General features: G+C 46.0%; 2 protein-coding genes across 3 annotated transcripts; both read right to left on the reverse strand.

Annotated features, from left to right (window-relative positions):
* Window positions 1–14377: 14377 nt before the first annotated feature.
* Kifbp (kinesin family binding protein) lies at window positions 14378–33961 on the reverse strand. Of its 2 annotated transcripts, NM_001031627.1 has the most exons (7): window positions 33499–33945; window positions 30211–30309; window positions 25081–25160; window positions 24338–24521; window positions 21865–21949; window positions 19481–19596; window positions 14378–15788 (listed from the first exon to the last, which is right to left on the reverse strand). In NM_001031627.1, exons 1-7 carry the CDS (start codon window positions 33910–33912, stop codon window positions 14913–14915), a joined length of 1854 nt encoding a protein of 617 aa, NP_001026797.1. In that variant the 5' UTR covers window positions 33913–33945; the 3' UTR covers window positions 14378–14912. The 2 variants fall into 2 exon arrangements, with proteins under 2 accessions (NP_001026797.1, XP_087454394.1); XM_087598268.1 differs by lacking the exon at window positions 19481–19596 and having other exon boundaries at window positions 33499–33961.
* A 1835-nt stretch (window positions 33962–35796) lies between these two features.
* Window positions 35797–55997, reverse strand: Ddx21 (DExD-box helicase 21). The gene is made up of 15 exons (NM_001037201.1): window positions 55867–55997; window positions 53095–53526; window positions 50773–50848; window positions 49580–49758; window positions 48624–48741; window positions 47449–47634; window positions 46227–46372; window positions 45406–45555; window positions 44448–44609; window positions 43475–43594; window positions 42475–42548; window positions 41218–41377; window positions 40236–40370; window positions 38467–38511; window positions 35797–38063 (listed from the first exon to the last, which is right to left on the reverse strand). Exons 1-15 carry the CDS (start codon window positions 55951–55953, stop codon window positions 37785–37787), a joined length of 2349 nt encoding a protein of 782 aa, NP_001032278.1. The 5' UTR covers window positions 55954–55997; the 3' UTR covers window positions 35797–37784.
* Window positions 55998–60948: the final 4951 nt, after the last annotated feature.

Raw genomic sequence — 60948 nt, forward strand, 5'->3', positions numbered from 1 at the left:
GCTGGCCTCAGACCTGAGATCTGCCTGCCCCGTTCCCCTCCCGAGTGCCAGTTTTAAGTGCATGCGCCACCTCAGCCTGGCTCCTTTACCCTTTCCAATCTATTTCCTTCCACAACAATTGGAGAGGGTGATGCACAGTTGTAAGAGGAGCTGGGTGTGGTTTTCAGAGATCCCAGCCCCCAGGACCTCCTTCCTCCCCTTCACCCCTCTGCCTCAGTCTCTCTCCCACGTGACAGGGGGTGTGCTCTGGCGGTTTGAAGAGAAACCAGATGTGTCAGACACCAGCACCTTTTGCTGGGACAAAATATCCATTCTGTATTTTTAGAATCTGTAAGACGGAAAGTGTTTTGATCGACAGTTTCAGGCTCTAGACTTGAGTTGCTTGGCCAAGTTGCTTTGGGACAGCACGTCCTGGTGGAAGTGTGGGGCGCTGGAAACTGCTTACCTGCTAGAACAATGGTTCTCAACCTGTGGGTCTCACCTCCCTCCCCCCGACTGTTGGAAAACATAGGTATTTACATAATAGTCCGTAACGGTAGCAAAATTACAGTTATGAAATAGCAACAAAAATAACTTTATGGTTGGGGTCACCACAACATGAGGGACTGTTTTACAAGGTCGCTGCGTTAGGAAGACTGAGAAGCACTGATGTAGAAGCTTGGCAGTGGGGGAGTGTCCCCTAGGTCCATTACGGTATAACCCCATAAATGGATGCATTTACTTAAGAAGTTGGAGTCCTCAGGATTCTGTCAGCTTCCAAAGGCCCACTTTAAATAGTTCCATTGGGTACCAAGCCTTCAACACATAAGCTTTGGGGAATATTTGAAAGCTAAACCATAGCCCATCTCCAAGATGACAAGGTACAGAAAACCCCAGCTCAAATGTGGGAGCCTTGCTATGAAGCCTAGCAAAGCTTCCTGGTGCAGTCCCAGCTACCGCAGCAACACTGAGTGCTGGCCCTGCAGGCCTCCCACAGTGTCAGTGGCTCAGCTTCTGCGATATCCCCTGCCCGGGAATAGGCACATTGACTCTCTGCCACCATCCTTAAGAGAAGAACCTTTCTATGGCTGGTGAGATACAGTCTATGTAGCCCAGGCTAACCTTGACTTGTAAACATCCTGCCTCGGCCTCCTGAGTGCTGGGAACATGAGTGTATCCCACCATACCCTGAGATACGGCTTTAGAGTTTTTGTTGTTGTTTGGTTGGTTGGTTGGTTTTTCTTTTCATTTCTCTTTTCTTTCTTTCTTTTTTTGAGTCACGTATCCTAGGCCGGCCTCACATTTACCATCTAGTCAAACATGACTCTAGACACCTAATCCTCCTGCCTCCACCTCCCCAGTGCTGAGATGACTGGCATATTACACAGCTTCAGGATTTTGCCACGATGCCGCTCAAATCTAGGGCTTCAGAGAACGTTAGGCAAGGACTGCCCCAGCAGAGCCAGCTCAGTGACACATTTTTAAAAGGACATAAATTCCCAGGACAAGTGTGAGACGTGGAGGGAAATGCTGTAATAGTACCCATTTTTTTTTTTTTTTTAAATTTTATTAATTATTTATATAAGTACACTGTAGCTGTCAGACACACCAGAAGAGGGCATCAGATCTCATTACAGACGGTTGTGAACCACCATGTGGTTGCTGGGAATTGAACTCAGGACCTCTGGAAGAGCAGTCAGTGCTCTTAACCACTGAGCCATCTCTCCAGCCCAGGGCTCCCCATTGTTTATATTGACTAGTAAGACATATTTTTTTAAGATTGATTTTATGTAGGTGAGTACACTGTTGCTCTCTTCAGGCACACCAGAAGAGGGCATCGGATCCCATTACAGATGGCCCCATAAGAAATATTTTTAGGTACATAAATTCAGCACAGCAGGGTGGCCCATGCCTTTCATCCTAGCACTAGGGAGGGAGAGGAATGTGGATCTCTGTGTGTTTGAGGCTAGCCTGGGCTACATAGTGAGTTCTAGGCCAACTAGAGCTACAGAGTGAGACCCTCCCTGCACCCCCACCACCAAAAAAGGTCCATAAATTCTCAAGTGATGAACTGCTTCAGAAAGTCCCAGATTGGCAGCTCTTAGAGGGTCCCTGAATTCTAGTTGTAAGGACAGTGCCAGTACATCCATCCTCCCCGAGAGTGGAGAAGTCTCCCTGGGTGCCTATGCTTCAAGCAGGGCGAGCACCCCCTGATGTCTGGCCCCAAAGAAATTTCATCAAACACAGCTCCCCTGCTCCTGGTCCCCTGGTCCCTTCTTATCCAGAAAGTCCCACTTGTCCCCTAAAGTTTCCATGCTGCTCCAGCTCCTGAGTTAGCAGACTTCCTCCGAATTCCCGGATGCTGGGGGTGCAAGTTCCCAAACAGGGAAACCTCGTGTGAAAGGAATTCTCAGAAAAACTTTGCTGAGTGCTGAGTTGATAAAGTGCATGGAGGAGGCCTGAGGGGGAGTTGTCTCTGACTGGAGGCCCAGACATAAAGGGGATAGCCTGAGCTCGGGGTCAAGGTTCCTCAGAATGTTGGCTCGAGATGGAGAGGTGTGGCTACCAGAGGTCTAACTGCAGTGGGCCATGCATGTATTGTTTGTTCTCTGCCCCACGAGACTTTTAGTTTCAGAGACTAAAGGTTTTAGTCCTATTTTGAGATTAGGTCTCTGGTTAGAGGCCTTCTCTGTTGGCTCAGCTGGAGACGGGCAGGAGGTGCTCTCTGAGGAGGACTGGTGCTCCCTCAGGCTCAGAAACACGTTCATTTCATGGCAATCACAAGGTAGATAAGGAAGCAGAGAGGGAAGGAGGTCCTGCCCTGCTGGGTTTCTCCCCACAACCAACCGTTAGCTGTCTTTACCTCACAGACAACAGCACCACCAAATTGTGTAACCATGCAGTTTCCCCTTTCTCAGCAGTTACAGGAAGCTGGAAGCTAGCCCTTTCCCTAAGAGTTTCCGTTTCTGTATCCCTCTTGCTCATCCCATCCCAGCGCTTTCCTTGTTCACTCGTGGGAATTCGCCTTAATCTCTGTTTAAAATGAGGAGGGTGCAGTTGCTCTGGGCGGGAAAATCCCAGCAGCTGAACGGGAGTTGAGACCAGCATCGCATCAGGTAGACGAGACCCTTCTTTTCAAAACACCAAAACAAATAAAGCAAGACTGAAATGGTTCCTGCTCCCAGTGCTCAGTGCCAGGTAAACAAACAGGAGACAACCCCGCAGAGTGACATCTTCATAGCCCTTCTGCAAGGTCCCTATGTAAGTCTACTCACCAACCCCTCAATTGTTCCAGCAGCTCAGAACTATTATTTTCTGCAGATTGTGTTACAGAAAAGGAAAGGGTGGTATCTCCCTCTGGGTTACTATTGTTCCAGTGAAACACCATGACCAAAACAAGTTGGTGTGTGTGTGTGTGTGTGTGTGTGTGTGTGTGTGTGTGTGTGGTGGTGGGGGGGCTGTTAATCTGGCTTATGCTTTCATCACCAAAGGAAGTCAGGACAGGAACTCAAACAGGGCAGGATCCTGGAGACAGGAGCTGATACAGAGGCCATGGAAGGGTGCTGTACTGGCTTGCTTCCCCTGGCTTGCTCAGCCTAGACTGTAGGACTACCAGCCCAGGGACGGCACCAGCCACAATGTCCTGGGCCCTCCTGCAACAATAATTAAGAAAATGCCCTATGGGGCCTGGAGAGATGGCTCCGTGGTTAAGAGCACTGACTGCTCTTCCAGAGGTCCTGAGTTCAATTCCCAGCAACCACATGGTGGGTCACAACCATCTGTAATGGGATCCGATGCCCTGTTCTGGTGTGTCTGAAGACAGCGACAGTGCACTCACATGCATAAAATAAATAAATAAATTTTTTTAAGAAAGAAAGAGAGAGAGAGAGAGAGAAAGGAAGAAAGAAAGAAAGGCAACGTCCTACAACTGGATCTTGTAGAGGTATTTTTAACTGAGGTCCCATCCCCTTAGATGACTTTAGCTTGTGTCAGGTTGACATAAAACTATTAACATAGGAGGCCGAGTGAGTAAAAGGCCTGAGGCCAAGGTTACAGCTGATGCCTGGCATGGCTGAGACACACGCAGAGGTGTTGGGGATAAACTCTGGCTTCTGGGGTCAGGGATTTAGCTCAGTGGTAAAGCGCTTGCCTAGGAAGCGCAAGGCCCTGGGTTCGGTCCCCAGCTCCGAAAAAAAGAACCAAAAAAAAAAAAAAAAACAAAAAAAAAAAAAAACAAAACAAAAAAAAACAAACAAAAAAAAACCCTCTGGCTTCTATGAGGCCATAAGGCCATGCATGAGAACAGAAAGGACAAATGTCAATGGGTGAATTCCCAGGGCAGAGGGTGGGGCTTCCTTTCTGAGTGCTTGCTCTAAAAGAATACTGATGGTTCTTTCGCTCCTGACATGGATCTCCCGGGGTAGCCCAGGCTGACCTCTCACCATCCTCCTGCCTCAGCCACCCTAGGTGTGAGACGACAAGTGTGCACCACACCACACCCTAGTTTACACTAACGTTTTAACACAGATGGAAACGACTGCCTGGTTTGTGGCGCCTCAGTTATAAAGCGTCAAGACAGTAATGAGCCCCACTCCCTGGTGATGTACTTCTCTTGAGCTTCCGATCCTCCTGCCTCCAACTCCCCGAAGGGCTAGGATTCCAAGTGTGTGCCTCGATGCCTGGCTCTGCGTTCCTCTCTTTAATGACACCCAGCTTAATCGTTTGAGGGAAATGGGCCTGGCTGTGCTGCCTCTCCACGACACGATGTTTGGGTTTTGTTTTATTTTGTTTTGAGATATCAGGGGATTCCTCAGCATCTTGGACATTCCAGTCAAGTTACCGCTAAGTTACAGCCTCAGCCTCAGAATAACGTTGCTCCAACAGCTGGCACCAGAGCCTAGGCAGAACACTGCACGAGGTTCACCATCTTAGACATCAATTTTGGCTTTGGCCTTGGTTACAGCTTGTGCTTCATAATGGTTTGGAGGGCTCACCACATCCTAGGTGCTCAGGAGTACTTGACACAGTCTGTCCTGGGCGAGCTTTATCACTGTTGGGCAGCAGAATCTAATGGTGATTCTTTCTCTACAGCGTGGCAACTGTGTTAGTAGCAGCCACTGGTGGCTCCGTTCCTCCAGGCTGGACATGAGCCTGGTGCCCCTTGTTCACCGCGGCTCTCCATTCGCTCAGAAGACACGGCCGCCCTTGAGCTCCACCTTGAGGACACTGTCGGTACTGCACTTGCGAAAGGGCGCTGGAAAGACCAACTCCATCCTACTCTATGGGGAGTTGCTCCGGGTCAGAACTCACTAGAGTGTAGAGGATCTGCTCCACTTCAAGCACGTCGAGTTCTTTGTTTTGTTTTGTTTTGTTTTGTTTTGTTTTGTTTTGTTTTTCGGAGCTGGGGACCGAACCCAGGGCCTTGCCTAGCACTCTACCACTGGGCTAAATCCCCAACCCCACGTCGAGTTCTTAACAGACAGTCCGGTTTTACCTGCCGTCAATAGTTCGTGCCACCGCTAGGGCGACCATTAGCATTTTCCACTGGGGTCCTCAAGGCATGCTGCTTGTGTGCTGTGTTTCTAAATAACCCGTTTTTCCGTTTTCCCTTTCCTTGCCTCCCTTGGGGCAGTCTAGAATATTCTTCAGGACTCTTTAGGGAGTGTCTACTTGTCACCTGGGAAACCTTCCCTTCCCAGACCCAGGGCTGTGGTGGAGTCAGCAGAATCCCCTTAGGACAGCTGTAGCTGCTAGGTGACAGAAGGCTGCTGGGGATATTTGGTCTGTCCCTCTGTCCCCAGGGTAGGGTCCCTTTGGGAACCAAAAGTGCAGGAGTTTCTGGTTCCAGGTCCCTGTCTATGAATGTGCTAGCTTCCTTCTCGGCCCTTTACCCGCTCTCCCACTCTCCCTTTTTTATTATTTTTTTATGTTATAAGTACACTGTTGCTGACTTCAGACACACCAGAAGAGGGCATCGTATCTCATTACAGATGGTTGTGAGCCACCATGTGGTTGCTGGGAATTGAACTCAGGACTCTGGAAGAGCAGCCAGCTCTTAACCGCAGATCCATCTCTCCAGCTCTATAGCACCATATTCTATTTCTCCTTCCTTGGAAGGTCCCTTCTTCCCTCTGGTCCCTTACCAGGTACCTAACCCCTGTGGTTATTAAGTATGTGTAGCAGAGACTTAAAAGCTAGCATACACATATAAAATATGCCACGTCTGTCTTCTGGGTCCAGGTTATCTCGCCCAGGACGATCGTTTCTAGCTCCACTCATTGACCTGCAAATTTCATTTTCTTGTTTTTTTGTTTTTGTTTTTGTTTTTGTTTTTTTTTTCCGGAGCTGAGGACCAAACCCAGGGCTTTGCGCTTGCTAGGCAAGCGCTCTACCACTGAGCTAAAGCCCCAACCCCAAATTTCATTTTTCTTAGCCACTGACTAATATCCCATTGTATAAGGAACTGCATTTTCACCGTCCATAATCAGCTGACAGACAGTTAGGCTGACCCAATCTCTGGCTATTGTGAATAAAGCACCAGTGAATCTGTATGAACAAGTGTCTCTGTAGCAGGGTGCAGAGCTCTTTGGGTGGATGCCCAGGAGTGGTCCAGCTGGATCTTAGAGTAGATCAGTTCCCAGCTTCCCCAGGAACTGCCACAGTGATTTTCACGAGTTTGCACTCCCACAGCAATGGATGAATGTTCCTTACTTCACATCCTCATCAGCGAGATCTGTCCTTGGTTTCACTGATCCTGCCATTGCAACGGGTGTAAGATAAAAATCTTGTTTTAACCTGCATTTCTCTGATGGCTACGGATGCAGGACAGTTTCAAGTGTTTTCTCCTTTGCTTTGGGAATCCTTTGCTTACTTCTGTACCGCAGTTCTGAATTGGGTTCTTTTCTTGATGTTCAGGCTTTTAGTTCTGTATGTGTTTTAGATCCTAACCCTCTCTCGCATGTATAAAGCTCTCTCTACTCTGTAGCTTGCTGCTTTGCCTGACGAGGTCCCATTTGTTAACTGTTGTGCTATCGGTGTTCTGTTCAGAAAGTCTTTTCTATGCCCATGAGCTCAAGGCTAGTCCTCACCATCTCTCACATCAGGTTCAGGGAATCTGGTCTTATGTTGAGGTCCTAGATCCATTCGGAGAGGAGTGTTGTCCAGGTGATACACATGGATTTACATTCTCCTACGTGTAGCCTTCCAGTTAGACCAGTACAATCTGTTGAAGATGCTGGTTCCCACCCCCCATCTCCCAGTATATATGTGTCTATAGGTGTGTAGAGATGTCTGGGTCTTCGGCTCAATCCCATTGATCAACGTGTCTTTCTGCCAATACCTTGGTGTTCTTATTACTCTGGCTCTGAGGTACAACTTGAAATCTGGAGTTGTGATACTGCTAGCAGTCCTTTTAATTATTTGGGAATGTTTTAACTATCCTTATCTTTGTGTGTTTCCATACGAAACTGGAGATTTTATTTTTAAATTTCTATAAAGAATTGTGCTGGAATTTTGATGGGGATTGCATGGAATCAGTAGACTGCTTTTGGTAAGACAGCCATTCTCACACTATTCTCCATTTTCTGGTTTCATATTCAATTTCTTCATTCAGTGTCTTAAAGTTTTTATTAGAGAAGTCTTAGCTGGATGTGATGGTGCACACCTTTAATCCCAGCTCTCGGGAGGCAGAAGCAGGTGGATCTCTATTAGTTTAAGGCCAGAAAAGGTCTACAAAGTGAGTTCCAGGACAGCTAGACCATGCAGACAAGGTGCTGGCTGTCAACTTAGGACAAGCTGGAGTCACTGGAGAGGGGGAACCTCAATTGAGAAAATGCTCAATAAAATTGGGCTACTGACCAGCCCGTAGGTCATTTTCTTAATTAGTGATTGGAGGGGCAGCAGCTGTAGGTGGTCCCATCCCCGAGCGAGTCCTGTGTTCTATAAAGAAAGCAGGCTGAACAAGCCAGCGTGAGCAAGGTGGTAAGCAGCATTAATGGTTTTGCTGGGTGTAGTAGTGTGGGCTGGCCTCTGTGGTCTCTGAACTTGTATGGCCTTCCTGGTTTTTACAGTCTCCCCTGCAGAGCTGGCCTACCTTTATTATGTGACTTGGTCTCTTCCTTTGCAGCTATTAATAACTCCCTTTGTTCTGTGGGGCTACCACTTTTAAAATTTATTTATTTTAATGTACATTTGGTGCTTGTGTATGTCTGTGTGAGGGTGTTGGATATGGAACTGCAGTTATAGACAGTTGTGAGCCACCTTGTGGGTGCTGGGATTTGAACTCAGGACCTTTGGAAGAGCAGCTAGTGCTCTTAACCACTGAGCCATCTCTCCAGCCCCATGACCAGTGTTTTAATCATGTCTATCCCATGTTCTATGTTTCTTATGAGCACTTTTTATGTTGGGGAAATTTTCTTTCTTTTCTTTTTTTCCTGGCACTTGCTCCATAGACTAAGCCATCAAACTCATAGAGATCCGCCTGCCTCTGCCTCCCCAGTGGTAGAATTAAAGGCTCATACCCCCACTGCCTGGTGGATATTTTCTTCTAATACTTTGTTAAAAATATTTTCTGCAGCCAGGCAGGATGGTGCCACGCCTTTAATCCAAGCACTTGGGAGGTAGAGACAGGTGGCTCTCTTGAGTTCCAGGCTAGCATGGTGTGGGCTTGTTGAAGTAGGTGTGGCTTTGTTGGGGAAGTGTGTCACTGGGGGTGAGAGGCAGAGGCAGAGACAGATCTCAGAGATCAGCTGGCCTCTGCCTCCCAAGTGCTGGAATCAAAGGTGTACACCACCACTGCCCCAGCCCGTCTCGGGTCTCACATAGCCCAGGCTGGCCCTGACTTCTCTATGAAGCTGTGGCTGACCCTGAGCTTCTGAATTTCCTGCCTTTCCTTCCTAAGTGCTGGCATTGCAGGTGTAAGCCATCGCAGCCTGGCATGGTGGTGTACCCTGCAGCTGAGCTATGGTCTCAGTTTCAAATGCCTTTCACACCTTATCAGAGGGTGCTCTGGAGGTGCCTGCCTGTTTCTGGAAGCACCCGAGGAATTAAGAATGACACTCCTTTAAAACAAGTAAGCAAATTTCAAGTCAGAACATTCAAGCATAGCCTTTAGATTTGTTGGGCATGTCTTGCTGAATTTACATGCCAAAAATCTATTATTTTTATACATGATTGATTGTATGTGTATGGGGAGAGGTGTGTGTGGAGGTCAGACTGCAACTTGCAGGAGTCGGTCCCAGGACTGGACTCAAATCCACACGTTTTACCCACTGAGCCATCTAGACAGTCTAAGACCTTGGTTTTTCTTAACTAAGAAGAGTGGGGCTTTGGAATTATCCTTTTCTTTTTTTAAGATTTACTTAGTTTTATTTTATGTCCATTAGTGTTTTGGCCTTAATGCACATCTATGCGAGAGTCAGATCCCCTGGAACTGGAACTAGACACAATTCTGAGCTGCCATGCGGTTGCTAGGAATTGAACGCAGGACCTTTGGAAGAGCAGCCAGTGCTCTTAACTGTTGAGCCACCCCTCCAGCCCCTGGAATTATCTACGTTTTACTATTTGGGACTCTGAGATCTCTTCAATGAGCACAATTCAGGCTACTTTCTGACAAGTCACTTCCATTTATGTGTAAGTGGGAAGAAATTAGATTTTATTTTTAAAGTTTTTTTTAACTTATTTTACTTATGTGACTACATTGTAGCTGTCTTCAGACACACCAGAAGAGGGCATTGGATTCCATTACAGATGGTTGTGAGCCACCATGTGGTTGCTGGGATTTGAACTCAGGACCTCTGGAAGAGCAGACAGTGCTCTTAACTGCTGAGCCATCTCTCTAGCCCAGAAGTTAGATTTTTATGCACACCATATTAAGAAGGAAATGAGTGACTGCTGGAGCGGTGTCTGCACCTCTTGAGTTACCGTAGAGAAGTATGGCAGGCCCTTAACATAGCCCCCTCCCCCAGCTCCGTGCACATGGAGGTGGAGGGCATTACTTGGGCTTTCACTGCTAAGACTGCCCACTGTTGGGTCACCTTCTGAGCCTCTGCAGAACAGCTGTTGGGTGACCAAATCAGCTCACTGATCATGGCAAGTCTGCCGATACCAGCAAAGATGAAGACACTCAGGGACCCCAAGTGACGTTGGCATCCAGAAGGAAGCCAGTCAGAGCTCTGCCCTGATACAGCTGGTGAGGCCAGCTGCAGCTCACAGCCCCCCAGCAGCTCACCACACCCAGCGGGCACCTCAGGTTTTCTTAACCGTATTTTCGAGCCCCATTTTTACATAGAACATCATTATACAACCATCATTTCCTGCAGATAAACATTTAATGTTGGGCTTTGACCTTTCTGAGAAGGGAAGACCAGACGGAAGAGCCTGGCTGGATTAAAAGTTAAGAGCAAGCTGTCTGTGCAGCCGAAGGTGACCTTGAGCTCCGGTTCCCCTTTCTCAACCTCTCAAGTGCTGGGATATAGGCATGTGCCCCAACACTAGGTCTGTGTAGTGCTGGGAATTGAACCTGGGACCTTGTGCACAGTAGGACCTCCACCCCCAGCCCAGTTTTGGGTTACTTTTTTGAAACTGTCTTCCCATCCTAGCTTTTTTTCCCCCCAAAATCTACTAATAGGGTCTGGAGGATCAGTACAATAGACATTGGGCTTAAGGCACGGCAGGTCCTAGCATGTCAAAATGATGATGAAAAATTATTTTAGCTGTGTGTGGGCACACACCTTTAATCCCAGCAGAGGCAGAGAGGCAGAGGGGCAGAGGGGCAGAGGGGCAGAGGGGCAGAGGGGCAGAGGGGCAGAGAGGGGCAGAGAGGGGCAGAGAGGCAGAGGCAGAGGCAGAGGCAGAAGCAGAAGCAGGCACATCTCTGTGAGTTCGAGGCCAGCCAGAGCTATAGAGAACCTGTCAAACAATCAAATCCAACCAAACAACAAAACACAGGGCTGGAGAGACGACTCAGCCATTAAGGGCTAAAAACAAACAAAAAGAGAAAAACAAACGTGCCCCCATATGTACTGGGCGATCTAAAAATACTATTGTTGCTGCCTGTGCCCTGGGCAGCTCTCAGTCCAACCCTACCTGCCCTTGAGGGTTGGGAAGGAGTTGGCGCAGAGCCAAGGACACAGCCTCCTTCAATACCCTCCATCCGTATCCCATCAGTCCCAGGAAAGCATCTCTTCCTAACAGCAGTTCCCGATTGGCTCGCATTGCTGGCACCAGAAATCCTTGGTCTCTCGGGCAGTCCTCAATCAGGTCCTCCTGCAGGAGATGCTTTTGCAGCTGCACGGCCCCCAGTGACTATTTAGAGGCAGCCCTGCTGTTCCTGCTCCAGACTGTTACCCAAAGACTTGAGGGTTCCCTTTTCTCAACTCATGGTTAGAAACTGTTCCCAAGAAATGAAAAAAGGACACTCTCTCAAAATGGCTATGGAAAGACTGCAACATGTAACGTCTACTTAGAAACGAAATGGTAACCAAAATATCCTCTTCATGTGGTTATAATTGATTATGGTTTGGATAATGTGGAATTTTAGGTCAATTTCCCCCTCCTCCTCATGTCAACCTGACTTAGTGGCTTGCGAAGAATTTTTCTCAAGGTCCGTCCTCACGGAATTGGTAGGACCAAAAGCTTAGTTTTGTAAAAGACCCGTGGCTCAAACAGGCCTGCCACTCACTGACTGCTCCATTTCCATAGCACCTGTTTCAAACCTCATGAACACAAGCTCTCTGCTGTCCTCTGTAACACCGTGTGTGTCAAGGGGCTTTGAGGGCAGACCATGGGAAAAGGGCTCTCCAGGGAAGCAACCAGCCTTCAGGAGGCATGTGTCAGGAGAATACAGGATGAGATCTCTACTGCCAACCAGAGCCAAAGTGTCCCAGTGTGAAAAGTCACAGGGATGAAGGATGCAGACCAGTTTTCAGGTCACTGCCTCAACTACTTGGCCTTTTACCCTTTGAAATCAAGGTAACACTGCTCCGAAAGAAGAGAGCAAAGACAAAAGACACCGAGTCCCCCAAATGACCACATCAAGGAAGGCTTGGGGTGTGTGTGTGTGTGTGTGTGTGTGTGTGTGTGTGTGTACACTCGAGTGCTGGGTGGAGAGAGTGGCTCAGCAGTTAATAGCATTGGCTGCTCTTGCAAAGGACCCTTTGTTTCCTAGAACCCGAGAGGTGGCTCACAACCATTTCTAATTCCAGTTCCAGGGAGTCTGACACTCTCCTCTGAAATCCAAGGACACTGTACGCACACGGTGCATCTACACACATGAAAATCACCTGTACACCTCAACATCGGTAAAAGCGAGGCTTAGGACAGGGAGGTTCATTTAATTCTGTTCTCTTAGGAGTGGATTCCCTGTCACATTCTCTGTCCTCAAGGAGCTGCTGGGCCCTCTTCAGCTCCTTTGAGCTTTCTCCACTCCCTTTTAAGGAAGGTCTCATGTTATTTACGGGCTGGAGAGATGGCTGGGTGGTTAAGAAAATTAACTGCTCTTCCAGAGGTCCTGAGTTCAATTCCCAGCAACCACATGGTGACTTACAACCATCTGTAATGAGATCTGATGCCTTCTTCTGGTGTGTCTGTGGATGGTCACAGTGTACTCACATACATTAAATAAATAAATCTAAAAAAAAAAAAAGGAAAATAAAAGCTATTTATTAATCAGTGGTTATTTCATCTCAGGCTTAAAATCCTCAACTCAACATGTCCTAAGCAGAACTCTTGCTTCTAACCCACAGGCCCCCTTAAAACACACTCCACCCATGCACTTCCTCCCTCCACTTACTGTGGTTCTTGATTCTTCCCCTTCAACACCTTTAGCATGGCCCGTGGCTTCTGCTTCAAAACCAGAAGCTGACCTTCCCTACCCCATCACCCTAGTCCAAGCTGCCTTGACTCTGACTTGAATCGACTGTTATCAAGTCATTCCCCCTGCAGCAGCTACTGTCACTGCTCCTGAGTCTTCCAGACAGGGCCTCATATGGTCCAGGCAGGCCTCACATTCAGTTCAGTGGGTAGCTAAAATAGACCTCACATGTCAGTTCCCCCTGCTTCCTTAGTAGCAAGAGCACAGGGAAGGAGCGCCGAGCCTAGTTTATGTGGTGCTAGGATTGAAGTCAGGCCTCTGGGCATGCTGGGCAAGCACCTATCAACTGGGCTATGTTCCCAGTCCACCGGAGCTGGTTTCCTTATTTATGTGTGTGCATGTATTTGTATGTGTATGAACATTTATGTATATATGTGCCCATGGAGGCCAGACAATGATATCAGATCCCTTGGAGCTGGGATTTCAGGCATTTGTGAATCTCCAATTCTGAGTACTGGGATCCCAGCTCCATTCCTCATGACTCAGCGACAAATGCTCTCTCTCTCTTTTTTTTTTTCCTTTTCTTTTTTTCGGAGCTGGGGACCGAACCCAGGGCCTTGTGCTTGATAGGCAAGCGCTCTAACACTGAGCTAAATCCCCAGCCCCCAGGAGCTGGTTTCCTAAAAACTCTAATCAGAGCCACCAGGTGGTGGCGTGTGCCTTCAATCCCAGCACTTGGGAGGGAGAAGCAGGCAGATCTCTGTGAGTTCAACACCAGCCTGGTCGATAGTTGTAAGACAGACAGGGCTCCACAGAGAAACACTTCTCAAAAAACAAATAAACAAATCTAAACAGATTGGCCAGTCATCTTGCTAAAATTCTAGGAACCATTGAGCCTAGAATAAACTGTAAACTGCCCCTAACCTGCAAAGCTTCCTCCACCTGAGGTCTGGTGTAGAGCAGGCTGGCCTTGAACTCAGATTCAATTCACCTGCCTCTGCCTCCCAAATACTGCAATTAAAGGACCTGCCTCTGCTTCCCAAATACTGCAATTAAAGGGCTGTGCCACCGCTCCCAGCAAGGTTTGCTTTTCGCTATTTCCTCACTGTGCAGCCTTATTAGAGAAATATTCTTCTCTGAGGACGGGGACTGAGAAACGGGAGTACAGGAGAGGGTCACAGGATCAGTGCGATTCAAATGCTAAAGTGAAATCAACGATGACTACTTAACATATACTAATAAAAACATTAAAATATTGTTCTCTAGCTCAGAATAAGGCAATACCTTTAAAGTGTCAAAAATAAGACCAATTTTTTACAAGAAAACAGGTTGGAGAGATGGCTCAATGGCTAAGAACCAGCTCCTCTTCCAGAGGACCAGGGCTTGGTCCCCAGTGCCCACATGGCAGTCACAGCTGCCTGTACTTCCAGTGCCAGGGACTCTGATGCCCTCTTCTGGCCCCATAGTCACTGGAGGCACATGATCCACAGGCTAGCACTTGGTGAACACAAACACACACACACACACACACACACACACACACACACACATCCTGTTTTAAAAGAAAAAGGGGGGTAAAGCACTTGCTAGTTGAAACAAGTGAATTTATTATGTGCAAGCTCTTCAGTCCTGTAATCAAGATACGCCATTTTGCGACATTATTAACTTAAATTTTTAGTATTTTCAAAAGGGAAAGATTTATTTTGGAGTTTAAGGAAGTAAGTACTTACAAAGAATGACAATAGGAGTGACTTTCTCAAGTTCACCACAGTGACAGGTTCTTCTACCAGGTACACTACGCAGCGTCGTTCCTCGTAGGGAACCTAACAAGGACTTAACATGTAGAAATCAAGGCAGGAGATGTTTGTACTTAAACAGGAAAACAAGCGATTGAAAATGCAAAACACCTGTCACGTTAGCAAGGCGACTTACATAATTAGGTATAAATTATTAACTTATGGTGGTTAAGGTCCTAGCACAGACTCGGGTACCTGACTGCTTCTGGAGCTCAGAGTGCCTCCCTCTGGCCCTGGCACGAAGGTGACTGTGGGGCTGGCCTTGTTCGCTATGGGGGGACAGGAGTGGCTTCAGGCTGCATGTTTCCTTTCCTCTGGACCAAGGCTTAAGTCAGGGCCATCTTGGCTCTGAACCTTTCCATTTTTGTTGGGAGAAGACTGACCATCTCTTTACTAAGTTCTAGCTCAACTTCTATTTCCTGGGCAGCCTCGGGGTGAGTTTCACAGTAATCAACAATAAATTTGTAATGTTCCAAAGATGTTGCCAGATTCTCTAGCTCTTTCTTGGGATCTGCAGTGATGATTTTGCCATACAGACGAGCTACCCGGAATTTAGCTAGCATGGCAGGGCGGAGAACGTCCTCCCCGATGTGCTCAGGAAAGACTTTGTTTGGGTCTCTCAGGGAGTCTAGGAAGAGCTGGTAGTACTTGAGCGCGGACTGATTCAAGCTATTTATCTTTTTCACAGTGTGTGAGTCGGGCTCCCTGAGCTTGTCAGCAATAGCAACTTTCAAATCCATCATGTCATAGTAAGCGTGAGCAATTTCAAACTGAATCTGCCTGTTGACCAACAGGTAGTACTGTGGATTCAAGTCCACAATCAGGGGCTCTAGCATGGCTATTCTGCGCTTGTGCATCTTGCATCGCCTCTCCATGTCAGCCTCAAAGAACGCGAGCACCTTGAACAGAGCGCTGTGGTCTTGGACAACTTCAATATGGTCAGTAACATACCCATCAATCTGGAAGAACTCTTTTGCCTCATACACATAGTGTTGACCCAGCAGGAAAAGTTCCCTGGCTTCTTCAAAATCTAAGGGTCTCAAGTATCTCACTTTCTCCTCCACCGCAGAGATGGCATCGCGCAGCTCACCAGTTCCAAACTGTACAGCCCTTTTCCTGACACTCTCCTCTTCATCCAGCTCCTTCCTCCGTAAAGCCCTGAGCTCCGACTGCTTGTCAAGATCCAGCTCCCCTATGTTGTCCTAATGAAAAGGAGACACCACAGTGAAGCAGGACACTCACCTCAGGGGCACACCTGTAATCCCCGCATGCAGGAGGCAGAGGCAGGAGGACTGCAGAATGGAGACCAGCCTGGGTTAACCATAAACAGCATGTTTCAAAGCGGGCAGCAGACACACAGCAAGGCCCAGTCTCAAAGAACAAAGAGTTGGGGGCTGAAGAGATAGACGGCTCTTTTGCAGAAGACCCAGGTTCAGTTCATAGAACTTAGGCTCACAACCATCTCTAAATCCCAGAGGATCCGATGCCCTCTTTTTAACTTGCTTGGGCACCAGGCACACAGATAATATATAGATATGAAAGGCTCCTCCAATACATAAAATAAAGTAAATCTTAAAATACAACAACAAAAACTCAGGAGGCAGAGGCAGGCAGATGTCAGTGAGTTCACAGTCAGCCTGGTCTACACTGGTGGTTCCAGATTGTCAACCTAAGGATAAAATCTCAGCAGGTGGCCGGCTCACATCTGTAATTCCAGTTCTCACAGCTAAGCCATCACAGGAGGGCTGCAAGGCTGAGGCGAGTGGGACACAGTGAGTTCCAGGCCAGCATATACTATATGGTGGTACCTGCTACCAATCCTGACGACCTGAGATGGTTCCCCAGGACCCACATGTTAGAAGAAATGAACAGTGTCCTTCACGTTGTATACACTTACACACTAAAGAAATAAATCAACTAAACTAAATATATATAAAAGTTAAAAAGTAATGAGAGTGCATCATGGCTGAAGAAGGTTATGACCTCTGCACATCCTAGGTGAGTGTTCGCTAAGGAGCCACACCACAGGCCACTGAGATCTGAAACCTCCCCCAAAGATTTATTTATTTTTATGTGTGTGTGTGTGTGTGTGTGTGTGTATGGGGCAATATGAACACCATGTGTCCAGTGCCCAGGGAGCCCCAGGTTGGCTTTAACTCACAGCCTGAGTGCCAGGATTCTACCCACGTGCCACTCAGCTGGCACCAGACATCTTCAGTCCTTTTCCCTCTTCTCCTCTCCTTACTGCACCCACACTCTCTTAAGTCTCTCGGGGCAAGGGCTCCTGTAGGCTAAGCTGGCCTTAAACTGGATGGAAAGCCAAGGCAGGCCCTGAATTCCTGGTGCGTCTGCCTTTGAGAGCTGGGTTCACAGGCCTGCACCACCACACCTTATTTATGCAGTACTGGGGATTGAACCCACGGCTCTGTCATGCTACGTAGGTACACAACCATCTGAGCCACTTCTCCAGCCCACAGAATGTCCTATCTTTATGTTCCTTTTCCAAAATGATCTTTTCTCAAATTTAGGCTTCTGGGTTTATTATTTTTACAGCTTTATAAGTTCTATATTATTTATAATTATAAGTATTATAGTTTCATGTACATGGAGAAAAAAGAAAAGCGCAAAAATAGAAAACTTTATTTTCTATTTTTAAATAGGTAATTTTTTTAATATTCCTTCTTGGTGGCTAGAAATTAGGGTCCCATGTAGATTAGTAAGAATGATGAAGCTATAGTTAACATTTAATAAGGACTCAGTATATTTCAGATATTCTATTTTAAAAATGAGATTTACTTATGTATGTGTATGTACATGCCTGGCACATGTGAGGACAACTTGTAGGAGCTGGCACTCTCCTTTTACTGTAATGCAGGTTGAGGATCAAACTCCGGTCCTCATGACTTGGTGGCGTGCTCCTCACCTGCTGAGCCAGCTCCCTAGTCCTGCTTAGACACCCAGGAGCTTCCTGAGGCCTCTATATAGGTCAGCTTCCTAACAACAGGACTAGGCAGGCACTATCATCTGTGTTGCTTGTGAGAAAACTTTGGCAAAGAGATTTTTAAGAAAAGGACCAAAAACACAGAGCTACAAAGTTACAGAACACCTACTGCTGCACTGGCCGTGTCTGCACCTCACTGCTGCACTGGCCGTGTCTGCACCTCACTGCTGCACTGGCCATGTCTGCACCTCACTGCTGCACTGCCGTGTCTGCACCTCACTGCTGCACTGCCCTGTCTGCACCTCACTGCTGCACTGCCCTGTCTGCACCTCACTGCTGCACTGCCCTGTCTGCACCTCACTGCTGCACTGGCTGTCTTGAACCTTTAAGATTTTGTCAGTCCAAAGGCAATACTGCACACAAAGATATAAAAATGAGTGAGAACTCCTTCCTGCCTCAAGGACCTGATGTTGAACACTAATTAGGGCCGTGTGTGGTGGTCCGTTCTGTGATCCTAGCACTAGGAGGACTGGGGTTGGAGGTGTGCTACAGATCTGAGCCAGGATGGACCACCATGGTAGCAGGGCTAGAGAGAGAGCCGGTCTCCAGGCAGGAGCACATCACAAGCTCGGGAATGACTAAAAGATGAGAGTGCTAAGAAGAGGGGCTCATGTGCTCTCTTAGTTACTGAGGTCATTTTAAAGGGGTGTGCCAGCACACCAAATCCCATCTTTCTTTTCTTCCTTTCTTTTTAAAATTATTTTATGTACATAGATATCTGTGTACCAGGTTGGTATCTGGTATCTGCAAAGGCCAGAAGACCATGTGGGATCCCATGGAACTGAGATCCATTTGGTTGTAAGCCACTGTGTGAATGCTGGGAACTGAACCCCAGTCCTCTGGAAGAGTAGCCAATGCTTGTAACCACTAGCAATCTCTTAAGCTGGTGAGTTTTCTTTGTTTGTTTGGTTTCTGTTTTGCTTTGTCTTTTAGAGACAGGGTTTCTCTGTGTAGCCCTGGCCATTCTGGAACTTGCTCTGTAGATCAGGCTGGCCTCGAACTCACAGAGATCTTCTTGCTCTGCCCTCTGAGTATTGGCATGTGCTACCATGCCCAGCTTACAAAACATAATTTAAATGACTTAAGAGCATGAAGTTCAAGGAACAAGATAGTATCTGTGAAGGATTAAAAAACTGTTCATTTGGGGTTGGGGATTTAGCTCAGCGGTAGAGCACTTGCCTAGCAAGCGCAAGGCCCTGGGTTCAGTCCCCAGCTCCGAAAAAAAGAAAAAAGAAAACAAAAACAAAAACAAAAACAAAAAAACCCCTGTTCATTCACCAATTGGTTTTAAAAATAACCACTATTTCCTAGGACAATTATGTAACAATCAGGATATGATGCTGACCCCCTGCCCCACAGTCCTCACAGCCTAGCTGAAGAAGGTGTTCCAGAACGAGGTGGTATTTTGTATGGCCCTTACCAGGTGTAGTGCACACTCATTATCCCAGCATCCTGGAGACTGAGGGAGGAGGATGGACTGGCTTAGACTACAGATAGACGGTTACAATGAAAAAATACCAGTAGGAGAGAGAGAGTTCCATCAGGAGAGTCCCAGCCACAAGCATGAGGACCCCACGGATGCCAGGACCTATAAAAAGTGCTGAGCACGGCACTAAAACCCAAGTGCTGGTGAGGCAGACACAAGTACATCCTGTGCGCTTGCTAGGCTTGCCTGCCCAACCTAATCACCTAGCGCCAGGTCCAATGAGAGAGACTGTCCTGTGTTTCACAGGCAGACATACACACGCACCCAGACACACTCAGACACACAAACACACACACACACACACACACATGCATGCACGCACACACATGTAAAACTCAAAAACAAGACACACAGTGGGCCCGGTGAGCCAGCCCCACTGAAGCTGCAGGCCATTTCCACGTGCATACCTGCATGGAGAGCTGCGCGTTCTGCATCAGAGTCAAGCAGTACTTGATCCAGCATCTTGCTATCTCCCCTTTCCTTTGATGGTAAAGCTCCGGCATGTCTCCTTCAACTTCAGGAGCTAAAACCACACAGGGACTGTAGGTCACGGTCAAGTCTGCACTGTGCACTCTCCCCTGCTCTCAGCTTTTCCTGTCTACACAGCAGCGGAACCTTGCTAAGCACTGACCTATCCAGGCCCCGGCCATGAGGCACTTGGTGCCGGGCGGCTGCAGATGCTCCCTGGTTTTCTTATATTTCATCTGCAGGTAAAAACTGTCACAATGTATAGTTCATTTTCAGAAGCTTTTCTTTATATATTATGAAGAAAATAAGATTCATATATATTCTTCATCAATGTCTAAGCTTTACTTTTAATACACTATTACACACAATCACATAGCTACTTCCTGTTTTAGTCATTCTTCCAGCAGAGGGGAGATGCTATTTCTAATTCTTCCTATAATGAACAATGTCTAGGCTACAGACCTCTGCATATACATCTGTTTAGAATCTGGACTGATCTCTAGAAATGGAACTCACTAGGTCAAACAGTTTATACAATTTAAACTAATTTAAATAAAAGCTGCCAGATTATTCTGACAGATACCTTATCCACAGTGCTCTGCGGAGAGCCATGGCCACTGTCATTTCTCCCTGTCTCCCACAGCTCCCGTCTCTGTGCACACACAAGGCCTCACTTCAATCCTTAGCATCTCATGCACGCCAAGAAGCAACTAAATCATCTAAGAAAGACGGTGTGAGAAGACAGCCTTATGTAAACCCCAAGGGATAGGAAGCGTGTGCAATAACCAGCCCCTGTTCTTCAAAGCATTATGGGATGAAAGAGAGGAAGGCGGAGGAAGTGCCTCCGATGACAGAAGACTAAAGAGCGAGCTGAAGGCAGCACACAGCCTTAAGCTGTGTAAGCTAGCACTAGAGAAACATCGCAACAAAGGACGCTTTTTTAGAGGACAACTGATGAGACCAAAACATGCAGGATGGCTTGCTGTTACACGTCCTGAACCTGCTAACTATCGTGTGTGTGTGTGTGTGTGTGTGTGTGTGTGTGTGTGTGTGTGAGAGAGAGAGAGAGAGAGAGAGAGAGAGAGAGAGAGAGAGAGAGAGAGAGAGACTGACTTAGTATATTGTTTAGGTTGACCTGAAACTTGAAACATAGTCCAGGCTACCCTAAAATTGTGGCATTCCTCCTGCCTCAGCCTCTGGGGTGCTGAAATTCCAGACACGAACCATTATGCCTAGCTGAAGATATTCTCATTCTCAGGAAAACATGCATTGAAGTATTACAGTTGTAAAAAGGCCTAATGTATAAAACCTCCTCTCAACTAGGTCAAAAAGAAAAATGAGTACAAATTCACAAACAGTGGAGCCAGGCAGTAGTGGCGCTAGCCTTTACTTCAGCACTCGGGAGGCAGAAGCAGGAGAGTTCAGGCTAGCCTGGTCTACAGAGTGAGTTCCAGGACAGCCAGGGCTACACAGAGAGACCCTGTCTTTTTTCTTTTTTTTTTGGTTCTTTTTTTTTTTCGGAGCTGGGGACCGAACCCAGGGCCTTGCGCTTCCTAGGCAAGCGCTCTACCACTGAGCTAAATCCCCAACCCCCTCCCTGTCTTTTTTCAAGATTTATCTATCTACTGTCTTCAGACACACCAGAAGAGGGCATCGGACCCCATTACAGATGGTTGTGAGCCACCATGTGGTTGCTGGGATTTGAACTCGGAACCTCTGGAAGAGCAGTCAGTGCTCTTAACCACTGAGCCATCTCTCCAGCCCAAGAGAAACTATCTTTAAAAATCCAAACCAAACCAAGACAAAACAACAAAAATCCCAAACAAACAAATGAAAAACAGCAGTGGATTTTGGGGAAGGTGTGTGGTAATTGCATTCTTACAGCTTTTCCAAAGCTTAAATCAGTTTAAGATTTGAGGGCTGGAGAGACAGCTTTGTGGTTAAGAGCTTTTGCTGCTTTTTCAGAGGTCCCTGCTTCTGTTCGCAGCATTCACACTGTAGCTCACAGCCATCTTTAACTTCAGTACCATGGAATGAGTACCCTCATCTGACCTTTGTAGGCACCACGCACATGTGTGGCACACATACATACAAGCAGACAGAACACTCACACACATAAAATAAAATAAACCAATGTAAAAAAAGTTAACAATTCTGTCTCAGAATTCCAGACAGGCTTTTAACTACATAGTACTCTGCGTACGGTGCATACCTGTAACTGCAGTCGTTAAGAAGCTAAGACAGGAGGATCGTGAGTTCAAGGCCAACATAGGCAAATCATCTTAGTGAGAAACTCTCTAATGAAACATACATGCAAACTTACTGTCTTCTGTGGCTGTGATTTTTCCAGTTTGACCAAAAATAACATTAGCAGCTGACAGACAATGTCTGGCTTCCATAAAACAGAGCTGTTGGGAAAATAAGCAAGACCAAATGTAACTATAACAAAGCCTTATTTACAACTAGCAGTATCTGTCTATTAACATGGAGAAAGCTATGCTCTCAGAAAAGTTCCCCACTAAAGGGGGCCTGCCAAGTTGCGATGGAAAACAGACTCAGGGCCTCCTGCACTGCATCCTCGCACACCCCAGGCTCCCCCTAAATAGCACAGTCCATTCAAGGCCATTTACATGTCAGAGAACTGTGGACTCAGTTGAGGATTAGAAATTTTTCTATTTCTACCACTCAGAGACAAAAACCAGGAAGAGAAACCTATCTTACTCACTAGACTGTCTTCTAAAACCTTTGGAGGAGACAAGAGAATGAGGCTTCCCATCTTGTTTTTAAGTCAACAGATTTCTACAGATAAACTTTCTAGAACTACTTTGCCAATACTTGTGAAGAACTTATGATTCAAATCTGAGCCTTAAACACTTCAAGCACATCTTTGTCAACCCCAAACACTTGTCATCTGTCATGATTATCAGGCTCTCCCCACAGATGGACGCTGCTCTCGTTAGAATGTCTGCTTTGTATTAGTGAGTTGAAAGACTAATATGTCTCCTCTACACTGAACTCAGAGTTATCACTGAGAACCATGGGTACCATGGGCATCAACAGGCCAGCAGCAGCCACACCTCCAAATGTTGGCATGAAATCCACCTGAAGTAACATTATTTGGCTCTACACAGGGTCTTAGCCATCATTACCACTTTGACTCTGTCCAGATTGTCTCTCTATGATCAGCCACTGCTAAAGACAGAGTGTCTTGTGCCCTCGGGGAAGCTGGTTACTTGGCATTTGCCAAGCAGCCAAATGGAAACAGATGGCAATTCGATAGTAACAATACGAACATCACTTTGGAACATGGCTCCAAGCTCTCCTTTTGTAACAAAACCTAGCTGATTATTATGTGGAAAAACCCAAAGGGTATGGGGGGTTCATGAAAATGACCATACGCTCCACAAAAGTAATGCTTAGCAACTTCAAAGTCACATGTTCAGAATACAGACATTTCCATACTATGACTATCCATGGAGTTTTAGGCGTTAATTAAAATTGTACTGAACAAGGACATTTACAGTTGCTAAATAAAACAAACAAGGAGGCACCGACAGGTGGAGGGAGGGGCAGCCAAGGGGCCTCTTGATGACGACCATGATAAAGTGAAGGTATAGGAGCTTGGCGTGACTCAATGCAAAAAACCAAACTCCTAGGAGCAATGCCTCAGCCAGTGCTGCCCTCCCTCTAATAGTTTTTGTGAGTGATACTCTGTGGGACAACACTTTAAACACAGGGCACATTTACAACACAGGGCACATTTACAGAACCAACTAACAGAGGCTTAGTGCAGACAAGGGGAAGGCGCAGGTTACCAAGGGGTGAGAGAGAAATGCTCTGCTGAAGGGATGAGAATTACCAAATGTCAAAGCTTTAGGAATTAGAGTTGCACTGCTGGGCATGGTGGCACATGCCCTCTTTAGTCACAGTACTTGGGAGGCAGAGGCAGACAGACCTCTTGGAGTTCAAGGCCACTCTGGTCTACAGATAACCAGTTTGGCTAGCCAGGGGTACACAGTGACGCCCTGCCCCCTCCACCACACACACACACACACACACGCACACACACACAGAAAAAACACAAAGGATTTTAGTATTAGAGATTAAAGTTCTGGAAAAGAAATGGATGTACTCAAACTACAACACAATGCTAAGTGATTTGGATAAGCAGCTATAATGCCCTCTTTGTCCCTGTGGGACGGTTCAGAAGTCTGTCACAGAACCTGAACTCTACAACTCAGCACACATTGTAACATGAAAACTGATTATTAGAGAGCAAATTCTGTAAAGTAACCGAAACACATCACATGCTTTTATCAAAGCCCACATTTAACTGTCAGCTTCCTCAGACAAACTCTCATAGTTGTAAGATTAGCATTACAGGAAGATAAAATTTTATCTACAGCAAGATAAAAATCTGCAATTGAAGGCCAGACATCCCAGAAGTGAAGTGGCTGTGTGCTGACACTTAGGGAACCTGTCCTCTGAGGGGCTAGCAATGTACAGGGCCACGACAGAAATCAGCACTTAAAAGATTCTAGTGGAGGGGGAGAGGAACGGTTATAACCAAAATACTGCGTCACAGTATTTTATCATTCTCGAATGATAAACAAAGCCATTATGTCTTTTAAGGACTCCAAGCACTCTTGCATCAAGGCACTGTGTTCCTGAAGCAGCTGACTGCATTCTCCACTCAGCTTTAAGCAACGAAACACCAGCCACCTGTCCTGACAGCAGTGCTGGCCACAGCTTCATGCACCATCAAGGCTGCAGGAGAACTGCTGTGCAGAACTGACCTTATTGATGTAGAACTGTGACAGGGTAGCGGCGTTGATGGCCCACTCCATGGGATGGTAGGCATTGTGTTCAAGCTGGCGTTTTAGCGTGCTGTGGCAATAATGAGCGGCCTTCTCGAACATTTCCATGTGCTGATAGACTTGAGCCAGGTAGTACAGGTTATGAGTATAAACCTTCTCAAATCTGTGAAGGGAAAGCACTGACATCTGCATGACGACTTACAACTTATAAGAACATTTCATATATATTTGAGTTGCACATGGCCCTTAGACCTGACAAACAAGGAAACTGAGGCTCAGAGTTGAACAAAGTCATGTAACTTGAAAGCGAAAAGTGGAGGTTTTATGCACATAAGAGTCCACATGTATCCTGGAGGAGCACTGGGAAGCAGCAGGCGCCATTTGTACATTCTTTTTTATTTACTTATTTTATTTTAATTTTTTGAATTTGCATCAAACCTGTTTATCTTTAAAGTTTTAAATAATTATTTAATGTATTGTGTGCTTATATGTGTGAATGCCACGTGTATATAGATGCCAGCAGAAGCCAGTGACAGCATGATCCCCTGGAGTCAGAGCTACAGACAGTTGTGAGCCACCATGTGGGTGCTGGGATTGAACCTGGGTCCTCTGCAAGAGCAGCTGGTGCTCTTAACCTCTGAGCCATCTCCTCAGCCCCAAGTGTGTTTTCTTGAGCAAGCACTAGTGAGACTGAGGTGCTCCTGTGCTCTCTGAAGACTGACCTTTTCGATCTCTCTTGTTCAGTAAGTTTCTCTTCTTCAGGAAGAAAGTGCTCAGTCGGGTCAAGAGGCGGGCTCCCGATCTGTGGTTAAAGAACATAGACAGCTCTTTATAACTTTAACGCAGACATCGAGCGCTCTCTTCTGGAGGGACTGGAGAAGTGTCCTTTGTCTTTGTCAGAGTCACTGTAGGACTCTGCAACTCAGGCTGGCCTCAAATTCATGGTCCTCTTTCCTGGAACTACAGGCAGGCAGTTGCTTGCTTGCTTCCTTCTCTCTCTCTCTCTCTCTCTCTCTCTCTCTCTCTCTCTCTCTCTCTCTCAAGAAAGGGGTCTCAGGGCTGGAGAGATGACTACTTGGGTTCAGAGCACTGGCTGCCTTTCCAAAGAACCCAGGTCAATTCCCAGCACCCACAGGGTAGCTCCTCACAATTGTTCCTAACTCCAATTCCAGGGGACCTAGCATCCTTGCACAAATGCAGGCAAAACATCAATGCACATAAAAATAAATGAATAAACAAGTAAATAAATCAACATTTAAAAAGATAGGCTCTTGGGGTTGGGGATTTAGCTCAGTGGTAGAGCGCTTGCCTACCAATCACAAGGCCCTGGGTTCGGTCCCCAGCTCCGAAAAAAAGAAAAAAAAGAAAAAAAAAAAAAGATAGGCTCTCACTCTACAGCTCAAGCTAGCCTAGAACTCCTCACTATGTAGTCTAGGGGAGCCTCAACTTCCCGTCAATACTACTGTCTCAGTATGAGACATCAGACCTGACTTTGGTTGAATAATTAAGTATTTTTGTATACTGCTTTGTCTACTGCAAAGGCTCTATTAAAAACCTACATAAACCCGGCATGGGTGGTGCATGCTTTTAATTCCAGCACTTGGGAGGCAGATCTCTGTGAGTTCAAGACTAGCCTGGTCTACAGCTAAGATACACAAAAAAGCCCTATCTCAAAAAAACAACAAAACAAACAAAACAAAACAAAACAAAACCTACATAATTTTGGAGGAAGAAATGATGTAATTCGAATCTCAAAACGAAACAAAAAACCATCTAATAGACTCACAAACAACACCTTATTGGTAAGCCTGACCACCTGAGTTTGATCCTTAGAGCCCACGTAGTAGAAAAAGAACCAGGCTGGAGAGATGGCTCAGTGGTTAAGAGCGCTGACAACTCTTCCAGAGGTCATGAGTTCAATTCCCAGCCACATGGTGGCTCACAACCATCTGTAATGAGATCTGATGCCCTCTTCTGGTGTGTCTAAAGGCAGCTACAGTGTACTCATATATAATAAATGAATAAATCTTAAAAAAAAAAAAAGACCCAACCACACATGTTCAATGTAGTGCACACACAAGTAAATGAAATAAAACAGAAAATTTACAAAAGCATAAAATAGTGATTCGTATTTTCTTGGTAACACCAATGAAAGTCAATTCAGGGAAATAAGGAAAGTGTTTTGTTTTCGAAATAGAGTTTCTCCGTGTAGCCTGTCTGTCCTGGAACTCACTCTTGTAGACCAGGCTGGCCTCAAACTCAGAGAGCCTAGTCTATTTCTTGAGATTCACCTCAGGCGCCCATCCTTGCATTAATTGAATTCATCAAGTTCCCAAGAACAGTAACTTTCTACACAGAATGTGACCCTACACTCACTCTGACCTATCAGAATGTCAGGTGTTGTTTGGGTTCTATTATGGTTTGTTTTGTTGTTTGTTTGAGATTATAACTGCATCATTTCTCCCTTCTCTTTCTTCTCTCCAAAATTATGTAGGTTTGTTGTTTGTTTGTTTTGAGACAGGATTTTAAACATAAGATTTGAGCTTCGGCTGCCAACCTGACACAGCAGTCATCTGAGAGGCTGGATCAGCTCGGTCTGTGGGTGATTACTGATTACTAAGAGATAATAGATCCCTTGGCCATGGTCCTAAACTACGTAAGAAGCTGACTGAACAAGCAGGCAAAGGGCGTTTTTCTATGGCAGCCTTTTGCCTGCTTGCGACTGCCTTGGTGATGGACTAAAAGACCTTTGCAGCCCTCAGTCTCTCTTGGTCAGAGAGTTTCATTGCAGCGACTTGACACAACACAACTGCAACTTGAGAGTAAAAACTCAAGTTGGGAAGCAGAGCCAAGGCTAACAGCACCCAGGTAGGTGCCCTTGACTCTGCCGCTATCCAGAAGGTGACTCAGTGGAAGGTGACTCAGTGGCCCTTCCAGCTAACAGGGATTAAGCAACGTACCGTTTCATATGTCAGTTATTCTGCTTTTATTTTTAAAAAGTCATTTCATGTGCATTGATGTCTGTGCCCCACCTTTGTGGATGGTGCCTGAGGAGACCAGAAGAGGGCATCAGACTCCATAGAATTTAAGAGCAGTTGAGAGCCACCAAGTACATGCAGGGAATTGAACTCGGGTCCTCTGAAGAGTTGATCGTACTCTTCACCGCTGAGCCACCTCTGCAGCTCCCTGTTTTGTTTTGTTTTTGAGATAGGAACAGGTTTTCATGTGACCCAGGTAGGTCTAAACCCGTCTACATGGCTGAGAATGAGGATGACCTGATCTGCTGCCTCACAGGTGTACACTACTGTGCACACTTCACTGCTAAGAGATGCCACACCCACATCGTCCTGCCTGAATGGGAGACATAACTAACCATAAGTTAGAGCTGTGTGTAATGCTGCCACAGACACAACAGTTCTGAGAAAGGAAGGCAGACAGGGACAGAGGCAGGATCTCTCCAAACTCAAGGCCAGCCTGGTCTACACCACATGGTTCCAGGCTAGCAAGAGCTACACAGCCAGTCTCTGACTCAGTAAATAAAGTCTCTAACTTGGAGATACTTCCAAGAAAAGAGATTCTTAGGGGTGTAGGTGTGGTAAAGGCCTAGAAAACGTCCCACTCAGGGGTTCTGAAGTCTAGGCTGATGTGATTCTGTCTGTTCCAATCTTTATCCTCCAGGGAAGGAGCCTAGTGATTGTATTTTCAGCACACTCTACATGCTGCACAGGGCCTGGTGCGCAGTGTGAACCACATCCACGAATGGCGCTGGCCAAGCAGACAGCAGTGTACAGGACATGTGTCCCACTGACAACACATCACTGTTTCTTCAATTTGGATACACCTCTACAGGAACGCAGTCTAAGCAGGCCTACTAACGAAGCAGTAGAGTACGTCTCTTAAAATGTGGGTCTAGTAGGGGAAGGTGGCCGGGCTTACAAACAGCACTTGCAGCAGAGGCAGGAAGCTCAGAAGTTTGAGGTCATTCTCCTTCTCAGTTACAGTGAGTTCAAGACCAGCCTGGGTCAACATCAGAACCTGTCTCAAATCCACAACTACAATAACAGGGTATGGCATAGGCTGAGTCCCATATTCTACTCTTTACTCTGGGTAAGTCAATTAATTTCTGGTTCTCTATAAACTAGTTTACTACTTTATCAAGCTGTGGTTAAATGAGTTGTTACTGCTAAACCACTGATCTAGTGTCTGTAGGTGCCCTACATACTGTCTGTGAGATAATGCACTGCCGACGTCTAAGACTTTCTCTCTCAGGCAGGAGAGGTGCCTCACTCACCATTCCCAAGGTGGAGACAGGAGGATCATGAGTTTGAGGCCAATTCTGGCTACACAGTGAGACCTGTCTCAAACAAAAACAGTTAGCATGTTACACTGGGTTTTAAGGCTGGTAACTGCAGCAGTGATAGTCCACAGAGAAATACTGCGCATGACTAGTTCCTTCCTGGAGAAGAAGGGGGACAGGTGGTAGCTGGGTGGTCTGTTATCCTGACGACTGTGACCCCTGAAGTGAGAATTACCATCTAAGTTCAGTAGAGCCTCTGAACTGGCCAGCCCTTCCTGAGCAGCACCTCATGGGGAGATCAGAAGCCACGGTGGGTTGTATGCTTATGCTCAACTGCATAAGCTGCACTTCAGACATGGCTGAAGACCAACAGGAAAAACATGCCCTGAAGTGGGGCTCTCAGAACACAGTAACCACAACAGCAGCATAAATGTTACCTTGCAAAAAGCAAACTCTCAGGCCCAACCCAGAACTACTGCAGAAAAGCCAGAAGCAGGTCTGCTGCAGCCTTGGGCTCGGTTTAAGGCAGTCTGGCTGTGTCAGGCAGTGTTGTGAGCTCAAGCTCCTCCTCCCTCAAGTCTCCAAGTTGCTGGGATTACAGGAGCCGACAGCCTACTGAGGCTTAACAAATCCTTTGGGTGATTCTGATATCCCAGTGCAGCCACAAAGATCTCAGGTGAGTTGCCCAGGTAGCTGCTTTCCCTCAAAGCACTGCTGTCGTTAGTGAAAACAAAATAAAATCCATAAATGTAAAATAAAATCTACAGCCACAATATGAAAAATAAAATCTGTAGCCAACATACCAAAGATGGCTGAGACAGCTCTGTGCTTAGCAGCACTGGACACTTCTGCAGAGGATCTGGCTGGGTTTGGATCCCAGCACCCAAAGAGTGGCTTGAAAACTGTCTGCAACCAGTTGCAAGGAATCTGATGCCCTCTTCTGCCCTCCAAGGGCACCAGGCAAGCACACAGTACACAGATATACAGGCAGCAAACACTCATACACACAAAAGGAATAACTGTAAAATAAATTCATACAAAAGTATCCAAAGGATATACTTGGATAACATTAGAATATTTCCTTTATGATTTTTATGATTATATTAAGACTATCTTTGCCATTATATTGTACAGGAGGATTAGTTTTAAGGAGCTGTCCTCAATATGCAGTAATTTCATACAGCTCTAAAGAGAAATTCCTGGGTATATTGAAAAGTCTGATCAATATTATGAATAGGACCCTGTGTGTGCAGGCATGTGTGCATGTGTGTGTGTTCCTCAGAAGCAACACCTCCTTTTGTTTGGTGCCAGGGTCTCTCATTGCCTTGGGACTTGCTGAGTTGACTAGGCTGGCCAGCTCCGGAGCTCCACTGTCCCAGCACCGGCATTTCAAGTATGCACCACATCACCCAGCTCCTTGAAATGGCTCCTGGGGGTCAAATTCAGGTCTTCATGCTCGCACGGCAAGCATGCTATAAAGGAGTCCACCTCCACAGCCCATCAATTCTTGACTAGTTTCAATCCAAATTTACGTTTTTATCTGCACATAACATACCTCTTTCATGTACTGATTGTACAGTGCTTCTGATGACTCCAGGTAGGTCCGGGCAGTTTCGATCTCTTCCCTTTCAGACCATAAGATGCCCAGGTTATTCTGGAAATCAAAGAAAGGAAAAATGATAACTGGATGCATCCAATGAGAACAAGTCATAGCGTTAAAGTCAGGGTTTCCTGATGAAATGGCAGTGGGCTTTTGTTAACTCGGCCCTCTGTTTTCTCCACATTGCTTCCTGCCTGGGGGCTGTCGGCTCTGTCATGTTACTATAGACACAGTCCACGCGGCCAGGCCAATCTGGCTGCACTAAACCTGACACAGACCATCCTCCCTTCAGTGCTTATGTATGTCAGGAACTTTGGTCCCAGCTACACACACTGCCAGAGATGGACCTAGAAATGAACGCCAGGATGATGGCCTCCCCATAGCTCATCAGACTCAGGAGACTCTTTAAAATTCTATCATTCTTGATGTTGTTGGTATTAATGTTAAATTTCTAAAACTATTATAACTATCTATGACTTATGTATAGAAATAACTTTATGAAGTGTGTGTGTGTGTGTGTGTGTGTGTGTGTGTGTGTATGCATCTTTTAGGTTTGTTTTGAAGCAAGGCTTCACTACATAGCCCTGCCTGTTCTTGACTCTTGCTGTATAGACCAGGCTGGCCTGGAATTCACAGAGATCTGCCTCAGTTTCCTCGGTGCTGTGATTAAAGGAGTGTGCCTTAAGTATAACATTGATCTTATATTTACTTTTCTTGTTTGTTGAACTGACCTCTAAGGTATACAATTACTACATATGTAAATAATGTTATGTAATTATTTTTAAGTTTTAGTTATTATTTTATGTGCATGGGTATTTTGCCTACATGTGTGTCTGCACAACACATGTGTGCAGTACCTGTGGAGGCCAAAGACAGTGTGGGACCTGCTGGAGTTACAGATGGCTGTGAGCCTTCATATGGGTGCTGGGAATCCAACCCTTAACCTCTGGAAAAGCAGCCAGTGCTCTTAACCACTGAGTCATCTCTCCAGTCCCACCATGAGATACTCTTATTTTAGGTAAGATGTCAAACATGTATCTTTTTTTTTTTTCTTTTCTTCTTTTTTTTAGGAGCTGGGGACCGAACCCAAGGCCTTGGGCTTGCTAGGCAAGCGCTCTAACACTGAGCTAAATCCCCAGCCCCCTCAAACATGTATCTTAAAATGCAGATACCCTTTCAAAAATACATATCCATTTACCTTGTATGTACATATGTGTGTCTATACTGAGATGTGCATATGGAAGATTATACATGGGAGTCCATTCTCTCGACACGTCGGTCCTGGAAGTGAAACTCAAGTTGTCCGGGCTAGTAAAAAGTGCCTTTACCCCAAGCCACTTCTCCAAGACCTCAAAAGGTCAAACAAACAAACAAACAAACAAAAAAAACAACCCTGATTTTTCTGTTGCTGTGCCAAAATACCCTGGCAAAAACAACTTTTAAAATAAGGATTTATTTGAGTTCACAGTTTGGAGAGATAGTTTATCATGTTGTGGAAGGCACGGAACCAGGAGCATAATGTGGCTTGTGTCATTGAACCCACAGTCAGTAGAGGGACATGCCGGCACTTGCTGGCATTATCCAAGGGATTCGTCCACCGGCATTCAGAGTTAATCTCTTCAGAAACACCCCCCCCGCCCCATACATGGCAAAAGGGGCATCTCTTAGTTGATTCCAAATCCAGACAACACGGGCTTAAAGCTTATTTAGGAATCGATGAAGTGGGTCACGTTGATTTTTTTTTTCCATTTTGGTTTTGGAAACAAAGTTTTTCCCTGTGTAACCCTGGCTGTCTTGAAACTCATTTATAGATCAGACTGGCCTCAGACCCAGAGAGATCCTCCTGCCTCTGCATCCCAAGTTCTGGGATTAAAGGTGTGTGCCCCCATCAGGCTGAAGTGTTGCTTCAACTGCACCTCTTACTCACTTCTTTAGCTCACAAACAAACATAAAATATCACTGTCTGGGCCACGCACTGGAGCTGTAAGCAGTGAGCAAAATGGATAGGCGGTGCTTGTTAGTATTTGGCTTTTAATTTTTTTGAGCCATAATAAAAGAATATGGCATACAGTTTTCTTCTAAGTTTTGAGACTTTCATGAAAGGCCTACCGATCCAACAATCAATCTTAGTAAATATTCCCTGGTTCAAATATATAGACTACAGGATGAGACCCTCTATAGGCCTAAGAGAGTAACCCGGCACAAAGGAGTCAGACATTACTTGTATTTTTTTTTTCCCATAGGGTGTAGATGAAATCCGGAGTGCCAGGTCAATGCTGTACCTCTGAACTACACAGAAGGGCCTGGAAAAACTCTACCGTTTGAATTTTGAAATGTTATGTTCTCTAAAGCAGAAAGTCACACTTGCTTCTTATAAAAATGTGAAGGTCGGAAGGAGAGATCAGTTTGGACCAATGAGAGTCCCAGTGACCTATTCCTATAATCTCAGCAGGTAGGCTGAGATAGGAGGATCATGGGTTGAAGCCAGCCTGAGCTATAAGACTGTCTGAAAAGAAAAGGGGAAGGGGGTCCTAGCACTCAGGAAGTGAAGACAAGAAGAAGTTAAGCATTAGAGACACGAAACCTTGTCTAAAACAAACAACAAAAAATAATAACGTTATTACAAGGTCTTAAGACACACTCTGAGGAAAAGGTAGGAATCCCTTGCTGAGCAAACCAGAGTGTGGTAAAGAATAAAGTTTTAAGAGTTTGGACATTTGGGGTTGGGGATTTAGCTCAGTGGTAGAGCACTTGCCTAGCAAGCAAGCGCAAGGCCCTGGGTTCGGTCCCCAGCTCCGGAAAAAAGAAAAAAAAAAAAGTTTGGACATTTAAAAAGAAAACTTAAGATCGGATTATTCTTGCGATCCCTTGTCGTGTTCATTCCATTTGAATCACGTTGGATTATTTCTTCACAGAATGAAACTAAGCTGGTCATGGCATTGGGAAGCGCAGATTCGGACGCTTACGTTCTGCCCAGGACTACGGAAAGTAGCAAGTAGGCGGCGAGAATTCAGAGGGAGTTGGCAGGCAGATGGTGGGTAGGCGTTATGATAAATTAAAAGGGACTAAGCTTCACTTAGAAGCCCAGGCTAGCCAAGAACTCAAAGCAATCCTCCTGCTGCAGCCTCCCGGGTGCTGGTATTACAGGTCGGGTGTCGTGCGATGCTGGGGACTGAACCAACTGAGACACATGCGCAGCCAGGAGGAGTTTTTGGGCGCAGAGCTCCCGCCTCAGCATCTCACCTGCGCCTGGATGAAGAGAGACACACAGCCGAGCGACAGGCGGTAGGGGCGCAGCAGCGACAGGCACCTGACCAGATGCTCCTCGCCGGCAGACAGTTCCTCAGTGTCGATGTGGTTCACGCCAAGGTGGAACTCCACCACCGCGAGGCGCAGGGCTCGCTGCGCTCCCGGGCCCTCGGCGTCCCGTGGCTCGCCCGCGCCCAAGGCCTGGTCCACCGGCCCATCGTCCGCAGCCCGCTCGTCGTCGTCCTCCGGCGCCGGGCCCAGCAGCGCGCGCACCTCCTCCAACAGCGCGCGCGCACCGTACTTGGACTTGTACGGCTCCTTCTCCGGGTTCTTGTGCAGCTCCACCCGCGACAGAGCCAGCGCAGCCTGGAACTTCTCGCGGATCTCTGGCCCCGGAGCGCCCGCCATCGCGGCCTGAGCTGACGGCCGCCTCCTAGCCTGTGGACCGTGGGCTACTGGAGGCCTCCGCGTTGCGACACTTCACTTACGACACGTCGTGACTGTGGAGCACGGACCAATGAAGCCAGTAGAGAGGCGCACGAGGCGCTCTGTAGCAGCCAATGGGAGGGCGTGCTGGTCGCCACAACAGCCGTCGTCGGGGAAACGAAGCTGTCAGGGAGTACAGAGCCTTCCGCTGCTACCCGGGTGCAGTATGGCTTCTCCCGCTCCATCCCAAAATGTAGTTTATATAAAATGTTCAGAATCAGAAAGATTCGTAGCGGCAAGGTACTTACCCATCGTAGACTCAGTCCCTACTTAAATGAAATCCAGGATATTGTTAATACTAACATCTCTCGTTAATTCCTCAGTTGAGATAGGCAGGAATCTTTCACCATTAACGTATTAGGCTATGAGAGTTAAAACTTCTATTTGTAGGAAACGTGTACCACGCAGTGCATGTACAAGTCAGAGGATAGGGTCTCAGGGATCAAACTCGGGGCCTCAGGAGGACAGAGGGTAGTCTCAGCGATCGAATTCTGGTCCTCAGACTCAGCCTCCCAACTTTTTACCCGCTTGAGCCATTTCACACCACCATCCCCCACCACCAAACCCCTGAAAATTTTACAAAGGCTCTGAGATACACATGGTACCAATTATCTGTAGGCTCACTCCGGGCCCAGTGTTGATATGTATTGTAATGCTAAATTCTGTAGCCCGTGAGTGACTTCTCATGTTTATCAGCTTTTGTTGTGCAAACCTTTTTCCTTAATTTAAAACTATCGGCTAAATAAAAATGGCTACAGACAATTCTGGAGGGATTAGATGTAGGTAGGTTTCCAGTTACTTGGTTGAGCATTGGAGAGGGGTAGAACAAGGAGAGAAAGAGCCATGAGAGGTGTACCATGAGCACAAGGCCAGGAGAAACAGCAATTACTTGGGGGAACACTGCTAAGGAGGTAGCCCCAGAGGTTATCCCCCCAGTAATTGTCAAAAGCCAAGTAAAATAATGATAGCCTGAATTTCATTTGTTTGTAAGCTATTTAGGGATGTTTTAAATTAGTTGTACCACAAGACTACATAGTTCCAAGACAGCCAGAGCTACATAGAAAAACCCATCTTGAAAACAAGCTTATTAAGTGTAAAATTATTATTTTTTTTTTGGTTCTTTTTTTCGGAGCTGAGGACCGAACCCAGGGCCTTGCGTTTGCTAGGCAAGCGCTCTACCACTGAGCTAAATCCCCAACCCCTATTTTAAGTTTTAAAATGTATTTATGTACATGTAGAAAGGTAAACAGGGTGTTAGAGAGCAATTCACAAAAATGAATGGATAACTCAAGAAATGAACTTGTGGGGGCTGTAGAGATGGCTCAGAGGATAAGAGCACTGACTGCTCTTCCAGAGGTCCTGAGTTCAATTCCCAGCAACCACGTGGTGGCTCACAACCATCTGTAATGAGATCTGATGGCCTCTTCTGGTGTGTCTGAAGACAACTACAGTGCACTCATATGTAATAAATAAATCTTAAAAAAAAAAAAGAACTTGTAAATGGGATCTGATGCCCTCTTCTCGAGTCTGAAGACAGTAAGAGTATATTCACATAAAATAAAAAATTGCCTACTGAAATGTTAACGTAGGATTGCTTTTATTTTCATAAGGATTTAGCCAAGGCTATCCTCCCTTCTAACCTGATCCTCCTGCTTCTACCCCGTACCCAGTGCAATATACACAGGAGGCAGCCACACCAAGCTACAACCCAAGCCCCAATTTTTACTAGATTTGTATACTTACCAGTCAGTTATAAACAAGTAAAGCCTTTTTTTTCATAAAGTAAAAGCCACCAAAAACTAAATATAAAGCATTAGTATCTTTATTATGGCATAATGCAGTACTTTATACAGTAATTCATTTTAATGTAAAAACATTTTATGTACAATTTCAGAGAAACAACTATATAGACAGCTGGAACATAAAAACAGGTAATTCCAAAGTCCAGAGTTACTTGATAAACTGGAAAATATTTTCTCTGTAGAAAATAGTAAAAATGATAACATTTCCCACTAAGCCCATTTAAGCCAAATAAGAGCTGAATTATACATAAATATTGTTTAGATTGTGTGACCCAAAAGAAACTTCTCTTCCTTTATTTGAAAAGCCATATTTTATTTAAATTGTGTCAATTGAAATTCTTTCCTTCTTTCCCTTCACTGTTTGGTTTTCCGCAGATCATTTTTTCTATAGGGTAACCCATTAATTCAAAATTCAAAAGGTTTTAGTTTTAGGCTGTCCTCTTGGAAGTAGAGCCAGCATGTCCTTCTACCATCTTGAAATGGCGAATTCTTACCCAATAGTGAAATGTTTCATTAAATCATGCCCATATTTATTACAAGCCAGAGAGTCGTCAACAAAGAAAAAAACCCCAAAGAATCCCTGGCAGAGAGGATGAGCCATCTGGTCAGAGTTCAAGGGGGAAACTGAACTTAAATAGAAAAAAGGGCACTGCTTCAGTGACAGCAGCTGATTGGGTATCAGAGCCCTTTGATGCTGTTCTGGTAAGGCTGGGAGGTAAGGACTGTACTAACTAAAATGAAGGTCTTAGCTGACCCAAACAACTGAGTTTATAAAACAAAAACCAGAGCATGTGGTTCTGACTTTCCTTCCAGGTCTATTCTAGGACTCCTGTACAGACTCTAGTAGGGCTAGAGGACCCCACCACTCCAGCTTCTGTGCTAGGTGGGAGTTTCCCAGATGAAGAACACTGAGCAGTAGGCAGGGGCCACGCTTCCGTTCCCTCAAAGCAACAACTTAAAATGACATAGCTTGTCACAGCCGGATTCTCTGAGCCAGAGAAGCAGCTCGTCAGGAACAGATCTTACAATAGATCAAACTAGTCTCACTGTGCCCTTTAAAAGATCTCACACTAGTAGGTGCTGTCCCTTCGGGAGCCCCACCTCAGGAAGTGCTCGCCACTCAAAGCATGCTTTTCCACCTCTTTACTTGTCAAGATGAAAGACATCTTTGTGGCTTTTTTGAAGCCTTCCTCAGCAACACCAACTGAGCCCCACCCTCCCTGTATGACTCCTTGGTAAATCAATCTTCCAAACGTGGGGTAGAAGCAATTACACGCCATTTATCCAGTCTCATTAACTAAGAAAAAGTCTACACACTGGGCCTGAACTTTAGACATGGCTCCTATGAAAATGTACTCCAATATACACTGTCTGGAGAACTCACGGGAACACAAGTCACCCAGTAAGAAACAGTAGTGAGGACACCACAGAGTGAACCCATGCTGCCTGCGCTCTAGAGCGGCTACAAACTGTTCTATCAGCTAAGTCTGAGATGGCTTCTGCGAAGCACTGCTCAGGTCAAACCTTGCCAGACATAAACACAGCAACTGTTTGTGAGGGGAACAAGAGGCCAAGGAATGCAAAAATTATCCACCCTGGCTCGCACGGTCCCCCAGAGACTGAGGCACCCCTGGGAAACTTTGTTTGTAGGATGAGTAGGAAACATGTACAGGGGACCAGAGAAACAGTTGTAGGGAGGGCATGTGCGAGGGTCTGAGCTTAGGCCCCAGTGCGCACACACAGAACACAGAGATAGGCAGATCGGAGGCTGGTTTTACTTTGTAAATCTAGGAAGTATGTTGAAAAATGAAGCAATGCATTCCCATCCCTTCCCCAAATGCAGAGTTTAGGATGGGTAGTTGGACAGCTCAGAAGCCTGTCTCTGCAAGAAATGGGCTGAGAATTGATCAAAAAGGAAGCACTGGGGGCTTTGACAGCAGGACGGGCTCTGAGGTCCACAGTGGGGTGGGAACAAGTTCCTCTGGCCTCTACTCACTGACCAAATGCTTTACTAAAACTCCGCTTCTGGCCTTTGTTTGGGGACCTGTTACTTTTGTTGCCACCTCCTGGTCGCTGTCCTCTGAAGTTTCTACTTCCTCCTCGCTGTCCCTGTCCCCGGAAGTTCCTGCTTCCACCCCGCTGTCCTCTGAAAGAGCCACGGCTGCCATCCCGCTGGCCCCTGCCGCCTCGGTATCCTTCTGGGGGTCCTTCCAGCTCCGGCTGCTCGGTGGCCACAGTGAGCTGCCAGCGTCTCGAATCGTGCCACTTCTCCTGTGGGTGGAAGGTTTGTTCCATGATTTTTTGTAAATGGAAATTTGGTAAAGCTATAAGAAAAACTAATTGTCATGTTGTTAACCAAGTGTTTAAAAAGCTGCTAGTCCCAAAGCCATGTGGCTAGTGTGGGGACAAGTCTCATGGAGGTCAGTCCTCACTCTATATTCTGAGTTTGCTGCAGCTGTCTGAGGCACACACTCAGGCCAGCCCCAGAAATCACAGGGGAGGGCCCTGCAAAGAGCAGCAGGGCAGATGCTGGGCCCAGCTCCTGGAAGGAGCAAGGCGGGCTGGGCAGCAGGGCCACAACAGCACAGGAGACTTCTCTGCAGCCCACACTGTCACTCTGCTTTCAGAATGAATACTGTATGGTCTACAATCAGTAAAACCAAAAAGAAAATACCTTTATTTCTGTGACTGCTTCAGTGCGGACATCAAAACAAACTCCCTAAAAACCAAAGGAGGAAGAGTTAATCCAACTGATACCTCAAAATACAAAGACAGTAGCCACCCGAGGAGCTCCTGACAGCAGCAGCAGCAGGAGGGGAGGATCTGCAGCTGCCTGAGCAGGTGTTCTTGGCTCGCGCACCGTGCTACCCCAGAGTCAAGATGACACAACGAAAAAGCAGATTAAATATCTTCCCCTGCGGATTCATAATTTTCATAATTATGAGTTTTTCATAAGTCAGCTTTCTGTGAGAACACTAGGAAAGGGATATGGTTTACACTGTCAGATCTTTGATGATAAGAACTTTCCATATCAATTGGAGAAGGCACCAACAGTACGGAATTACTCCTGTACCGGCAGTTTGACCTGAACTTTCCCACCCATGATTTATGCAGCCACAGCCTAAGTGTCAGTCAGATGCTAAGGGACTCTGGCATTTGTGAACTTCTCCATGCATGGACAACTCTAGAACACTGGGGCATTCAGGTGTCTAGAGGTGTTGCCCGAGTAGGTCACAGGCTTGAGGACGTCCATTGTAAGCAATCACACCAGGGTGATGCCCCAAGAACTCCGCCATACAGGTTGAGGACTAGGAAACTGCACTGAGAGTCTGAGCTCAGGCTTAAAGAACAGTGGAGTGGAAGACTCTGTAAGCAGCTGTGGTCGTTTGAATATGATTGCTCCATGGGAAGTGGCACTATTAGGAGGGATGGCCATGTTGGACAAAGTGTCTTTGAGGTCTCCAAATGCTCAAGCTCCTCCCAGTGCAGAAGAAAAACTCTCCTCCTGGCTGCCTTTGGATCAAGATTTAGAACTCTCGGCTCCTCCAGCACCAAGTCTGCCCCCACACTGCACAGTTCCCACCATGAAGATAATGGACTGTAAGCAGCCCCAATTAAATGTTCACCTTTATATAAAAGTTGCATTGGTCACGGTGTCTTTTCACGGCAATGAAAGCCTATGACAGTAACCAAGGTCAGCTTCCACTGGGAATAAGGTACAGAGTGTTCGGTATCCTGCCCTACAGGGTGCTACAGGGTGGCTGATACAAGTTTACCCTCAGCTTTTGGAAGATGGTTCATGGTTTCCCTGATCAGGCATTACCCACCCCGCAAACACCTTTACCTAATACTAGGCTCTGGGATTTTTTCCATGTGCATCCATGTGTACATGTATGTCTGTGTGACCATATCTCCAATAATACTTATCTGACCTTTTTATTCTCATTTTCCCATAAAGTTAGCGATACCTTAACATTTTGGGTGCTAAGTAACTTTAAGTTTCCGGGCGGGAGAGATGGCTCGAAGGTTAAGAACACTGACTGCTGTTCCAGAGGTCCTGAGTTCAATTCCCAGCAACCACATGCTGGCTCACAACCATCTGTAATGATATCTGATGCCCTCTTCTGGGGTGTCTGAAAACAGCTACAGTGTACTCATAGATAATAAATAAATATCTTTTAAAAAAAAGTAGCCTTCAAACTTCAAAAGTAGTTTCAAACTTGAACTCAAAATCTCGAAGTGACGTAAGCTACTTTATGGTGATGGCAGGGAAGCAGCTGGGTGCTGGGGTCAGGCACTGTGTGCAGCTTAGGCTGGGGACAGCACTGAGGATGACTGTGAAGAGGAAGGAGATGCATCACCCCACCAAGCAGGGAGAGGACACACCCCGGTCATCCGGCTAACCTCCGGGGTAAGATGAGGGTCCTGGAGGCTGGCACTCACCAGTTTTCCTTTGAGGAAGACCATCCCCTTCACTTTGGCATCGATGCTCTCACCCAGCTGCTCCTTAAGTTCTTTCCAGGCATAACTAATGTTGGGCATCTCAACAGAACACCGCAGGATCATGGTCACAAAGCCCTTAGGGGAGAAAGGCGCAGAAACTTGGAAACCAATCGGCACCATAAGCTCTGCTCTGGGTGGGGAGGGAAGGCTTTCCAGAGAATCTCTCCCGGAGAGCTCACCTCCCAGCCATAGTGCTGGGGCAGTCCTAGAAGACTGTTGGGAGTACCAATGTCAGCACCCAGTCCTTAGCTTTCTAAAGGATCTGCACTGGAGGGGACTGGTTGAGCACAGGGAAGTGATCGCCATTGTACTTCTTATGCCACGTGGGGCTACAATCAATAGGCACATGGAATTCAATGTGTCAAAGGAACTCACCACTGCAGCCTTCAAGTCAGTGCATTTTAACTCAGTTTTATCACTTGTTTTCTTTGTTTGTTTGAGACAGGCTTTCTCTGTGTAGCCCTGCCTGTTCCACTAGGCTGGCCTCGAACTCACAGAAATCCATAATCTCCAGCCTCCTGAGTGCTGGGATTATAGGCGGGCACAACCTCACTCAGCTATAATTTTAGCATACTTTAATTCTCTTATTTGTCTGTGTAGAGGCCAGGGATCAGGTTCAGAAATCTGTTCTCGGGCTGGAGAGATGGCTCATTCCTGCTGAGTTTCACTGACCCTTCATTTAAAAATAAAAAAAAAAAAAAATTGAAGTAAACTATTACCCATAGTAGTTAGTGTTGTTTCTCCTTCCAATCTACCCCTGGGAAACACTCATCTATTCTGCCCCATTGACTTTGGTTTTAATTAGGAAAATGGCGAAACACAGCCAGTGCCTTCCTACCTAAAGAAGGGGGAAGTCAATCAGGAAGTTCAAATGAACTCTTCTAGTTTGCTTAATCCGCCTTATAAAGTGCCCAAACCTTACCGCTTGTGAGTTGATTAGGGAGCGCTGGTCCACCGATGTGGCCCCCGAGATGTGGGCCAGAGCTGCGGCCAGGGCCTCTACAGCTCCCTTCTCCTCGATCAGCTTCTCAGCCGACTGCTTGAAATGGCCAATAGCAGTGGGAGGCACAGAATCCAAGAGCCTGTGTGTGAGAGGGAACTTTTCAGAGGCTAAGACGAAGAACACCTCAGTAACAGAAGAAATGAGCTTAGGAATGGGCATCAGCACGCTAGGGTGTGGCCACACCAGCACGAAGAGGTCCCGGGTTCAATTCCTAGCACTTCATAAGCTAGAGGCGATGCCACATTCCCAGCACTGAGGAGGTGGAGGCAGGAGGGCCTGAAGTTCAAGGCCTTCTACTAGCATGAGTTCCAGTACTCTCGGGATACAGGACACGATCGCTCCATAGTGCCTTCATTGTGCCCTGTGGGATAAGACTTTAACACATCTGCCTGGAACCTGCCACGCAGAGCAGGATGGTCTCTAACTCATGGCTATCCTCCTGCTGGGATTCCAGACACGTGTCACCATGCCCGGCCCACATTTGGCCTTTAAATGAGAGAATATAAAGTATTTAACTCAAAGAAAACAGTGATCACTAGTAAGACTGTGCTACTTTTAGAAGCAGACAAAAGCACAGCCAGTTTCACATTTTCCCAAAGTGCTCCACATGAGGTCTCAGAACACTGTACTTGCTGGAGGCTGGCCATGGTCTCAGCCACAACAAATCAGCATGTCGCTTTGCCAAGTCAGGTGAGCTGTACTGGCAACGGGCTGACATTCCACATGATATCTCTTCCCACTACTGGAATGGGCCTCTCCTTCCTGGTCACCAAGCCCATATTTCCTGAACTAGTTAATTAGTTCTTCACAGTACCCCATCTCAGGGCTCTTATGGAAAATGTGCTACGATAAAATCAACTTAAAAATACGGTTTGGGAAGGCTCTCAAGCTCTCCTAGCACTTCCTTTGCCTGTGGACCCCCTTGCTACTTATTACCCATTCGAACTATGTGCTTCAGTAGAAACCAACTTCCTACCAAATCCAGGGTCATCATGGTTATCAGCCACCATGTGGCTGCTGGGAATTGAACTCAGGACCTCTGGAAGAGCAGCCAGTGCCCTTAACCTGACCCATCTCCCCAGTCCCGTATTAACTCCTCATAAGCACTAAAACAAGACACACTGAAGGTTCAAGAAGCAGCACCAACACAGACCTTGGTGGTGGTAAAGACCGTACCTGATTGCGTCTTTGCTGGAGGCTTTTATTATTTCTGTTGCAGAAGGAACACCTATCCGTTTAAATTTAATTCCCTACAAGAAAATAAACCAGGATTTCATGTAAAAGATTATTGTTTCTACTAAGGTTAAGTAACTTATTTCTTTCTTTTTTTTTAAAATTTATTTTTTAAGATTTTATTTTATTGTATGAGTACACTGTAGCTGCCTTCAGACACACCAGAAGAGGGCATCAGATCTCATTACAGATGGTTGTGAGCCACCATGTGGTTGCTGGGATTTGAACTCAGGACCTCAGGAAGAGCAGTTGGTGCTCTTAACCACTGAGCCATCTTTCCAGCCCCCAACTTATTTCTTAAATCTACCAAATAAACCACTTTACTCCGTGCCGTGTTTCCCAGATTAATAGTTCTAAGGAGTTATGTCCTAGGCTGAGCCTCGGTGTGAGGCTTTTACCTCCTTAGACTGAGGCTATGGGATTGGGGACAGAATTAATTCCACAGGTCAACGCCCATCTCCCAGCTCTCATCAGGGACAGCCGCTGTACCACTGCCGCTGTAGACAATGGCCTGTGCATGTCTCTAACCCCCACTTTCTATTGTATGGGGCAGGCTTAGGTGAAGCCAAGGCCCTGCTCCCAGAGGAAGGACTATCCGCAGAATTATCACTTCTGTGAGGAAATTTAGTCTCTCCTCCCCCTTTACTGACAGTCTCAAAGACACAGTGATCCTCCTGCCTCAACCTCTCAAATGTTGTAGCTACATGCACCACACACCAGGTCCCTTTATAGTTCCAATGCTCTTTCTACCCTTCTCTCTCTAACCTCCTGTAGTATTTCTGGTCATATTCACAGAACTACCTGAGAACTCTTTCACATGTACAGAATGTAAGTTAGTCGGCGCCTGCTACCACGGACCAGCACAGAGCTGCCATGATTCCAAGGACTGACTTTGCCTTCAGAGCTTAGCACATGTTGAATATGAGTTCAGAGATCACTTTACCGCTTTCTGTTCCACTTGTGCTAACTGGTACTCTTCTTTGTGCTGATAAAAGCAGATGCAAACCCCTGTTCTTCCAGCTCTGCCTGTCCGCCCCGAACGATGAATGTAAGACTCCACATCCTGTGGAAACCAAGCATATGAGTGACATGATGATTAGGCAGCCTGTGCAGAGCTCAGTGACACGACCTATCAAAGAGTGGTCCCTGTCCTGCGTGCAAACATCCCAGGGTTATGTGCACTTCCAAGCTTCAGGTGGCTGTAGGTGCAGCATTAACTCCGTACACTCAGTGTGAATGTTCCTATTTAAAACAGAACACGGAACCAGCCTGCATGTCCAAAAGAAGATTGGAGAAGGAAAATGGGCACAGTACAAACTGTGAGATGATGAAATCTGTGGGAACATAGAGAAGCCAATGCCCAAGACAAACACTGAATGCTCAGCCCAACTTGTAATGTCCCCCTCTTTCAATCCACCCACCCACCCACCCACCCACCCATCTAAACTGTGGGTACAATTCAGAAAATCAGAAAGAGCGGGGAGGTCTGAGAGCACAGAACTGTGAAGGTGGAGAGGAAATATTAGGGTAGAAGGCAGAAAACAGAAACAGAAAGCATGGAGAGGTGACAGACATCTAAACGCATACATCTGAGCCTCATCACTGCAAGACACAATCTAAAACAAGGCACCAACAGGCTATTACATTCCTTTCTGCAAGCCTTCAAGAGCCACATAAAAAACCAGAAAATAAAATAAAAAGCCAGACAAGGTAGCAGATAGTTGGCCTGGAACTGTCTATGTATATTACTCAAACTGTCAAACTCAGTTCTGGAGGAAAGGTATATGTCACCATGACTGATAATCTACATGCATAAACTGCATAAGTCAACGAAGTGACTTTTAGAAACCCAAAGAAACAAAAGCAGTACCTCGTTTTGTTATTAAAAGACAAAGAAAACACAACAGCAAACATACCTTTGGTGGACAGCTCTGAACAACCAGGTCAACCTCAGGGATGTCTAACCCACGGGCAGCAACATTGGTTGCCACCAAAACTCCAAAATTGCCATTTCGGAAACCTTTCAGGGTGATTTCCCTTTGCTTCTGTGGAATGTCGCCATGTAAGGACTGGGCATCCTGTCAAAGGAATAAATGGACCTCAGACTTCCAGATGTAACATGACACTCTCCAACAGTCCTCAAGGCTCAGTTTGGGAATACTGGAAACATCACAAACTGAAAAGCAGATGCCCCCTTTAAAAAAAGATTTATTTATTTTATGTATGTGAATCCACTGTAGCTGTCTTCAGACACACCAGAAGAGGGCATCAGATCTCATTACAGAGAGTTGTAAGCCACCATGTGGTTGCTGGGAATTGAACTCAGGACCTCTGGAAGAGCAGTCAGTGAGCCTAACCAGTGAGCCATCTCTCCAGTCTAGCCTTTTTTTTTTATTTTAAATTTATTTCTATTATACATGAGTGCTGTCTGCATGTACACCTGTAGGCCAGAAGAAGACATCAGATCTCACTATAGGTGGCTGTGTAAGAGCCACCACACGGTTGCAGGGAACCCAAGACAAGACCTCTGAAAAAGCAAACTACTGTTAACCACTGAGCTATCTTTCCAAACCTTTCTTTTTTTTACAAAGATTTATTTTATGAAGAGCAGATGTCTTCTTACACATGTTTCTTACATGGGAAAGTCTTCCAACTGTTTGCAACCCTCAGCTGTTACATCAAGCATGTCTAACTGCACTCATCACAACCCGTGAGGCAGGACTGCTGCTGGGTTACACAAGCCCTGACCAGCAGAAACTCTCCTCCTAATCTAACACAACCTGAGTCACTGGGTAACTGCAAACCGGAATGCAAGCAGAGTGCAGGGTACAGCCTCACTGAAGACCCGACTGCTCAGGCACGACAAGGACCAACCTGCTTTATGCACGTGTTCTGCGACAGCTCCTGTGCATCCTTCTTGGTTTCGCAGAAGATGATTGTACGCCCTTGGTGACCACTGTACACTCGGATCACATCCCCAATCACCGCTGCCCTCTCTGTCCAGTGACACTTAATCGCCAGGTGCTTAAGAGAGGACACAACACTCAGTAAAGCCGGGTGGACATCACAGCTCCCTCTCAACACTTCTGTCTACTGCTTGGTACTGAAGTAAATGCAGGCCTCACAGGGCTGTCTGCTGCCACCACTGCTTAGAGGGAAAAAAGAAACTAAATAAAAGTCAGGAGCAACATGGTCTATCTCCAGGTCTCCTGCCTTTTTCCAAAGAGCATCTGGTGTCTTTGCATTGTAATGTAATCAGAAAACACTATTTCCTAGACTCCTACAGGGAACCAAATACCGGACAAGGTAGGCCTGCCTGTGTGTGCTATGCCCCTTCGTCCACTTAAAGTGCAATGACTGTGTCCAGGCCCGCTCTTGGGTGAAATGGAATCATCTAGGTACCGGAGCCTAAGATGAACCAGATTCCAGACTGCTCTGCTGCCTACCAGTGGCTAAAGTCTAATGCAATCAGTTTGTTCATTCAAACACAAGGTTCCAGGACTCTGAAATCAGCCTGCTAATGGTGAAATCCAGAAAGACAGACACCATGCATAGAAGAGATGTCACTTGGCTCTGCATAGGGACTTAGTATTTATCTGGAAAAAGAGCTTGTATTTGCTATTGTTGAAACTATCAGACAGGAAACAATGATTGACAATTCCATACTAATTCCGGCAACTAAATGAATCATTTACCTCCACAGTTATGGCTGCTTTCTGAGTCTTTTTACCAATCAGGTCCACCTGTTCGTATGTAGATTTCATGTATTTCTTAGCAACATTAAATACCCAATGAGGGCAAGTTGCAGAGAAAAGCAATGTTTGGGGGTTGTCTTCAGAATCTTGGGGGAAAAAGAAGTCAGTGTGAATAATCCAAGCAAGCCGGCATACACAGCACTCCACCTCACCCGGCGTCTCGCAACACAGCGCCGTGACCACTAACCGCTGCAGCCGTGCATCGAAGACACAAAAACAAAAAGACCCAACCCTCACCCCCAAACCTCATCTGTCTTCGTGAAGGACTCCCCCATAACCCAAGTCTGTGCAGTCAGTTTTGTTTCAGCCTTTGCCCTCTCTCTCACAGGAAATCTATCCCACGAAGGAGGCCCACCAACTGGACAACCAGCCTCCAAAGTCCAGAAACCAACACGGATTGCTAACTCAACAGCCAGCAAAAAAACCCACGACAGTTTAGTACTTTAGTAACCCAGAACGAGGGCTAGGAGTACAATCTAGTGAGACTACAGCTCCATCCTCAGCACCCCTAAACCGCAGAAGACCCTCAATGTATCTGCTCGTCTAGACTTAGGAGCACTACTGTTCTCAGAAGCCCCGAAGCGCATAAGCTGACAGAATCAGTTCAGTGCGCTTTGCAGCTGAATCCGTAGCTCTACTCATGAAGACCTGTGTCACAGAACCAATTCGAGGTATGCAGAATTCTAACTGAGCCAGACTCCACTATAAAGTAGAGGTGAGAAAATGATGTAGGTGGTAGAATAAATCACTTGACAAAGTTTTAATATCTAACAGTTGATTTTTACTTAACACATACAAACCAGGAATACACGGAAAGCTGTTAGAAACAGTGTGGCAAGTTGGCAGAATGTGAAATTATTATTTTATTCTCCCAAGCCTTCACCAATTATATAACAATCTTTTAATTCTACATTTTAGCCAGGCCCATGCCTTTAATCCTAGTACTCAGAAAGCAGAGCAGGAGAATTTCTGAGTTCAAGGTCAGCCTTGAACAGATTGAATTCCAGGACAACCAGGGCTACACAGAGAAACCCTGTCTCAAAACACAAAAGTAAATAAATATTCCAAGTTTTTCTGAGCGTCCTGAATTATCTCCTAGTAGAAAATCTCACCATGAACCTTCTCTAGGTCCCCTCCATCAGTCCCTAAATTTCGGGCTTACCTTTCTTGTATGCCACACATAAAATTTCTTCCACTTGATCAGCAAAGCCCATATCCAACATCTGATCAACTTCATCCAGGACAACATGTTTAAGTTTGGTGAGGTCTAGCTTGCCATTCTGCAAGTGGTCTTTAATACGACCTGGGGTCCCGACCAGGATGTCAATCCCACTCCGCATTCGTTCGACTGCAAAAATCACACAAGAGACGCCTCGTTTAAGCTCCCTGCACCAAGCTGGGAGAATCCATTTAAATGGATTTCACTCCAAACTATTACTACCAAGTGATATGTGGTGAGAAATGACAGCAACAATAGTGGAGGCTCATGTGCTCCTCCTGTGAGCATGGCTGGGCCAGCGTGCTAACACAGTAGGAAAATGATCTACTGGGAAATAGTGGTGCAAGAATGACTTCCTGTTTGGCTGGCAGAAAATGTCAGGACTTCACAGACCTTAAGTGATGCTCTTAGAGAACCAGAATCATTCCTTTTGAGACACAATATCAGTATGTAGTCTGGAGTGCTGCTCAACCCAGCCCTCTTCCCTGCTGTCACTCATGCGTGACTGGATGTAAAAGTGAGAAGGCATAGAAGGGTGACTACTCTAGGGAGCTCTAGAAGCACTGGGACTGTGGTGCCCACCCACCGGGCCTGGCATGAGGGCAATCTGGAGGCTTTGACCGCTGCTGCTGTAGTCTATGGTCTACACTAGGCACCATAGTTATTTACTACAACCTTCTTTAAGAGGAAAATGAACCAACTTGGACATCTAATTAGTATGGCATCAGTCAAGATTCAAACATAGGCCTTCCAAAGTCAGTGAGGATGGAAACCAGACTCATTGTGTATGGATGTTTGATTCTCCTTTCCAAGAGAGCAGCATCCTGACTAGGGAGGACTAGGATAGGAAGAAGAGACTATAGCCCAAGCTGATGCTTGTGAAAAAAGGGCCACCTACAGCAAGAAATGCACATGTAGAAGGGGTGAGACGGGCACCCTGGGTCTGTCCTCTTGGTCATCAGATAAATACTGAACACCCTAAGACTTACTTACCTAAAATCACCTAGGACCCTTCTCTTCGCCATCCTTCAACAGCAGGCAAGAGACCCCAAAATATGACACACTTCAAGTTGAGAAGGCACCCACAACACCCTCCTCCAGCATTTGAATGTACTTACTTTGACCACCATAGGGAGTTCCACCATAAAAACAGGCTACTGAGAGCTTTTTGGTGATGTCACTGAAGTCTTTGCTCACTTGATTTGCTAATTCTCTTGTAGGTGCAAGGACTAGCACCTGGAAGAGAAGCACAGGATTTCTAAGTACTGCGTCGTAACTGTCTCTCAGCCACTGCAGAATTCACAATGCTCGACTCATCCAACCATCTTGCTAAATACGGAAAAAAGTCACCATGTGCTGTGTGGTAAATCTCATACTACATGCCAGGAGCGAATACCGTCTTCCCCCAGGCAGTGTTTTAAGACCTGTGAGCACAGCAATCAGAAGTAGGTGTGTACATGCCACTGCTCCAGAGACTAGTGCAGAACCGCCAAGAAAAGAACCCAGAGGAGCTACACCCAACATTAGCTGTCATTTTTCCCTGATGCCTTAGGCGACTCAAAGTACTTTCTATTTTTTATTCAGAATTAATGCTCAACAACCTTTGAGGCAGAAATTAAAGAGGAAATGCTGGAGTCCAAGGACCCACTGGAGACCACGCTTGGACTCCAACCACAGCAGGCAGGCTCTTTACTCACTGGGCACATCTGGGTAACAGCAGAAACAATGACAGAACCAGGTGTGGGAGGACAAACCTTTACACTGCCAGCACGAGAGGCAGAGGCAAGCTGGTCTCTGTGAGCTAAGTACCAGCCAAGTCTAGAGACCATGACAAAATAAACAAATACCCAGGACCCCGTCTGTGAGCACTGAGAACCTCCAACACTTTAAAGGAAATATGAACATTAGTAAGTATGGATGACTGCAGCCATGCGGCACATTACAGGACAATGACAGACTTGATGGCCAGCCGTCTGAAAGACTCGCCCCAGTCTACTCAGATACACAGGGTGAGACAAGGACCTCGGAGGTTCTGGGAGCTGTCCCTGAGCCTGTGATGCACTGTGACAGTTACCTGAGGGGCTCGGCCTCTCTTCCTCTCTTGCAGCCCACCTTGAAGTTTCTCAATCAAAGGGATGGCAAAGGAGAAGGTCTTCCCGGTTCCTGTGCGTGCCTGGGCGATTAAGTCCTTCCCACTGTACACATGGTGGAATGTCTTGGCTTGTATAGGGAAGAGGAAGTTCACCCCACGAGCTGCGAACGAATGATTGTGTTACCTTTGTTTTATTTTCAGCCTTAGGGATCAAATCTTGAGGCTTTGTTAAAATAACAACCCCAGGGCTGGGGATTTAGCTCAGTGGTAGAGTGCTTACCTAGGAAGCGCAAGGCCCTGGGTTCGGTCCCCAGTTCCGAAAAAAAGAACCAAAAAAAAAAAACAACCCCAACTGAAACACAGTCATTTTTGTGGTCCTGCAGAATTAGGGGATTCTACCTTATTTATTTATTTATTTATTTACTTAGTGTATATGAGTACACTGTAGCTGTCTTCAGACACACCAGAAGAGGGCATCGGACCCCATTACAGATGGTTGTGAGCCACCATGTGGTTGCTGGGAATTGAACTCAGGACCTCTGGAAGAGCAGTCAGTGCTCTTAACCACTGAGCCATCTCTCCAGCCCGTTTCTACCTTTTCACAAACATCTACCTATGAAGTCTCAGCGTCAATATATTCCTAGTAGAAGTCTTCCTAGAAGAATCCACTAGACTGGAAATTATTTCTAATAACTTTTTGATTGTAACTTAAATAGTGTGGTTGTCACTTTTGATCAAATCTCACCCACAAGCTCACCTGAACTTTAAAAACGGAGTCTATGTTCAACACCACGCTGTGCTGGGGAGAGCATCTGAACTACTCAGTAGAACAGACAGAGCAAAGGACCCGACACCCTGAGAGGCTAACCTCAGGTGCAAGAGGAGATATGGGCAATTAGGATTCTACCTTATTTATTTATTTGGTGTGCAGAGGTCACACACACACACACACACACACACACACACACACACACAGAAGAGGGGGGGAGGGGAGAGATAAAGGGGGGAGAGGAAAGGAGGGAGGGCAGGTGCCAGTCACCACACTTGTGAATGACCCCAGACAGCACAACCCCAGAGGTAATGCACAGGTCTCCTCCACTGTAGCATAGGTGCCGGCAGGAAGAAGCAAGGTCTCCGTGCACTGTTAGAGAGAGTCATGATGCTCCGGACCTCACCTTTGAGAAGTTTGACAGTCTCTTCTGATATGGGAAAATTAGAGAAGGCTCCTTCTTTCTGCTCCACGGGTATTTCCTATCAAAGCAAAAGACCACAGAAATCAGCAATTCACATACCAGTAAATGCAGAAAGCCCTCTGGAGAAACAGAAAAGCCATTTTCAAACAGCTCTGGAACAAAGACACTTGCTGTCTAAACCTGAAGAACTCAGTTTGACCAGCAGAACCCACAGAGAACAGACTCTACAAGTTGTCTAACACACACACACACACCCACACACACCATGGTACGTGCATCAGCCTTCCACAAAAACTGAGCATTAAAAGATTTATTTAGGGCTGGAGAGATGGCTCAGAGGTTAAGAGCACTGACTGCTCTTCCACAGGTCCTGAGTTCAAATCCCAGCAACCACATGGTGGCTCACAACCATCTGTAATGGGATCAGATGCCCTCTTCTGGTGTGTCTAAAGAGAGCAACAGTGTACTTGCATACATAAAAATAAATAAAGACATTTTAAAAGATTTATTTAGGGCTGGAGAGATGGCTCCATGGTTAAGAGCACTGACTGCTCTTCCAGAGGTCCTGAGTTCAATTCCCAGCAACCACATGGTGGCTCATGACCATCTATAAATGAGATCTGGTGCCCTCTTCTGGCCTGCAGGCATACATGCAGGCAGAATGCTATATACATAATAAATACATCTTTGAAAAATTTATTTACTTATTGTACATATGTAGGTATACTGTCCCTGTCTTAAAACACACCAGAAGAGGGCATCAGATCCCATTACAGATGGTTGTGAGCCACCATGTGGTTGTTGGGAAATGAACTCAGGACCTCTGGAAGAGCAGTCAGTGCTCTTAACCACTGAGCCATCTCTCCAGCCCCTGAATGTCTTTTTTTTTTTTTTTTGGTTCTTTTTTTCGGAGCTGGGGACCGAACCCAGGGCCTTGTGCTTCCTAGGTAAGCGCTCTACCACTGAGCTAAATCCCCAACCCCCCCTGAATGTCTTTTAAAAGGAGAAAAAAAGCTCACCTAAACACCTCAGTTGACAAACCAATCAGTAGAGGCAGGTAGATGGCTTAGTGAGTAAAAGCCCTGACTAACCTGACAAGACACCAGAGTTCAACCTTCAGACCCCTCAGTTTCCTCCAACGTCCAGATACACAACTGTGTGTTCTCTTGTGCTGTACTGTGAGTCCAAGGCCAGTCTGGAAATATATACAGTAAGACCCTGTCTCAACCTGCCTTGATACCTAATAAAGAAGCCTGGGTGTGCCTTTATTTTTAGCATTTGAGATACAAAATGAGATCTCATTAAGGAAAACAAAAAACAAGACAAAATGGGGTTGCGGATTTAGCTCAGTGGTAGAGCGCTTGCCTAGCAAGCACAAGGCCCTGGGTTCGGTCCCCAGCTCTGAAAAAAAGAAAAGGAAAAAAAAGAAAAAAAAAACAAGACAAAACAAAAACCCAGTAAGCTCGGTAGTGGTGGCCAACTACTTTGATCCAGCACTTGGGCAAACCAGAATTCCAGGCTAGCCTAGTGTACAGAGTGAGTTCCAGAACAGCTAAGGTTACAGAGAAACCCTCACAGGGAAGTGATAAAAAAGGGTATTTAAAAAAATGGGGACCTGAGAGATCAATCTTGATTAAGAATGTACTTACACAGCTAAGTGTGGTGGCACATGCATTTAATTGCAACACTCCCTGAGGAGATGGCTCTCTGTGAGTTACAGGCCAACCTGGTCTACATAATGATTCCTAAACAACCAGGGCTATGTACAGTGGCTCTGTCTCAAAAACCAAACCAAAAGAGAGGATGGGGTTCAATTCCATGCGCAACTCCAGAGGCTGCTGACTCACAGGCAACGGAAGTACACATATGTGATATAGACGCAGGCAAACGATATACACAAGACGTACACATATAAAAATCAACTTGAGAGAGAGAAAGAGAGAAAGAGAGAAAGAGAGAAAGAGAGAGAGAGAGAGAGAGAGAGAGAGAGAGAGAGAGAGAGAGAGAGAGACAGACAGACGCTCAAGTGTTTGGAGATGTGGCTCAGCAGTAAAGCACTTGTTCTTGCAGAGGTCTAGGTTTGACCCCCAGAATGCACATGGAGGTTCACAACCATCCATAACTCCCGTTTCAGCAGACCCAAAGGGCACCAGGTACAAACAAGGCACACAAATACACATCCAAGTAAAACACCCAAACACACAAAAATAATAAAATAAACCTAGAAAAAATATTAAGCCCAGTGCTCGCGCGCAGGCCCCACAGTGAGAAGGAACGCAGTCCTGCACACACAGGCAGGCTCACCTTTTCTGTCTCGCTTTCCTCTCCGGGAGCTTGGGTGGAGCTGGAGTCTGGCTTGGGATGGGAGAGCCCATTCTTCAGCCCGGGGCTCTTCTCTCCCACATCTCCGTTTGCTTCCTTCCCTTTCTTTGTCTTTTTGGGCTTAGGAGCGTCTGCCTCTTCCTCAGAAGGCTCCTCGGCTTTCATTTCTTTGGTTTTAGCAGAGGGTGCTTTCTTCTCTAGGGGCTCCTTTTTCTTCTTGGAGGTTTTGCTTTTAGAAGCAGGGTCATCTTGAGGCTCCTCCTCCTGCTTCTTGGCCTTCTTGGATTTAGGGGGACCCACATCATCCTCAGAAGGCCCTTTCTTTTTAACTGCTTTCACTTTGGAGGAAGCGGCCTCTTCCACTCCTTCTGTTGCCTCGTCAGTCTTAGATTTTGGCTTCTCTTTTCTAGTTTTCTAAAAATTTATAAAAGACACAGCAAAAACCGCAATAATGAATAAAGCTGCTATACTGTATAAGGCCCATCAATTCTGGATTACCACAGGACTACTTACAGTTGTGAAAAACACAGCTTTAGGCATTTCAACGCTGTAGAAGTTAAAAATCAACCCTGATGTTATACACGTACAGTGTGTGTGTGTGTGTGTGCAATCACTTTAAAAGGAGACCATGGATTTGAAATGGAGCAAAGTGGAAATTACATGGAAGGGAGGGAGGGAGGGAGGGAGGGAGGGAGGGGGAGTGATGATGTAATTAGAATCACAACGTTAGAGAGACAAGGTGTGGCTCTGGCGATCCTGGGCCACTCTGCAGGCCAGGCTGCTGTTGAACTCATGGAGATCTGACTGCCTCTGCCTCCTAAGATTAAAGTCATATGCTATTGCACCTGGCTTAATGTAATTTTAATTAAAAAATAAGTCTCACAATATGCTTTTAATACCACTTCTTAGATAAGTGGAAATAAGTATATACCAATAGTCATTAGCATGGGGGAATAAAAGAGTTCTTCAAACTAAGTCAGGTTTTATCAGCCAACCATTATAAAACTAATTTTTTTAGAGAGATTCCCAAGGCTCTAAACTACATACTCCAAAAAATGGTTCAGGAGGCAAAATTCTTACTGTGCCATCATGAGGGGTTGACAGGAAGCTCTAGCACCCACAGGGAAAAAAATGGGTATGATAGCACATGCTTGTCACCCCAGCTGGTGGGGGTGGAGTAGGGAGCTAGCCAGACTAGGTGAATCAAAGGGCTCCAGATTCGGAGAGAAACCTTGTCACTCCATGCTGGGGAAGGGTCGATACACACCTTTAATCCCAGCACTCAGGAGTTTGAGGCCAGCCTGGTCTACAGAATTCGTTCCAGAGTGACCAGGGTTATGCAGGTTAGGGTCTTGGTGAGGTGGGGTAGCTAACACTGCCCTCTAACTAGCTGTATGGGCAAGCACATCCATCCCCATACAGGAGCACACACTGTAACAGTGAACAAGCACTGCCCAAAGGTTTGTGTGTCCTCAGATAATTGCAAAAGCAGTTTTCTTTTCCCTCCTAAATTTCTATATGGTTATTTTGTCTTTTTTTTTTTTTTTTCCGGAGCTGAGGACCGAACCCAGGGCCTTGTGCTTGCTAGGCAAGTGCTCTACCACTGAGCTAAATCCCCAACCCCTCTATATGGTAAACACGCAAGAAGTTTGTACTTCACTGTGAATTCACATAGACACTATATGAAACAAACAAAAAACTTCATCCAATCTACCATTCTCACATGTGAAACTTTATTTAAAAGTACAACTCTTCATGTCGTGGAAAACTTGTAGTGATTACTAGCCACCTAGTAGTGCCCCAGACAATAAGCATAGGACCAAATCGCAATGGACTAACTAAGTTCTCACATAATAGCCTAAGGCAGTCTTTCTTTCTCAACTTTCCAAATAGTTCATATTTTAGTGACCCCCCAGCCATAAAATTATCTCGTTGTTACTTCAAAGTTTGCTACCGTTATGAATCATAATGTAAATCTAATATGCAGAATATCTGACAGGGTGAGAACCGCTGGGCTAAGGGATAGAGCTGCCACTCAGTGGCCCAGCACCTGCCAACACGTGAGCAGCCCAAGATTTGGTTCCTGGTACTATAAAACACATCTTAAAAATAATGGATCATGGACAATCTCTACGCCCTGTGAACATCTATCTGTTACATATGTGAAAAATATTAAGTCGAGTTTGGAACATAAACTCGTGGTCAGGTTCCCTCTTGACTTCAGCATCCCCCTGCAGAACACGCGGACGCAAACCGGGAACGCTGTGCTGCTCCCTGTGGTTTCCACCTAATCCAAATAATAATGCTGTTTCTTTAAAAGGCTCCTACCTTAAAAGCCCCGGAGACAGAAAAAAACCTCAACTAAGTCGTACTACATAGGAGTTCCGGGATAATTTTCGTCTCCTCTTACTTAGATCATTAGAGACTGTCACAAGTTAAGTCTTTTCATGAAAGGATTTAAGAAAAGACAAGGAGATTCAACAGTGCTCACGCAGATCATTTTACTGATGATCATCACTTAGACCATCTCGTTTTCAGCTTTTTTTTTTAAAGGGGGAATCGTGTCTGTGTCACAGCAGATGCGGACCATGTGCGCAAGTTTCAGACTTTGCTGTCTCCAGCTCCAGTCCCCACTGTGACGCGATCGGCAATCCCCTTCCGCACTCTCAAGCCTGGCCAGCGGGCACAGCGTGTCAGAGGGCCGACCACGCGCACCGGGTCCAGCCTGACCCAGCTCAGGGCCCCCAGGCTCACCTTCTCGCTTGGCTTCTGCAGCGTCTCCATACTCTCCTCGGTCCCTTCTGACTCCGACTTGGACGCACTGCGGAGTTTTCCCGGCATTATTCAGCAGGAGCAGCTCAGGCCTACCGGCTTCCACAACCGCGTGCAAAGGAAAGAGAGCGACAGAGAAAGCCGACCGCCTCCCAGCCCGGCCTCGCTCGTCACTTCCGGAGCGGAGCGCATCCGGCGGAAGTAGCGTACACCGGTGTGGCTGCGATTCGCATGGCTTTGGATGGGATCCGTCTGTGCAGCGTGGAGGAGAGAGCCGGCTAGATTTGGTTAGCGACCTTGAATCTGACCCTGCTTCTCCACTTCCCAAGTCTGGAATTACCAGCCGGCAACATTTTTCCACGAAAAGTCGTGCGATATGTACGCCACCTGTGGGAAAACTGATGGGAGGTGACAGCTAAACCCAGGTGCCTGGTGAGCACTGGAATTCAGGGACCAGCGAGATACCTTGGTCCTGGTGACCTGAATTTGAAAACAGAATCTACTATGCAGCCTACTACTTGTTTTTAAGCGCACCCGTGCAATGGCACTCAAGACATCCATATGCATGCCGCACAACAATATGAGCAATTTAAAAGAACCAGAATTGGCAGGGCGTATAGGGTGCACACCGCTAATCTCAGCACTCAAGAGCAAGAGGTAGAAGTTTGGCCCTTTATTCATGTGTGCACTTGATAAACTTCCTGAGCATTCTCCTGAGCATAGTGACAGGATTCTAATAAGCCCTGTTTGTCCTCAAGCACTATAGACCAAAGTTTCTCAATCCCTGGGTCGCTACTCAGTTGGGGTTCAACGACCCTTTTACCCTTGGTCACATATCAAATATTTACATTAAGATTCAATAGCGAAATTACAGTTACGAAGTAGCAACAAAATTTTATGATTAATAACAGGGCCTTGAGACTTGGAATGGGTTCTCAAAGATTCTTAAATTGGACAGTTTATTACTTCCATTAGATAAGGGAAAGTGGCCAATTGAATGATCAGTGACAATGTTAGTTTTGAGGTGCATCTCTGACTGCTCTTGAACTCAAGAGATCTACCTATGCTGGGATTAAAAATTTGCACCACCACACTGGTAATAAGTTTTTGAACTTCTTCTGAAGAGCCAGTGATTCAAGGAATGAGAGACAGTTAATCATAGTAGTTTTAAAAAATGAGAGTGGAACCGATTTTCTTTATGTGGGCTCTGACTATAGAACTCAGTTCTTCAAGCTTGCATCACGAGGTAGCAAGCACCATCTCACAGACTCTAAGAAAATGCTCCTAAATAGATGTCTTTTAATATTATGCTAATTTGGGGGAGACAGCAGAGTATAGTGGAAGAAATTCATTTGCCATTCAAATCTTGAACACTGTTGCTTTGGACTTTGGGTCTGAGGTGAACTTCAGAAGGCTGGAAATGCAAAATGCTCAAGGAAAAAAAATGTGTGTGTGTGTGTGTGTGTGTGTGTGTGTGTGTGTGTGTGTGTGTGTGTGTGTATTGGCTTGGAACGCAGAGATCCACCTTCATCTACTTCCCCAAGTGCTGGGATTAAAGTTGTGTTTCAGACAGAAGCTATTATTTTGGTTAAAAGCCACTACTGATGGGAAAGGTAACCTTTAGCAGGTAGATCATTGAAATGCATCTTGCCAGGATTTACCTACATGCATATCAGTTTGCTCCACGAACCCTTTCAATAGCTGATCCAAACAAGGCCCAGAAAACCCTCCAGTGACTCACCACTGTTTTCCTCAGGGAAGATCACAGCAATAAGAGCTACATATAGTTCAGAACCCTTAGACAATGTTAGTTTTAGCTGTTCTGTGCTTTTGCCTGGTTTTACATGTATGTTTGAGTCTATGTGGTTGTGCACATGCCTTCTGCTATCCTTGGAAACCAGAGAGGACATTTGTCTTGGGGCTGGGTCTTAAGCTAAGCCATCTCTTCAGTCTCTGCCTAGTGAAGCTCTACTATGTCTCTTGCTGTCTGAACTTGCTAGTCACTGCTGCCATGAGTTTGGACTTACATATCCTATTATTTCACTAGATTCTGAGTTCTGGAAAGGAGAAACCAGGCATTGCTCATTCACCAAAAATTGCTCAGAACACTGTGGACATAGCATAATGTGATGTGAACGTACTAGTAGTGTAACAGAGACTTGAATATGAAATTAGAGTTCACAATCACAAAGGGGCAGACCCACTAGTGGTGACAAGTCAGCAACCTCTTCCTCACAGGAATCCCAGAGGTTACATAATGCTTTACCAAGTTGAACAGCAGCTGCTGAAAGGAGCTAAATTATGGGAAGAAAACCTACTGAATTTAAACTGTGTGCCACAAAGATGCTTTGACATCAGGGAGGGTGTTACAATAGGGCCAAGGAAAGCTGACAGGCAGTGGAACCAGCCCAAAGACAAGGCTGCTGCTGCTGAGTTCCAGCTATGTCAATAACAAGGATGAAAGGAGTTGGAGATCTGATGAGCACTTTGACATCGGACATGGAGACACAGCTTGGAGTTTGACCAGCTGGCTTCCTGTCTTGCTTTGGTCCAGGTATTTCCTCACTATGACATTTTTGAATAGTGGATATCCTGTGATGTTGGAGGTAGGTGATCTGCTTTTTGATTGATTACAGTTAAGTGATTGGATGAATTTATGGGAACTTTTGAAGTTAGACTATGGCTAGGTAGGGCTCCCTCTCATGTTTGAACAAACCTATGGGGGTCAGGGAGTGGAATGTGGTGGTTTGAATATTCTTGACCCGGAGGTGGCACTATTAGGTGGGGCCTTGTTGGAGGAAATGTGTTACTGTGGTGGTGGAGCTTTGAAATCCTCCTCTTAGCCACCTGGGAGACTGTCTCCTGGTGGTCTTCAGATCAAGATGCCTAACTCTCAACTCCTGCACCATATGTGCCTGAATTCTGCCATGCTTCCTGACATTATACTGAACCGAACCTCAGAACCGGCATGCCAATTGCTAATTAGACGTTGCCCTTAACAAGAGTTGTCTTGGTCCTGGTGTCTCTTCCAAGCTAAAAGAGCATGTATTCCTAGTCCTCCGAGTAAGTTGGGTAAATACTGCGATCCCTATGGTGTTTAGTCAATCTTCTTGGTTAGCTACCTGGTCTTTCACTGTCCACAAACGTGGCAGTTACTTCCCAGTCCATCAACCTCAATTAAGCACGTTTGTTCCCAAACAGTCCACATATCAGAGTTTTCTAAGTGTTCCACTTAGTTTTATAGTGGTCTCACCATAAAACTTTGGCTGGCCTGGAATTTACTATGCCTAGCTTCATACTCAGAGACCCATTACCTCTTCCTTATTCATCCATTAAAGGTATTCAGGAATATGCCTGGCCTATTCCCCTACTTATTTTTTAATTCATATTCTTTTAAAAACAATGTGTATATGAGTATGTGTACATATGTGTGCATGTGCATATGTGTGTGTGTGCGTGCGCGCACACACAGGAGATAAGAGGGGTATCAGATCACCTGAAACGAGAGTTAAGGCAGTTGTGGGCTGCTTGATGTAGGTGCTGGGAATGGAACGTGAGTCCTCTGCAAGAACACTGTGCTCTTAACCACTGAGTCATCTCTCTAGCTGTACCCTTTTTAGATCTCAAATCTCTCTGGCTCTCACAGGCTTTCAGTTCTCTGCCCTGTTACACTGTATTCATTCTCTCCTCAGTCTACATGACACAGACATTAATTGAATAGCGTGTGTGATTTGTCAATCTTCTCATCTCTTATCGAGGAACCCACCTGTGGTCAGTCATCAGCTTCCGTCTTCACTCCCACACAGAGTTAGAACTGTGGCTGAGGGAAACCATCACTTCATTCTTCACACTGCAAACACTGCAAATCTAACCTGGGCCTTTTTGTGATTTTTCAAGACAGGGCTTTTTTGTATGGCCCTGGCTGTCCTGGAACTCACTCTGCAGACTAAGCTGTCGTGGAACACAGAGATCCACCTGCCTCTGGCTCCTGGGTGCTACCACCACCCGGCTAACCTCTACTTTTTACCTCAACAACTACCCTCAAATACATTATTTATTTTCCTGACAAGATACAGAAAGGCACTGCTCCCATCTACCTAAAGCTAAACTCCATAGTTTTGTACTTCTTACACTTGTGTTTTGATAGGGATCCTGTTCCATTCAGTTTCCACAGTGCTCTCCTTTCTGATTTGCTAGTACTTCAACACATACCCCCTCTGGATCATCCTCCTGCACAAAAGTCCTCATTTTCTATTCATAACTTTAGTTTCTTCTCCCCATCCAGTCAAATCTCTAGAAAGAGCTCATGTTGGCTACATGTGTAACTTGAGTCTTAGGATGGGCTTTTTTTTTTTTTTGGAGCTTAGGACCGAACCCAGGACCTTGTGCTTGCTAGGCAAGTGCTCTACCAGAGCTAAATCCCCAACCCCACAATGGCCTTTTAAAATTCTAGAATTACACCCGCTGGAATTGAAAGTGTATGCCACCCTGCCCACTATTTCTACTCTGGCCTCCTTTTACTGCTTAGTACTAAATGGCTTCTACTCTCAAGGTCGTTCTTTATGTCAGAAAACCTCCCTTTTGTCAAATCTAGTGACAAGCTCAGACTTGTTTCCTTATTCCCTATGAAAGGCTGCCATTCCTAGCTTTCTGCCCTCTTGTTCCTCAATGTTGTGGTCAATTGGGATTGCCTTCACTTTATGTATGAAATATATCCGTATACCTCTTGGTTCCTTCCTTAATCTTGACTCTTAAAATGCTCTCCTTGCATAACTGTATTTATGTTGACTACAACTCTATTATTTCCAAATCTGTATCTCTGTAGGAAATCTCAGGCTTCAGAGCTATGATCCCAACTGTCCACTGTTTATCTCCTGGATTCTCATGGGACTTACTCAATGTTAAAGTATACCCAACACTCAGGTGTAATGGCACCCCTTTAATAGCAGCAGTGGGAGGCAGAGGCAGGCAGATCTCTAGAGTTCAAGGCCAATCTGGTCTGCATATTGAGTTCTAGGACAGCCAGAACCATGTAGAGAGCACACTTATGTGCGCACACGAACA

The sequence above is a fragment of the Rattus norvegicus genome, chromosome 20, assembly GCF_021556685.1.
Source record: "Rattus norvegicus strain SHRSP/BbbUtx chromosome 20, alternate assembly SHRSP_T2T, whole genome shotgun sequence".
Classification (NCBI taxonomy): Eukaryota; Metazoa; Chordata; class Mammalia; order Rodentia; family Muridae; genus Rattus; species Rattus norvegicus.

Excerpts from the sequence above, each read along its gene's own strand:
- Kifbp (NM_001031627.1), bottom strand. The coding sequence starts at position 33,912 with ATGGCGGGCGCTCCGGGGCCAGAGATCCGCGAGAAGTTCCAGGCTGCG. Across the intron at positions 30,310-33,498 it reads CTCTCTTCATCCAGGCGCAG|AATAACCTGGGCATCTTATG; the intron begins GTGAGATGCTGA and ends TTTGATTTCCAG. Across the intron at positions 24,522-25,080 it reads GAACAAGAGAGATCGAAAAG|ATTTGAGAAGGTTTATACTC; the intron begins GTCAGTCTTCAG and ends TTCCCTTCACAG.
- Ddx21 (NM_001037201.1), bottom strand. The coding sequence starts at position 55,953 with ATGCCGGGAAAACTCCGCAGTGCGTCCAAGTCGGAGTCAGAAGGGACC. Across the intron at positions 49,759-50,772 it reads GACTGTCAAACTTCTCAAAG|CTCGTGGGGTGAACTTCCTC; the intron begins GTGAGGTCCGGA and ends ATTCGTTCGCAG. Across the intron at positions 45,556-46,226 it reads AAGCAGCCATAACTGTGGAG|CACCTGGCGATTAAGTGTCA; the intron begins GTAAATGATTCA and ends TCCTCTCTTAAG.